Genomic DNA, 72,089 nt, shown 5'->3' on the forward strand with positions numbered 1-72,089 from the left:
ACACGTCTTTAGTTCTTCACCCTCAAATCTGCAGTTCTCTCTGAGATAACATCAGTTAAGTTTCATAGACCCTAAAATAGAGCCCTGTGGGACTCCACAAAAACCAAACAGCTCAAAGTAGTTTCTCTTACTTGCAATCTGATTTGTAACACAGTATTACACTGAGATGTGTAATCACTCTTGTGAGTGAAGTTGTCTGAACACTGTCTGAACCAACGTGCTCATGACAAGGCAATGTGAATTACCACTCACAGTAAACAGGGCATTAGCGTAGGTTGTACTTAAAGTAGAAGAGGTGTCTAGGGAAGAATCTGAGGGCCACTAATGCTGGCTGTAGATCGTCTCTGGCTTTGGGTGTTGAGTTGTGGCTTCTCCATAATAATGGCTTTGTTTTCCACAGTTTTTCGATGACTTTAGTCTCTACAGTAATCTGTATTTATTTCACATTTATTACTTTATTAAAGGGTTTTTCCTGTGTCTAAATCTTGCTTTGGGATAAAACTGGAGGCGGATGCAGAGGGATTGCACAGATCACATAAAAACTGATGAAGTGACTCTCTGGTAAGACCTTTGATTTTCTCCATGGTGAGAGAAAAAACAAAAAAACGAGGGTCAAAAGAGGAACGAGAGAGCAAGCATTAGACACAGAGAGAGAGAGAGAAAAAGAGAGAAAAAGAAAAAGAGAGAGAGGAAAAGATCAAGTGGGAGAACTAAAGGCCTGCAGACAGGTACAGGCTTCCCGGGCCGAAGCCCCACAGGAAGCACTCATAGCACAGAGCAGGCAGTCATTAATCAGGTGGGCTACCAGCCCCAGGCCGGCCGCCAAACCAAACACACCGCTGAGGGGAACCCTGCCAGCCCCCCGCTCCCTCCACCAATCAGCTCGCCTAATTAATATCCGAGCCACGTGTCACCGGGGTGCAATTAAAGCAGCGCTGAAGTTGTCATTTTTCATCGTCTTCCAAAACACACAACCCGTCTCAATCCCAGCCTTCACCGAGGAAACCGACGCTCTCAGCCGAGCCGACTCAGACCTGTCAATCATCCACACCTCAGTAAAATACACTGCGTCAACATGATAACTGTACAAATGAAATAAAAACTACAGGAAGAAAATGTTTTCATTAATTTTTTTTTTCATGTGTAAATATTGTACACCTTTCAGACCAGTAAAACTAACACACTACACTTATAAATATATAAACTCTGTGTTTAATTTATTATTAAACACACTAAACTAAATTTTCTGCATTCTGCAGTGCTAAGCTAGTAATGCTATGTGTATTACATTATATATGCCCTATGCACCTACTGTACTACAAAAGTAGTAGTACTCTGTACTACATTACTGTGTAACAAACAACTCAATGCACTGTGCTAAACAGTAAATGCTCTCTACCTAACTTTTAATTCTTAGTACTTTCGATAAAAATGCTCTGTATTACAGTGCTAATACTCAGTACTACAGTAAAAATAATCTGTATTACAGTACTAATATACAGTACTAATATACTAATATACAGTAAAAATGCTCTGTAATAGAGTAACAATGCTATATACTACAGTATTAATGCTCAATATTACAGTACTACTCATTACTACAATATAAATCAATTTACCATAGTTTAAATGCTCTGTAATAGAGTACTAATGTTTAGTACTACAAGTGACAAATGCTCAGTATTACAATACTGATACTCAGTACTACAGTAAAAATGCTATGTAATAGAGTATTTATGCTCAGTACTACAGTAACAATGCTATATACTACAAGACTAATGCTCAGTATTACAGTACTACCATAGTTTTACCATAGATTAAATGCTCTGTAATAGAGTACTAATGTTTAGTACTCTAGTACTAATGCTCTGTAATAGAGTACTAATGCTCAGTACTACAGTAACAAATGCTCAGTATTACAATACTGATGCTCAGTACTACAGTAATAATGTTCAGGACCAAAGTAAAAATGCTCTGTATTACAGTAAAAATGCTCAGTACCCCAGTAAAAATCACCTGTGCTACAGTACTAATGCTCAGTACTACAGTATTAATACATTTACTATTGTTTAAATGCTCTGTAAAGGAGTATTAATACTCAGTTCTACAGTAACAATGCTTAATACTACAGTACTTATGCTCAGTACTGCAGTAAAAATCATCTGTGCTACAGTAATACTGTTCAGTATGACAGTATTAATGCTTAGTATTACAGTATAAATCAATTTACTAATATTTTAAATGCTCTGTAATAGAGTACTAATGCTCTGTATTACAGTACTAATGATCAGTACACACAGTACTGACGCTCAGTACTACAGTACTAATGCTCAGTACTACAATAAAAATGTTTAGTATTACAGTCCTAATGCTCAGTACTGCAGCAAAAATCATTTTGCTCAGTACTACAGTAACAATGCTACGTACTACAGTACTAATGCTCAGAACTCCAGTAAAATAATCTGTGCTATAGTACGAATGCTCAGTATTACAGTACTAATGCTTAGTACTACAGTAAAAATCAATTAACTATAGTTGAAATGCTCTGTAATAGAGTATTAATGCTCAGTACTACAGTAAAAATGCTCTGTATTACAGTAATAATACTCTCAGTACTATAGTATAAATCAATTTACCATAGTTTAAATGCTTTATTTTAGAGTACTAATGTTTAGTACTATAGTAAAAATGCTTTGTAATACAGTATTAATGCTCAATTCTACAGTAACAATACCCTGCTCTGCAATAAAATTATCTGTACTACATTAATAATGCTCTGTCCTACAGTATCAATCATCTGTACTACAGTAATACTACTTTGTAAAACAGTAGTAATGCTTAGTACCACAGTAAAATACTCTGTTCTACAGTATTAATGATGTGTACTACAGTATAAATCATCTGTACTATAATTTAAATGCTCAGCCGTTCACTATACAGTAGATTCGGTAACTTGTCTTAATCACAGGCTGCAATCTGAAGAAATTTGAGTAGTTTTACATAGAAAAAAAGAGTTCACATGTAAAACAGTTATGGGAACTGTGCAGCAGTGTGAGTCAGTTGTGAGGAGGGTTAGGGAGATTTATGATTAGATAAGTGTAACTCTGGATCTTCTGCTCCGGCTCCGGGGCAGGAAAAGCTCGGAGTGGAAGTGTTCACAGGTCATCAGTTTTGTGAGGGGTTAATATTCTTCACAGAGTGTTTCCTCCATGAGATCAGCTACAATAACACATTACACACAGCGTCGTCTGCTAAAGCTCCGCGCTCGGCTCAGCTCGGCTCGGCTCAGAGCTGTGCTGAAGCTGCGGAGATGCTGTGTTTTTCTGTACAGCAGAAACGACTGACCCTGGCACTCATCGGCAGGACCCGGCTGCACCAGTGCCCCCAATCAATCAGCTGCAATGTTTGAGTTTTATTTATTTTTATATATTTTCTTACAATCAGTAAAAACTTGCCTTTATGGCTATGAAATATGAGTTACTAAAAAAATATGACTTATATGACTAATATGGTTAAAAGTAATAGCAATGCACCAACTCATTCATTTCTTCTTAAGAAATCAAGGGTTTTAAAAAGAGTCCATTGTGCTTTTGTTGGAGTAACTGTCTCTACTATCTAGAAAAGACTCTTTACTAGATTTTGGAGAGATTATTGATTGAAATTGGGATGTTAAGGAGGGGATATCAACACCCCTCACCATCTCCAACTGCCCAGCTCATCCCCAACTCAATGTATTGGATGGAGCGCCATCATTCCACTCTGTTGGAGAATAAGCTCCAATAAATTAACCAATAAGTCAAAATGAATCAATGAGTTGAGTCCCAATTAACTGATGAGTCCACACAATTAACCACTGGATGCCAATTAATCAATTGGTCCTAACTGAGAAATTAGGCTATATTAAACAGGGTGTTTCAAGTTACCAAAGAATCTTACTCTAATTAATCACTGGATTACAATTTATCACAAAGCCCTAACAAATACAGTAAATCCCAATGAACCAATGGGCCACAGTCACCAATGGTCCAATTAAACAATAAGTCCTACTAAGTCCTACAGTCAACCAGTTCCAATTAACCAACCCTGTTAGCCTTCACACTCTATTGCAGCCTGTCAGTCTCCCATAGTTATCCCATGAGCCCCAATTAACCAATAAGTGCCAATCAACCAATGAGTCTTATTGATTTACCAGTGGATCATATATCAACAAGTGTGTCCCAATTTTTCAATGATTCAGAATTAAGAAATGATCCACACTTAACCAAAAGGTCCCACTAAGCAAATGGGTTCTCAAATTACCCATTGGGTCCCAATAAACCTGTGAGTCCCAAAGAGTCAACAGGATCCACATAACCAATAAGCCACTATTTACCAGTGGGTCCCTAATTAACCAATAAGCCCCAATCAACCAATAAGTACCAATTAACCAATGGATCATAAATCAACCAGTGTGTCCCAATTAGTCAATGAGCCAGAATTAAGAAATGATCCACAAGTAACCAATGACAAAGTTAACCAATAGGTCCCACTAAGCCAATGGTATCAATTAACCAATAAGTCATTATAAACCAACGGGTCTCTAATTTCCCAATGTGTTACAATCAATTCGTGATTTTAAATTAACCAATAAACCCCAATTAGTTCCAACTAGCCAATATGGTTAATTGATATTGATGAGAGATGAGAAATTAGTAGAACCCATAATAATAGCTCCACTTGTTGGAACAGGGTTTAAAAGGCATTTAAAGCAATGCCTTCAACACCTTCAGCATATTAGAGCTCTTTTTGCCATTAGATTATCACCAGCTGTGCTTCCACTCTGTTAGAAAGCACCAACGCCCACCGGGCCCAGTACATCACTCTGGCAACCCCAGCACTTTCTCCGTGCATCTCTCTGTTCCTTTACGAGGCCCCTGCGTCCACTCACAGCGCTTCGTCAGTGACGGGGTTAATATACTACCGTGTCCCGGGCAGCTGTGACTTATTTGACAGTTATTGCCTTTATTGTTTATTAGTCTGTGTTGCCAAGTTGGGCATTATTCGGGATGCTATGACCCGTGTCGTGGCCCCGAAACTGAATGGGGTGAAAGCAGGGCCACGGGCCGTTCGGGTCTAGAGGGTCGGGTTTCGGCTCGCCTGAGTGGACGTCTCGCTCTTTTAACCCTGTTAGCCTTCACACTCTACTGCAATCCCACCAGCCTCCCCTGCCCCTGCTCCAGCCCGGCGCTCGTAAACATCACCCCAACCTGCGGCACCCTGAAACTCAGACAGCCCTCTTACTCCCGCAGCTTTTATAGAGCCGAGACCCCCGTATACCCGACTCCCCGACTCCCCCAACTCTACTTTCCCTCTCTTTCCAACTCAGTCTCATATGTTCGATGGAGCCTTAACCCTGCGTCTCTTTGATTTATAGTGAAAAATACTTAGAAGACAGAAGAACACATATAACAAAATAACAAAATCTATAGTTTTATGATTTAAAAACAGACACAGTGTAAATCCCTTTTAAAGTGCTGCAGCTATGATCAGGAGATTTTTTTGTTTTTACTGGTTCGAATCCAGGTCATGCAGCTCGCCATCAGCTGCCGGAGCCCTGAGAAAGCACCGCTGGCCTTCTGTGAGCTGATAAATCAGAACTGAGTAGCTGCGCTTTCCTCCAAACACGCTGTGATGCTACTGGACAAGCAGTTCAAAAAGAGGCGGAGTCTGACTTCACACGTGTAGGAGGAGGTATGTGCTAATCTTCACATTTTCACCCTGCTTGTGTTGAGGCATCACATGTGACACTAGTGATACTAGTGATAGGGTATATATGGCTAGGTATTGTCTGAATGGCTGGGACAGTTGGCCTAGTTAATTGGTAGAAAAATGAGAGAAAAATTTTGAATTAATGAAGAAAGAATATAAATAACGTTTAAAAACTACTTTATTGGATATTACATGGTTTATGTTTATTCACTGCATGCTGGGAAATTTTAATATGAATAAAAAAAATGACATATTCTGTATTATCTCAGTTGTATCTACAATTGTACTACACTACAGAATAAAGTCTGATAGTTTTGATAATATAACTTTAACATAACATTACTCTACACTATATATGCTTTTTTTTTACTTTACAACTCTATATGCAGTATAGCATACCTTACCTGCACTAAAGTACTATAAGTGCACAATAGTACACAATGAATGCCCTGAAACATACTATAAATGGACTATAGGTGTGCTATAGTACACTACAGACAGGCTATATCATAATAAATGTGCTATAATACACTATGAATTCTCTATAACATGATTTCTATGCTTTAGAACACCATAAATGCTCTAAATGTCAATGACTGTGCTGTATTACACAATATACTAGGCTTCTGCTGCAGCTCAGCCAATCAGTTCTCCCTCCTGCCATGCCTCTAAACTATAAACCCATTCATCACCCAACTACCCCTCCCATTTTTAGGCTTTTTCACATTTGAGGGTTGAGTCAGCAAAATTCAGGGGTTATTTTTTTATGAATCAAATAGTCATTTTATCTTTAGTTAAACAGCTATTAGGTTGAATGATAATGACTTTTCATACTGTTGTTGGTGTCACCTCATCATTCCCATTCTTTTAGCCCTTAAGCACTGCGCCATTATATCTTAGAATTCACATTTGGACTTTATGGACTTGGTGAAGTGAGTGATACATTCGCAAATATTATTTATATTTACCATGAAATTCTATACAATACAATTTCATACAGAAAACTTTTATTTGAAAATTATTCAGTATATTTTCAATACTACAGGCCCTTTACACCTGTTAGGACCGACTGTGTCTCTGGGGTTAGTCAGGTGTGCTGCAGCAGGTGCAGTGTGTAGGTTCTGGGTGCCGCTGGTCTACAGGAAGAGTTTGGTGTGGCAGGCGCCGCAGTAAGGCTTGCCCCCCTGCTCCTTAAACACCCCCTGGCTGAGCTGCCGCAGACAGAAGGCACAAACAAAGTGCTCAGGGTGGAACTTCCTGTCCAGAGCCGCGATGCAGCGCCCAGAGATAGGAGCTCCACACGTCCCGCACAGAGTGCCCTGCCTGGAGTGATAGTGCAGAGAACACAGGGGCCGACCGTCCATCTCCAGAAAACAGCCATCTGTAAACGGCTTCAAACAGTCCTGAGAGAGAGAGAGAGAGAGAGAGAGAGAAATACATGTGAACACATTGAATTCTGCCGTGTTTTTTTTTTTTTTTGGATACAATCCGGGTTAGCGTCCACAGTTAATCCTGATGGATGTGGTTGCTCCTTCTTGGTGGTATGCTGACATTACCCTGGATACCGTGGCTCTTGATGCATCACAAAGACTTGCTGTCTTGGTCACAGATGCTCCAGCAAGACGTGCACCAACAATTTGTCCTCTTTTGAACTTTTGAACTTTTGTCACCCATAATGTTATAGTGTGCATTGCAATATTTAGAGTAAAACTGTACTCTTACCCTGCTAATTGAACCTTCACACTCTTACTGCTCTTACTGGTGCAATGTGCAATTAATGAAGATTGGCCACCAGGCTGCTCCAATTTACCCATGAAACATCCCACACTAAAATGACAGGTGTTTCAGTTTCGTTGTCCAACCCCTGCATATATATAATATTTTCTTAATAGGCAAAATGCTGGTGTTCTAGGGTGTCACAATTATTGTTAGGATAGAGGGGTAAAGTGTGCTTATTATTGTTGGGATAGAGGGGAGGATGTCCCAGTTCTTGCTGCACTGAAAAAAATGATGAGTAAAATTTACTTTTAAAAAGTTTCACAAATTTCTGCATTTGCTTTTTTAAAATACATTTAATTTCAGATAAATTTAAGTAACTTCAACACGGTTTCAAGACTTAAATGTTACATAGAGTAAATAAGTGAACTGAACTTCAGTCAATCCTTTCTTTTGGTAAACTTTACTTAAAATCTGCATACAATATTACCTAATTACAATTACTTTATTTATACAATATTACTCAAATAATTGTGATACATAATATATTATAATTTCTGAAATTTAAATATTTTTAGTCAAAACACACATATTACACTGTCTCAACGCATGGATTGCATGTAATGCATTATGTTTAGTATACTAAAAAGTTGCAAAACTTTTTTTTAAGTACATTTTATGCAGCATTTTTTTCAGTGTGTGTGTGTGTATCACTCACAGCGCAGACGAAGCAGTCAGGATGCCAGGTGCCGTTAGCTGCTGATAGGTAGTTCTCTCTGACCGGCTCTCCACAGCCCGAACACTTGGGGGCGAAGAGACGGTAAAAATCCTGAGGGCAGAACGGCTTCCCCTCCCGCTCCAGAAACCCTGCACAGAAAAACAGCAGGAACATGATGAACAGCGGGACTCAGACACTATCAGTATCAGTAAGTTTAAATGTCTCACAGCTTTTAAATGCCTTATTGTCTGGTTTCCTCAGCGATCAAATGAATCAAAACAGGAAGCTCTCTTCTCAGAAAGCTCACAACTCACAGACAAAGATAATGCTTACTATCGAAGAAATTCCACAAACCTTTCTTTTTACTTGACATTAACAATAAACATAATCATTTTGTTAATATTTTTATCTTATTATTAATAAAAATCGAATAATTTTAAGCTTAATGTTCGATCTCTACTATTCTGTATTTCTGATGTCTAGTAATGTCTAACATATTGTGCTGTTTTGTATTGTATAAAATTGACCTATAATATGCTTAATTGTGAGGTTTTGGTGCTGTGTTTTTAATTGTATTAGATTATTTTGTGATATTTGTGTTATTTATAATGCAAATACTGTGAGATGCACTGTGTTGTGTTGTGACCCTCACCATCTGTTCCGAAGCGTTCTCCGCAGTGTGCACAGAAGAAGTGTTCGGGGTGCCACGTGCGGTCCATCGCTGTCAGGATATTCTGTGAAGGAAAAAACCCACATACAATAAAATGGGTAAGATAAACACTGGTTCATTGTTTTTTTCTAAATTTAAGGCTTTTAGGTCCTGCTTTGTTGGAGTAACAATCTTTACTGTCCAGGAAAGGCTTTCTACTAGATTGTGTAGCACTGCTACAGCTCTGGAAATAATTAAGAGAACACTTCAGTTTCTAAATCAGTTTCTCTGATTTTGCTATTTATAGGTATATGTTTGTTTTATTCTATAAACTACAGACAACATCTCTCCCAAATTAAAAATAAAAAAATCGTCATTTAGAGCATTTATTTGCAAAAAATAAGAAATAGCTGAAATAAAAAAAAACAGATGCAGAGCTTTCAAAGTTCACATTCATAAAGTTTTCAGAGTTCAGAAATATTAGAATATCAGAATATTTGGTGGAATCCCTGTTTTTTTAATCACAGTTTTTATGCATCTTGGTTTCATGTTCTCCTCCACCAGTCTTACACACTGCTTTTGGATAACTTTATGCTGCTTTACTCCTGGTGCAAAAATTCAAGCAGTTTAGTTTGATTTGATGGCTTGTGATCATCATCTTCTTCTTAATTTTATTCCAGAGGTTTTCAATTGGATGACAAAAACATTAGTAAGGTCAGAATGTTGGATGACATTCCCACCTCTCCCCAAGTCCTCCCATCAAAAAGTACAGTATTGAATGGATCAACATAATTTCAGAGGGTATAGCTCCATTGCTTCACAGCTGAAGTCTTATTCTTTATTCAAACATTATAATATGAATGTTTACTAAGTATATAAAACACATACTGGATGAATAAGAATCTTTAAAATTATAATGATCACAATGGACTACAACTGTTGAACAGTACTCTCTGGTGAAGCTAAGCGTGTAGTTTTTTAGTGCCAACAGTGTTGCCAGGTTTGTAGGAAGTGCAGCAGTGTACAGTGTTACAGTGCATTCCATTACCTGTAGAATAGCACCCTTGCAGTAGGAACAGCGAGGCGAGAACAGTTCATGATAGTCAGTCTCACAGTACGGCTTCCCGTCACGCTCGAAGAAGCTCCGCGTACCCAGCTCCTCCTTACACACCCCACACACAAAGTGCTCCGGGTGCCACACCTGCCCCAGCGCTGTGATCATCTGCAGAACAGAGGAACAGCGGTCACTGACACCGAGACTGGAGATATAACCAAGTACTCTAAAGGATATATAATATATACATCAATCAGCCACAATGCACTGTAACCGAAGCTCTCCATGTATTACTCTGCCACATACAGGTAACCTAGCAACGATGCCGCGCTTACAAACCAAACAGCACAGATACAAACAGAGCAGCAATGAAACTATTTTAGCTTGTGTGTTTATTAGTGTTTATAACCAAACAAATCAGATTTTCTCCTCTTCTTTAGCCCTAAATCTTTTTTATAAATTGGCGATAATGGAACTGTGGCAATAATACACAAGAGGGAGTGCTATAACGTGTAATATTGGCAATATTACACGTTATAGCAGGAACCTCGAGTGTATTATTGCAATTATACCACAGTTCCATTATCACTGTTTATTAAAAGATTTGAGTTATAGAGGACAAGAATTTTCTTTTTTTAAGAATTAAAGTTTTGTTTATTTTAGCACCCCCCAGTGGCAAGACCTGCGGAACTACAAGTGTCCCCTATTTTATATTCATCTTAAAATACCTTATATTAACTAGAAAATATATACACTTAAGCTTTTATTTTAATAACAACAACTCTTATATATAACTTGATATTGGTGGCTGATTATGTGTGTAATAATGTGTATTTTAGAATCGTTGGGCTTATATATTTGTGTGGACCGAGTCTTTGCAGTGCAGCCTATTGGAGACATGCCGTTTCTGCCCTGTGCCTATATGGGATCCAGCGTCTCCCAGTGGTGTACAATGACATCGTATTAGGTTTGTATTTGGTTTGTAAGCACTGCATTGTTGCTAAGTTAACTGTATGTGGCAGTGCATTACCGGCTGATAACGGCACTCATGAAACGCCTCTCAGCCAATCACATTGCAGGGTTGAAACTAACTGTGGTAAAATATAGATTAAATAAAGTGTAAAGATCAAAGTGTATTACATTTTATTGGTCTGGAAGTTCTCATTACCTTTCCAGCAATGCATTTGCCACAGGAGGCGCAGTGACCTTTGGCTGCCGTTTGGACGCCCATCTTCTCCATGTCGGAGCTGAGGGACCCCAGCAGGTCATCAATGGCATCAATGTTCTTGGACATCTGCTTCTGCAGACCTTTGTCCTTCTGAGCACTGCTGGTGGTGCTGTTTCCTGTTTGGTGGTTTCCTCCAGCACTTTCACTCTTTTCCTCCGGCTTCTGTTCCTTTACTGACTTCTCTGTAAGTGGTGGAGGGTTAGTTGGAGGAAGCTGCTCTGTAACCTGTGAGAGAAAAAGAAAGAGAGAGAGAGAAAGAGAGAGAGAGAGAAAGTTAATGGTAATGTGGTAGTACCAGTGCCAATTACCGACTTCCTGTTTCACTGTTATATCTGAAAATGACTAGAGGGAGCTGTGTACTCAATGAATGGGAATTAATGGAGTAGATTTACAAATAGTAACTAATCACTTTCCAATGATATTCCTTTAACATTGGAAAGTAAAGTAAAGTATTTTGTTAAAAAAAGAAAGAAAACACTAAAAGGTGCACCAGATTATAACGTTAACTATCAATGAACGTCTATTTTCTGGTCTATATTCATATATAGGGCGCATTAACTACAACACAAGTAAGGATGCCTAGATCGAAGTGAGCAAGGGTAATTTTTTCAAAGTCAAACAAACAGATTTTTCTCCTGAAAACTGTTTATTTGAGTAAGTAAAGCACTTCTGTTTACTTACAGTAAGCTTAGATTTTGTCTAAGGGTGAGTTTCAGTGAAGATTCTCCAGCACTAAGGCTGGGTGCAGCAGCATTAGCATTAGCCGCTAAACAAAGGTTCTAAACATCACGGAAAACACACCCTTATAACTCTGTACTGCTTCTTAACACCTGACTGGTAAAATTTATACATAAGTAGCACCGGATTATAAGGAACACTATCGAATTTTGGGAAAATTAAAAGATTTTAGGTATGCCTTATAGTGCAGAAAAAAACAGTATACTTCCATTTTTCTACAACAAACAGGTTTTAGGCAGTAAAAAAGCACTAACATTACTGTTACTGACTAGTTGGTGATTTGACACTATATTTAGAATATGTTTAAATATGTTTAATTTTCTGAGAGACTGATGACTGATGATATTGGGGGGGGGGGGTGGTTCTCTCCTGAAAACTGTTTATTTGAGTGAATAAGCACTTCTGTTTACTTACAGTGAACTTAGATTTTGTCTAAGGATGAGTTTTCAGTGAAGATTCTCCAGCACTAAGGTTGGGTGCAGCAGCATTAGCATTAGCCGCTAAACAAGGTGCTAGCAGGATGTAAACTTCACTGAAAACTCACCCTTATAACTCAGCAGAGTGGCTTTAACTGCTCTGAAATACCTGACTGGTAAAATTCATACATAAGGAGCACTGGATTATAAGATGCACTGTCGAATTTTGGGAAAATTAAAGGATTTTAGGTGCACCTTATAGTGCAGAAAAAACAGTACACTTCCATTTTTCTACAGCAAACAGGTTTTAGGCAGTAAATAAGCTAGAATTACTGTTACTGACTAGTTGGTGAGTTGTTTAAATATGTTTAATTTTCTATGAGACAGATCATTATGCGAGTTTCACTAAATTACTGAAACAAATGATATTCTTTGATTTTTTTTAGATGCACTAGCAGTTCATTATAGCTTGAGATGGCAGGAGAACCAGGCCCCCAGCTTTTCCCTTCCAAAACGTGCCACCGGAAGTGTGCTGCTGAGGGATGAGAGGACCATTTGAGCAAAGCTATCCATTCACTTCCATTCATTTCGGGGTGTCTTTGAACCAATAATAAATGTATTTCCAAGCCGTTTTCGATTATGACACGGCCCGTGTTCTTTTCTACAAAGAACAGATTTTCTGTCATTTGATCCATAAGATTAATAATCTGTTCATAGCTTTAGAAAATAACATTTTTATACAACTATGCTAACGATGATGTAAAAGACAGCGACCCAAAATACCGTGCTGTAATGTTTGGAGAAGTTGCTCCTCAAAATTTAATAGTACAGAGCTGATTGAATTAGAGCAGGGTCAAAGTAACCTCTTATTATGCAAATATAATACTACTACTAACAGTGATAATACATTGTAGATAGTAAGATAGTAGTAAATAGAAATAAGATAGACTATGAGAATTATAATGTATAGATATAACTGTAATTTATATTACACATTTATTATTCTTATTACTGAGTTTCTAAATACTTGTTATATAGACAAACTATGAATATTCTTCAGCAAATCTGTGGACTAATATTGGATATCAGTAATTCTAGTTTTTATCTGCTGTTTATTCAATAAAAGCCCCATTCTGGGACGGAATGGAGCTTTTCTCACTGTGGAGTAAATAGTTCTGTGCAGCTCCTATAAACAGTACGGTTGTTTGCACGGCACGCAGAAGATTTGCGTCATGCTGGCGCCTGCGCAGTCTCTCACTTTCCCGGTTAACGCCCCACGAGAAGCCGATCAGGACGTTACACGATTGGCCTCACCTGGCTCCGTTGAAATCAGCGGGATGGCTTGGTCCAGTTAATATATACTGTCAATGAGGAGAACACTGAGCCTGTGCTGTCCTCATGTGGCTCCTCCGTGTAAATGCAGTGCTTTAAGCTGCATCTTCACAGACCTGTGAATTCACCTGATTATCTGGCAGTGGAACTCACCTCCAGGCCCAGTCCCAGCAGCTCGTTCATGATGGAGTCCAGCTCTCTGGTGGCGGTTCCTGGACTCATCATTCCAGCTTCTACCGGAGCAGGCAACTCACTGAAAACACATTTTGGTCATTTTTAGAACCCGAATTTGGTACCATTTAACATTTTGTATTCCATTTGTGTAATTTTACTAGCAAAACCTTGCGAAAATGTAAAGAAATGCTTTATATATTATACTTGTTAACTTGGATTTCTAGAAAAAAAAAAAACTTTTTAATTTTTATTTTATTAGAAACACTTATTTCCTATGTTTACATTCACTGGTCATTTAATTAAAAACACCTAGTATCTCTTATTTACACTCACTGTCCACTTTATTAGAAACACCTACTGACTTATACTTCCACTCACTGGCCACTGTATTAGAAACCTGTACTACCTTAGACTTACACTTACTGGCCATTTTATTAGAAACACTTACTGCCTTATACTTCCACTCACTGGCCACTTTGTTAGAAACTCCTACTGTCTTATATTTACACTCATTGGCCACTTTATTAGAAACACATATTATCTCTTATTTACACTCACTGGCCACTTTATTAGAAACTTCTTCTGACTTATACTTCCACTCATTGGCCACTTTATTAGAAACACCTATTATCTCTTATTTACACTCACTGGCCACTTAGATTAGAAATTAGAATTACAATTACTGGCCATTCAATTAGAAACACCTACTGTCTTATAATTCCACTCTCTGGCCACTTTATTAGAAACACCTACTGTCTTATACTTCCACTCACTGAGCACTTTATTAGAAACACATACTATATTACTGACAACTGTATTAGAAACTTTTACTATCTTACACTTACTGGCCATTTTATTAGAAACACTTACTATCCATTTATTGAATTTATAATTCAACTTTTCACAGTATATGAAGAACATTTTAAATGTAACTCAACAACTTACTCAAGGCACAATCGCATACAGTTGCGAGAAAAATATGTGAACCCTTTGGGATTGCTTTGATTTCTGCATAAATTAATCATTAAATGTGTTCTGATCTTCATCTAAGTTACAACAATAGACAAACACAGTCTGCTTAAACTAATACCACACACACAAAAAATATTTGATGCATGGTTTTATTGAACACAACATGTTAATATTCACAGTGAGGGGGAAAAAGTATGTGAACCTTTGGATTTAATAACAGGTTGACATGAACATCAAGGTTTTTGGAGACACTTTTGTAACCCTTTCCAGCTTCATGCTCAACCAGTCAACAATTCTTGAATGTAGGTCTTCTGAGAGCTTGAGCTTGAAACAGGAAACCTTAAAACACACCCAGTCTTAGCACATCCTGGCTAATTAAATTAGCTTTTAGAAAAGTCATTAGCCTATGGGTTCTCATAAACATTCGTTTTTCCACCCTGCACTGTGAATGTTAACATGTTGTGTTCAATAAAATTTGTGTGGTATTAGTTTAAGCAGACTGTGTTTGTCTATTTTTGTGACTTGACTGATGAAGAAGAACAGAACCAATTTATGCAGAAATCCAAATAAACCCAAAGGGATTTTTCTTGCAACTGTATTCAGTACACAGTTAAATGTTCCAATGCTATGGATGCTATGGTGTTGCTAATTGCTGACATGTTGCTATGTGGTTGGTAGGAAGGTACTTGGTTGGTATAGGGGTATACCTGTAACTCTACCTCTTCACAACTTTACAACTGATGCTCTCAAACACATTGAAAAAAATGTAAGTAATTAACTCTTGATGAGTTCAGCACAGCTGTTAACTGAAAGCCATTTCAGGTATTGCCAAGATGTGCAAAGCTGTCATCTAAGCAAAAAGTGCTGCTTTGAAGAATCTAAAATATAAAACATATAACAGTAAGACAGATAATGCAGATAAGAGGAAGATAAAGGTAATGTCCTACCTGTACACATTTTTAGCCCCCACCTGTCCTGACTCGATACCTGAGGACTGAGTCTGTGAGGACAGATAGAGAGAGAAAGAGAGAGAGAGAAAATCACACAGTTTTACAGCCTTCTCACAGTTACAATCACTCGGAAACACTATCTTCTACTTCCACTCGCTGATCCTCAGTGTAATAGGGTTGTGTTTATTACCTGTGTAGACTCCTTCACTGTGTTCTTCTTATCTGAGGTGTTGAGGGTGAGGGTCTGTGGTGGAGCTGCAGCTGGAGGTGTTTTCACAGAGCTCTGTGCTAACTCCTCTAACAGCATGTCTACAACACACACAACAGTCAAATATTATTACACTACCATATTTAATCCACTTTTACAGATTTTGAAATGTTTCGGATTGACTGACTTTATTTAGTAAAGTAGTTGAGTTGATACCATAATATGGATTAGAACATTACTCAAATAGAGCTATTCACTGTATACCTGTAACTCTACCTCTACACTACTTTACAACTGATGCTCCCAAACTCATTGAAACATTTCAAGTAATTAACGCTTGATGAGTTCAGCACAGCTGTTAACTGAAAGCCTGAATTCCAGGTATTGCCAAGATGTGCAAAGCTGTCATCTAAGCAAAAAGTGCTACTTTGAAGAATCTAAAATATGAAACATATTCTGGTTTGTTTAACTCCTTTTAGTTTTTTTGTTTGGGACTTTAGTATTAATATTCGGTGCAGATTTATTTATTTATTTTACTTTTGACTGGTAATGTAAATACAATACAATTGTTCTTCTTTTTGATTCAATTGAAATAAACTATAGATTTGAATACAGATGTTTGGAAATATCCAATTTTAAATTTTGGCAGCGAGAAACACAGGAGCGCCACTGACTAAAATGAACCTAGACAACAGTCAATCTTCAGAGTTCATTTCTATAGGTGTGCCCAGTGCTACACAACAATACACAGAATAAAGAATAAAATAACTATGTTGCTGTTCCCTTAAATGAGCTGCTGTTATACGTTTGCAGCTTCCATCCATCCATCCATCCATCCATCCATCCACTGGCCACTTCATTAGAATCACCTACCACATTATACTTTCACTAACTGGCCACTTTACTACAAACTCCTGCTATCTTATACTTACACTTCCTGGCCACTTTATTAGAAACATACTAAAAACATTAGAAACATCTTAAATTGGACATAAAAATTACAGTCTCTGTATAGGTTCAGAATAGACTACTGTACTATACAGGTTAGTATCCTCTGCTGAGACGCACAAAGCACCGTGCTGTTAAGATACAAATGTGCCAAAGTCAGAGCTCACCTAACTCTTAAAGGTAATGGCAAGTGACACACTGATTGGTTGATTTTATGTTATGTACACCCATGATTCATTAAAATAATTAGTTCATGCCTTTTGCGCGTTTTAAGCCAAGCAAGGAGTATTTTTTGAGCCCTCAGGATATCAGTGACACGCCCTAAATCCAGCTGCAATCACTATAGATCACTAAAACAGAGCCCAATGTCATGTCAGGAGCCAATAAATACGATTCTACAGATGAAAACAACTCAGCTTCACTTAGTCAGGCAGTTGTTGTACAGTAGAATCAACCAGTAGAAGTGTGGGGTTTTAATGTAATTTCACCATAGTTTACTGAACTGCAGTTACAGTAACCGAAGGCACTTGATGAGGAAGTGAATCAATGTTTTTGCATCGTAGCCATCGCAACGGATGTGAGACACAGAAAAACAGCATGAATTTCAGCTCTCTGCTGACATACAGAGAGAGCGGCTAGGAGCTATTTGTAGTCTTACTTTCACATGATGACAGTTCTTCAGAACATCACCCTCTCTCTCTGTCTCTTTCTTTCTTCAGAATAGATACACGCCTAGATTCTACTAATCATATCTATAAATCTATAAAGACGATTTTTATCTATAATCCCTTTTCCTTAAGTATAAAGTTTAAACATAAGAGAATTCTTAATGTTTACAGTATTAGATCATCAAAAGTATTAAAAAGTGTAAAGGTGTTAAATACAGAGCCCTGAAGTACAATGACCCCACAAGATAAAATGTTAGGGCCACCAAATAATATACAGCACTGAAAAAAATGTTTAGACCACTTCAAAATAAATATTTTCTCTGATTTAACTATTTATAGGTATATGTTTGAATAAAATGAACAGAATTTCTCCCTTTTTACGAGAACAAATATTGTCATTTAGAGCATTTATTTACAGAAAATGATAAACAGTTAAAATGATATAAATTATAAATAAATGCTCTAAATGACAATATTTTTATTTGGAATTCTACACTGATTGGCGTGGTGGTTTTGAAATGAAGTGACGAAATTATGTAAAATTAATTTTCCATTTCCAACAATTTAGCATAAATTTAGTATAAAGTCTATGCACTCTGTAATCAAATGATCAAATTCAACATCCCTCACTGAATTTGAATACAGTTTTTGTTACAGTCAACCATAACATTTTTACAAACTAATTTGAAAGAATGTTTTGAAAGATATTGTCTTGTAAGTTATTGTCTTGTAATCATCAATATGTTAGTGTAAACAGTGTATACATTTTTTCTAAATAGAGAACAGTACAGCATGGCATCCCGCAAGGCCCTACTGTAGGGCTGTTACTGTTCTGCCTTTTCTAAGCCTCTACAGGACACATGTTCAGCTTTTCTGAGCTGTAGCTCTTTAAATATCCTTACAAATACCTTTACTGTACAGTATAACTGTAATACTAACTGTATACTTAATGATTTTATCCCACAAATAAATTATTAGCATTTATTATCGTAAAACAGATAACAAAAATCGCTTACCAAGTTCATCCATGGTGAGGCACGTACGATCATGTGGTATGACTTGATTTTTGTATCTACAGGGTGAACTCGCCACACGTACTGTTTCCGTTTTCCTGTGCTCTTACCACTTTTGCACCATTGCATACTGCACCACTTCCTGATTTTAACTTTCATAATGTGACAGAAGGATATTACAATATTACATACTTTAGCGTTTTAGATTTGAACTCCTCTCAACTCTCTAAGTATCTTCTTGTTTTATGATTTTAGTTACTTTATCAGGTAGTATATTCATTTGTTCTACTATAACTGACATAAATATGTATTGTTGTTTGGCAATAGTATTTTTTTCTTTGTAAAATATACAATCAGACTTCTCTCAAGACATTTTCCTCCTGTTCCTAAAGACTATTTCCTGGTACAGTCTTTCCAAATAACACTCAGTAGGTCATCCATTTTTCCATCTACCCATAAAAGGTTTCCTGCGCCACTGGCTGCAGCCAAAGCCCGTGGCATGATCCATCCACCCTCATGCTTAACAGTTGGAGAAGTGTTCTTTACTTGGAATTCTGCATTTTGTATTCATTCAATTATTTCTTTCAGACATTGTGAACAAAATAACCTATACATAATCTTTATATGTTACAATTAAAACTTAACACTCAGGTTATAGGACACCAGGCTTTATAAGTTCTTTTCAAACTTTTGTTGGCTTAAATTTAAAGCTGATTTTCATTACATTTTCATTACATGATAAAAGATGTGGTTGTTTTTGGTTTAAAAGGAAATCTTCTGACCCAGGAGTACACTTTTTCATTAAAGGTGTAGGCCACTGAATTAGAAGAGCAACATTAGCATTGTGGCTTATTTTTTAAGTTATTGATAAAAATCAGAAATTTAGTAGTACTAGTTGTAGTAGTAGTAATAGTGCAGTGGTATTATTAGTAGTAGCCGCAGAACTAGTTCTAGTAGGAGTTGTGCAATGGTAGTAGTAGTAGCAGTAATATTGCAGAAATAGTACTAGTAGAAAAAGTACTAGTAGTAGTAGTGCAGTGGTAGTAGTAGCAGTAGCAGCAGAAATAGTGGTAGTAGTAGTAGTAGCAGTAGCAGCAGAAATAGTGGTGGTAGTAGTAGTAGCAGTACCAGCAGTACAGTAGTAGTAATTTATGTTTACTGCTGTTTATATGCATGAACGTTGGCATACTTCCTGTGGTAAAATCACAGCCTACAGCCCACTTGAACTCTTGTCTTTCACAAGATCCTTAACAGGGTGAGAATCGACTGTGTCATCCGAAAGCTTCTATTTCTGGTTCTCTCTCAGACTCTATAGTGTGAAAAATGATCAGTTTGAAATAAAAAAATAACCATACAGTCCAAATCTGATTTTATACAGGCCTCAGCCCAAAACAATATAACAAATAATCTTGAGAGAAGTATTTCCTGGGTCTTTCAACAACCTTCAATCATTTTACCTAGAATAGGCAATTTTTCTCAGTGACTTACTGAGTAAAATAAAACATAAAAAAACAAAATGACTTTTATCCAGCTAAAATAAACAATAATGTTATATGGAGAAAAAAATTGAAATCAAATGAATCTGCTTATTTATGTATTGATTTTACGTATATACACACACACAGACACACTTTAGAGTGTCAGCTTTTCAGAATATCAGGGTGTCTATAACGGCACTACATTTCCCATGATCCCTTGCTGTACCACAAAGACTGCTGGGTACGCAGTTCAGACGTCCTACTGCTGTTTTTGTTATTTGAGGGTTTTTTTTACTACTGAGGAGCGTTATGAAAGAAATGTGAATTAAAACTTGGTTAATTCGGTTTAAAATCGCTGTAAAAGTGACGCGTTTTCTTTTAGTTTTGTTTGTAGTCGTTAGAAAGCGTGGAAAAGCCTTAAGGAGTCCTTAAAAGGGCAACAACAGCAACAGCGGGCGGACGAGCGAGCGGCGGTGGGGCCCACACGCCTTTCTCTTCAGACGCTGCTCTAAAGCGGTACAGACTTAATTTTATGGATCTCGTCCTAGCGTCAAAATGTTTTTGATTACTCCATTAATGGTAATTAATGGGGAATATATTTGTAAACAGTGTAAATATAACAGTCAGAGATTAACGTTACTCCTTGGTTACCCGAAGGCTTCCCTAACTTTAATTCAGAGCTCAGTTCAGTCTATTAATTGAGTTTTAAACACAGTTAAGCCCCTTCAGGTGTTTGTGTTTAAGGACCAGAGCGCGCGCATGTTAATAATGAGGTAAATTAGCTTAAACACGAACACCTGAAGGGCTAAACTTTGTTTAAAACTTAATAAACACGTAATCCTCACATTAATTAACTAACTACATGTAGAAACCTGTGAAATTAACAACGTAACTTATACCGGTTCTGTCGAGTTGTCCTCTTTGTCAAACCGTGCTACCCCAGTAACGTTAGTATTTAATTTTTAAAAAATATAAAATTACCACAGAAAGCACAATATTAGAAACCTTATTAGAAAATACTCTCAGCAGAAGCCTAAGTAGGATATGTGGATAGGCTTAATCACTTAATCAGGTTAAGTTTATGTATTTAGGTAAAAGTTATGGTCATGTACTTAGAAACCGTTTTTATAGTTTTATTATTTTATTATTATTTTAACTGCTAATTACAGCGTTTTTTTAACATGCAAGCAGGTTGTTTGATGCTCTGAATAAAAAAACCTGAGGAATTATCATGTAAAACATGAAAACATATGAAAAAAAGTTTGTTTGGCGCATGCGCATTCTCGTAAAGAAGCACATGAACATGGATAGCAAAACTCTACAGAACCGCTCTGTTGCCAGATTGGGATGTTTTAATGCTAAATGTCGAGTTGTGTATGAAATTTACTGGAGACAAAGCTTTTAGTCCTGCTGATGGAAAATTTGAATAAGCTGTGGTTGTGTTGGTTATTATGTAACTTTATTTGTGTTTACTTATTTTATTGCTTGCAGGTTTATTTATCATTGGTTCTTTTGCCCTTTCATACAATACACAAAACACACATGCAGATAAAATCATGTTACATGTAGTTTTTTGTAAACGTGTTACCCAGTGACTTGGTTTTATCTGAACACCAATGTAACAATCTGGCAACCCTGATGGCTCGATGCCGCTCTGTTTGTTTGTTTGGCTGTCTGTTGCTTAGTAGCGAGACTCGCAATGCATTTTGGGACACATTTAGGTCATTGTGCACTATGGGAGTTTATAGTGCCCTAAAAATCATGCTCCAATTCCACTTTATGATTCGAAAACTCACAATGCTTTTTTTTTTACCACTGTGTAACTGGCACCGTTCTGGTTCATGAACTTAATTGGAACCAGAAACGTTAATTTGCAGTGGGAACCGAAGAATACTAGGTTCTTCAGCGAGAACCTAATGATATCTGTAGGCGTGTCTGTTTGTACAGCAGCTCTGCAATGCCCTCTGTTGATAACGTATGATGGGACGTTTTAACATTTCCAAACGTGGGCTAGTTTGCTGAAAAGTACCATGGTTCTTATAACCCCCAACGGAACTGGTTCAAGAACCAAAGTTCTTTTGGTGGAAAAGAGCTATCAGAGAAAAATGGCAGACGTATTCAATAGTACCCAAATAGTAAATATGAAGCAATTTCCAACATAGCCACGAACTTCAAAGCAGTGTATCAAAACACTGTGTTTCAAATGAATTAATTCAGTTAGAATCTAAGTTTGATTTAGTTTGATATCACTCGTCTGGGACTCACCTCCACTAACACTTTTGACACTACATGCAATCACATCTGTACTGTAGCTTCAAATAGTCTAGTATAAAGTCTTCCAGTGGACAGTAGAGACAGTTATTCCAACAAAAGTGGGATAAACAATTTTTTACTTTTTCTACATGCCAATCTGCATCAATTTTTTTCTATTTTTTCTACAGTGTTTCTGCAGCGAGTTGTTTTTCTTCCCACTTGTTGTCATGGCGTCTCTTAAGGAAGCTGTGCGTAGACAGAGGCGTAGGGAACTGGACGCCAAGAGGGGCAAATCTCGGATAAGACTCGGTTCCTGTCTGGAGAACTGGGACAAACTGAGGAAAACACTGGGGTTCTCTCTTCATTCAGAACTTGCCCAGTATCTACTAGACAGGTGTGTATATTAGTGCGTCTTAAAAAAAATGGGTGTATATATGTTAGCGTTTGTTTCTTTTATTGTTGATGATTATGGCTTACAGCCAATGAAAACCCAAAAATCAGTCTCTCAGAAAATGATAGAATATTATATAAAATTTGTATATTGGTACTTTTGGCAGTGTGGGCAGAGTGCCAAGTCCTGCTGGAAAATGAAATCTGCATTTCCATAAAAGTTGTCAGTAGAGGGAAGCATGAAGGGCTGTAAGATTTTGTGAGAAATCAAAACTGCACTGACTTTAGACTTGATGATAAAACACAGTGGATCAACACCAGCAGATGACACGTCTCTCCAAACCATCACTGATCATCAGTAAATTTTACATTTCATTCGTAAATCAAGGGATCAGAGTCTGGAGGAAGAGTGGAGAGACACACAGTCCAAACTGCTTGAGGTCTAGTGTGAAGTTTCCACCAATCAGTGATGGTTTGGAGAGATATCATTACCACCTACTGCACTCCACTGTATCCACTATGTCCACTGTGCGTCATAATGCCCTCTATGACTGACTTCCCCAAATATGCAAAATAAAATATGCCAATGATGAGATTTGATATGACAGATAATACGTTGCTACGATAATGAAGATTTTTGGTCACTTTACTTCAATTCCCCCTTCTTACAATCCTGAAACATGGAAGTTCTGACCACTGTGAGAGTAACTGGTTTCTCTGACTATTCTTTTCTACTTCTCTTTCTACAGCTACTTCTCCAAAATGTGCAGCAGGTGTTCAGGTATGGTCACTGTGGTTTTGTCTTACTTAATTTATGATTGAAATCGTAAACCACTGAGTCATTAATCAAATTATAGCTTGAATGTGTTTTTTATCAAATTAATTAATAGCTTTAGTTGATGTTTGGTTTTATTGCCCATGTCTGCACTGATGTTTAAACAATCATATACCCATGAGAATTTGCCTTGAATGCATGGAGATTTTGTTAACAACTGTACAAAGACATTTATTCCAAATATACTGCACTTACATTCCTACTCAAATCTGTTTATCTCTGTCTTAATCTCTGAAGGTGATGGGGATGCAGTGGCCCAAACAGTTCTTTCCACCACTGCAGCTTCTCTTCAACAACTCATCCGTCTGGTCCACAGCCACAGTCAGCACTGCCCATTACCACCGATCCTCATACAAGCAGATCATAAAGCCTCGATACCAAGCTATGCTAGTGACTTAAAACAGGCTGGAAATAAAGGCATTGCGCAAGGGGGCCCTACAGGTGTTCCACAGCCTGGCCTTAAACCCACCTTATATGCTGACCCTCAAGCTTTTATACTAGCTGACCCTAAAGGCTTAACACATGCTGGCCCTCCAGGTGTTTCACAGGCTGGCCCTAAAGGCTGCACACGGCCTGGCTTTAAACCCTCCTTACATGCTGACCCTCAAAGTTGTTTACTAGCTGGCCCTACAGGCGTGACACAGGCTGGCCCTACAGGTGTTACACAGGCTTGCCTTAAACCCTCCTTTCCTGCTGACCCTCAAGATTCTTTACTAGCTGGTCCTCAAGGCCTAACACAGGCTGCCCGTACAGGTGTTGCACAGGCTGGCCCTACAGGTGTTACACAGGCTGGCCTTAAATCCACCTTACATGCTGACCCTCAAGGACTTATACTAGCCAGTCCTCAAGGCTTAACACAGGCTGATCCTACAGGTGTTACACAGGCTGGCCCTACAGGTGTTACACAGGCTGGCCCTAAAGGCTGCACATGGCCTGGCCTTAAACCCTCCTTTTCTATTGACCCTCAAGGTTTTATACTAGATGGTCCTAAAGGCTTAACACAGGCTGGCCCTAAAGGCTGCACAAAACCTGGCCTTAAACCCTCCTTATGTGTTGACCCTCAAGCTTTAGTTCTAGAGCCTAGAGGCTTAACACAGACTGGCCCTAAAGGCTCCATAGAAACTAAATCCATATCATCCTTAAATTGTGCCTCTAAATCCCCCATGCAGGCTGACTCTGAAGGCTCCATGCATGGTAAACCTAGATCCTCCATAAAACCTGGCCCTATAGGCATCATACAGATTGGCCCTAAAGGCTCCAAAGAGGCCGACCTTGAAGGCTTCTTACAGGCAGACCCTAAATCCTTCATACAGGCTAACCCTAAGGACTTAATACAGACAGATACTAGCAAATCTGCACCAACTGAGACTTCCTTACAGGCACAGATGTGTCTGAAGCTCACCTGTGAGGCAGGGCATGTGTTCACATGGTGTCTGATGCAGACTGTGTTGGAAATAGAGGACACAGAAGAAGGAGAGAGGGAAAATGTTGAAGAAGAACAAGAAAAAGAAGAAGCTGATCACCCAGCTCAGAAAAATGTTAGGAAACATAAGATGAGAGGAGCAAAAGAGGGAAGAACATTGTGTAAAAGGCAAGAGGTGGCTTCAGGTAGAAGGACGAGGAGTGGCAGGAGGACCTTAAAATCTGTGGAGACTGAAAAGACCAAAGAATCCAGAGAGCAGGAGGTGCAAGGAGGTGATGTTCCAGACTGCTCTGGAGAAGACGAGGAACCAGGTAAGAGATTTGTGGAGTTTTCTTAAAATTTAAGGATCTTTTGGGTAAAGTTGCTGTAGCTTAAACAAACTTCCTGTTAAATAATATACAGATGCAGAGGAGGAAGATCACATCAGCTTAGAGGAAGCAAGTGATGCTGTGACTGCTGATGTGCAGTACCCAAGGTACTGGTTAATTCAGTCATATTTGATTGTCTTTGGTTTTCCAACATCATTTTATAATATCATACACATACAGGGGTGTGAACAAGTATTTGCCCTCTACAGATTAAAGATCTTTTGTTTTTGCTTTTTATCATACTGATATTTTTATTGATTATCAAACAACTTTAATATCAGATAAAAGATGACCTGACTAAATATAAAAATGACTTTTTAAATTATAATTTTATTTATTAATAGATTAATTAATCTAAAACCTAAACCTAACCACCCTTGGTGGCAACAACTGCAATCAAGCTTATAAGTGCTGAACTTAAGAGTTAATTGTGTTTCTTATTTGAGTAATATTCTAATCCATATTATGTCAAAAACTACTCAAATAAGTTAAGAGTAGATCAGTCAATACGAAACATTTCAAGAATTTTTAAATATCCTCAAGTGCAGTCACTGCAAAGACCATCAAAACATTATGACGATGAAACTGGCACTCATCAGGATCACCCCTGGAAAGGAAGAGCAACAGGACAGGATAAGTTAATCAGAGTTACCAGCCTCAGAAACCACAAGTTAACAGCTCCCCAGATAAGAGCATCTAAATGCTTCTTCACAGAGTATTTTGGTTTGTTTAACACTATTTTTAAGTCACTACATGATTCCTTATGTGTTCCTTCATAATCTCGATGACGGTACTGATTCACAATGTAGGAAAAAACAAAAAATAAAAATATTAAAAGTTTTGACTCTTTTTTTAACTCAATATCAGTGTACTAAAGATCAGTGATAAAATATATAACATTCATCCAAACTCCTAATCTATTTTTGTCCCACAGCACTCCACCTGCCAGCAACGAGATGAATAATGAAAATATTGAAAATGAAAACCAAAGCCTTGCTGATAGGTCTGAATTTTGTGTAATATCTTCTACATATAAATTTAACTATACATTAAATTGCCCTTTAAAAAATGTTTTACGCTTTTTCTTTCTTCCAGAGGAAAAACCCAAAGTGCAGCACCAAAGCCAACCAGGAGGCGGAGACAAAGGAGAGAAGATTCACCTGAAACAAAGAAAGCAGACAGTACGAGACCAGAGAGGAGAAAAAGGAACAACAGGTGGGTTTGGATGCTTTCACATACACCATATCACCCCTTCTAATCAGTGCTTGAATAATTCAGCTACTAAACGTTGCCTCCATTGCTGACACAGTTGTGCAAATCCACACACACAACCTGTTTAATCCCTGTAAGGTATTAAAACCCCCCAGCTAGCTCTGGATGGATGGAGCTCCATCGAGTATTTTTTAGAATGTGTTGGGGAGTTCACAGCAGTGCTCTTAGTGTTTCTAATTGAAAGTTATATATATATATATATATATATATATATATATATATATATATATATATACTTAATTTCAAAAGAGATGATGAACAATGTCCCAATACTTTTGGCAGTGTTTGTTGATTATAACATGATTAACTCTTTACTTTTCAGGCCTCAGTCAGTAAAAGATGACGTCTCACAGATTTGTGGCAAGAGAAAAAGGTTGGTAACCTCTATTGAATATACGTTTTCCCATATATATTTTGCTATTTATAGGTATATGTTTAATTAAAATGAACATTGTTGTTTTATTCTATAAACTACAGACAACATTTCTTCCAAATTCCAAATAAAAATATTATCATTTATTTGCAGAAAATAAGAAATGGTTAAAATAACAAAAAAGATACAGAGCTTTTAGACCTCAAATAATGCAAAAAAAAAAGAAAAATACGAAAAAGTTTATATTCATAAAGTTTTAAGAGTTCAGAAATCCATATTTGGTAGAATAACCCTGTTTTTTAATCACAGTTTTCATGCATCTTGGCATCATATTCTCCTCCACCAGTCTTACACACTGCTTTTGGATAACTTTACACCACTCCTGGAAAAATTTAAGAAGTTCAGCTTGGTCTTTTGGACACTAATGTGGAACTGGGAATGTTAAATGCGTGCACAATTTTGGAAATGCAGTGTCCCATCCATTTGCACCCGCTATTATTCCAGATGGCACTCAAAATTTCCAGAATTTCCCTCTGGGATCAATAAAGTACCTACCTACCTTCCTTGTCCCACAAGACGGCACCTCACAATTCATACAGGTGTGCTTTTTCCCAAGTCATCCTAAGCCTAACGTTCCACTTCATGATCAATTATCATACTGGTGTCCCATGACATTGGACTTTTTGTTTTACAGAAAAGAAGCTCCAAAACTCATTTTACCCTGTGAGTTTGACGGCTGCTGGAAAATCTTTTCCAGTCGTCAGTATCTCAATGTGAGTATCATTGTTCAATTTATACATTTTACCTTCTGCACAAGCCGTAGTACTACCACCACCATGTTTCACAGAGGTGAGAAGGTGCAGGTGCAGCATTTCGCTGCTGTATGCAGTTAGACTGCGGGTCATGTAATCAGCCTGTCTGTGTTCAGCACCACATGAAGTACCAACACGTCCAGCAGAAAACCTTCATCTGCTCACATCCCTCCTGTGGAAAATCATTTAACTTCAACAAGCACCTAAAGGAGCACGAGAAGCTGCACAGCGGTGAGTAGGAGAGTTACACTCAGCAATGTACAGGTCTGGAAAAAATGAAGATACCACTTCAGTTTCTGAATCAGTTTCTCTGATTTTGTTATTTATAGATATATGTTTGAGTAAAATGATCATTGTTGTTTTATTCTATAAACTACAGACAACATTTCTCCCAATGGCTGAAATAACAAAAAAAAAGATGCAGAGCTTTCATCTTGGCATCATGTTCTCCTCCACCAGTCTTATACACTGCTTTTGGATAACTTTATGCTGCTTTACTCCTGCTGCAAAAATTCAAGCAGTTCAGTTTGGTTTGATGGCTTGTGATCATCTATCTTCCTCTTGATTATATAGGTTTTCAATTTGGGAAAATCAAAGAAAATCATAATTTTTTAGTGGTCTATTATTTTTTCCAGAGCTGTATATGCAGATTCCAGTTGTTATTGTTTTTGCAATAATTTTATTCTATATTACTATAGCATTAATAAGCAACTGCACAGTCATCGTGATGCAGCTTGCTTTATACAAATGGAACATTCGCACTAATAATAATAATAATAAGAAGAAAAAGAAATGAATCCAGATATTAAAGCTGCTGTTCAGTGAGTGATTGATTACTGACTGGGGGTCTGTGCTGATGTTCTGTCAGATCAGAGGGACTACATCTGTGAGTTCTGCGCTCGCGCTTTCAGAACCAGCAGCAACCTGAGCATCCACCGCCGAATCCACACTGGAGAGAAACCATTGCAGTAAGAGAACACACACAAACACACACCAAGGCCAACAGTCTAGCAACACCCCACCGATCACTTGGAATACCATGGCAACCACCTACCAACTTCATACCAACCCCCTAGCAGCACTGTAATCTAGCAACACCCTAGCAACCACTTGGGATACCATAGGAACCACCTTACAACACCACACAAGCACTAGTAATATTATACCAACTGCCTAACAGCACCATAGCATCTATATGTGATACCATAGTAGCCACCTAGCCACACCATACTGTAGTAACCATTAAGCAACACCAAAGCAACCCACTGAGCAACCCCATAGCAACAGTCTAGCAAAATGTTAGCAACCACTTGGGATATCTTAGCAATTACCTAACAACACCATAGTAACAGTATAGCAACACCCTAGCAACCGCCTTCCAACACCATACAACCAATTAGAATATCATAGCAACTACCTAACAACACCATAGCAACAGTGAAGCAACACCCTAGCACCCACTTGGGATCCCATATCAACCACCTAGCAACATCATAGAAATGCCCTAGCAACCACTTGGGATACCATAGGAACCACGTTACAAAACCACAGAACCACTAGTAATGTCATAACAATTACCTAACATCATGCTATCAACCATTGGGATACCATAGCAACCACCTTACAACACCATAAACTAATTGGAATATTACAACAATCACCTATCACAATAGCAACCCCTGAGTAACACCCAGGCAACCACTTGGGATACAATAGCAACCATCAAACTGCACCATACAACCAATTGAAATGTCATACCAATGACTTAACAGCACCATAACATCTATGTGTGATACCATAGTAACCACATAGAAACCATTTGGAATACCTTATTAACCACCTAGCAACACCATAGCAACCACTTGGCGAAACTGTAGCAACAGCCTACCAACACCCAAGCAATGACGAAGCAACATCAAAGTTACAACCTATGTGGGATGTAATAGCAATTACTATGCAACACCATAAGGACATCATGGAGGACCATATGACATATGAACCACCTAGCAACACCCTAGCAACCACAGTATGTAATTTTAAAATATGGAATAACCATGAAACTAAAAAAAACAAGGAAAGAAAGTCTTGAAGGTGTATCGTCATTTCAGTTCTACACAGATCGCCATGTTATTTTAGAGCAGGGGTGTCCAAACTACGGCCCGTGGGCCATTTGTGGCCCGTTTCCTTTTTTGGAGCGGCCCGCAAGGTATTTTAGAAATAGAATGAAAGTTGGCCCGCTGTTAAGCAGGTTTTTATAATGTGAGATTCAAAGATTGAACGCTAGGTGTCAGAAACGGGCCAAAGAGTCGGAGAGGGTGCGCATTTCTAGTGCAGAAAATCGGGGCAAAGAGTCTAAAAGCGGAGAGAGTGTGCATTTCTAGCGAAGAAAAACGGGCCAAAGAGTCTAAAAGCGGAGAGAGTGTGCATTTCTAGCGCAGAAAAACGGGCCAAAGTGTCTAAAAGCAGAGAGGGTGCGCATTTATAGCGCAGAGAAACGGACCAGAGTCTAAAAGCGGAGAGGGTGTGCAGTTTTAGCGCAGAAAAACGGGGTAAAGAGTCTAAAAGCAGAGAGAGTGTGCATTTCTAGCGCAGAAAAACGGGGCAAAGAGTCTAAAAGCGGAGAGAGTGTGCATTCCTAGCGCAGAAAAACAGGGCAAAGAGTCTAAAAGCAGAGAGAGTGCGCATTTCTAGCGCAGAAAACGGGGCAAAAGAGTCTAAAAGCGGAGAGGGTGCGCATTTCTAGCTCAGAAAAACGGGGCAAAGAGTCTAAAAGCAGAGAGAGTGCGCATTTCTAGCGCAGAAAAACGGGGCAAAAGAGTCTAAAAGCGGAGAGGGTGCACATTTCTAGCGCAGAAAAACGGGGCAAAAGAGTCTAAAAGCGGAGAGAGTGCGCATTTCTAGCGCAGAAAAATGGGGCAAAGAGTCTAAAAGCGGAGAGGGTGCGCATTTCTAGCGCAGAAAAACAGGGCAAAGAGTCTAAAAGTTGCCGTAATTAAGGAGTTTAATATTAAGAGACATCATGAAATTAAACATCAATTTGAAAAATCTTAGTTTACACAACACTGTCAAAGATAAAGATAGTTAGTCAAGTAAAATGTTGTGTAAATGAAATAATCAGGGTAAAAAAGTATTATTTAAAGTGGTATATTTCATTATTTGTTTTATTACAGAATGTGACCCGTGACTTCAAATATATTTCACCTTCTGGCCCCCAACAAAAAAGTTTGGACACCCCTGATTTAGAGCATTTCTTTTTCTGGTATGCTTTTTATGTTTTTTGAAGATACCTGTTTTTCATTGGACAGCAACGATACACAGTAAGCGTAACTCAGCAGTGTGTGTGTGTGTGCGTGTGATTACTCTCAGGTGTGAGGTGTGTGGTTACACCTGTCGGCAGAAGGCGTCTCTGAACTGGCACATGAGGAAGCACGATGCTGAGAGCAGCTACCAGTTCCCGTGTGAGATCTGCGGCCGTCGATTTGAGAAACGAGACAACGTTATAGCGCATCAGAGCAAGAGTCACCCGGAACACCTGACCTCCAGCATGGACACGCCCAGCATGAAGCCCACACAAGATGATCCAGATACCATCAAACCTTCTATAAACCCTACAAGCACTGAACATGACCTCTGATGCACTGGAAGGCTGTTTTAAATATGGCGGAACCATGCTGGCTTTCGAATGTTCTGCATGCTACACTTCATCAAGAGGGGTGTGAAGTGGAACTGTGTTCTCCAAGGAAATGTAGGTCAATTCTGTACCAGAAAGAAATGGCAGAACTGACATCACCAACATAATCAACCAACATCAGTGTCTGGTTAATGAGGCTCTTGTGAGGCTGAATGCAATAAAAAAATCAATCTTAACAGCAATGTTCCAAAATATTATGAAAAGAATTTCCAGAACAATAAAGACTTCAATAAAGCAGGAAAAGATACAAACTCACTACTAATACTAGTGCATCTCAAAAAATAAGAATATCATTGAAAAGTATATTATATAGATGTATTACACACAGAGTGATCAATTTTAAATGTTTATTACTTTTATTGTTAATAATTATGGCTTACAGTAGGGGTGGGCGATATGGCACTAAAATAATATGACGATATTTCATGGTATTATTGCGATAATGATACTCTTTTTTTTTTCAAGAATACACTACTGCAACAAAATGAAAATTTCATTTTATTATTGCATACGATTTATGTCACACCCCTACCTGAGAAAAAAAAAAAAATACAAGAATTTTATCTGATTTGTAACATCTGAGTCAATGATCCAGAATGTCATGATGACTTATAATGCACTCTAAATATCTCCATGTATCCAGGATTAAAGTAAAATAAATGATACTGGACAGATATAATCTGTCTCTAGTAGATATATAAAGGAAAATGAAAAAGTACCCTGATGTAATAAGTGGAGGTGAGTGAAATGGCACGATATTTTTAGAGTATAATATCGTTCACGATATTTTAAAAATGTTGGTTATATTATCACGTATGATATGATATGGCACACCCCTAGCTTACAGCCAATAAATAAAAAAAAATCAGTCTCTCAGAAAATTTTAATATTATATAAGACCGGTTAGTACTTTTGGCAGTGTGGGCAGTGTGCCAAGTCCTGCTGGAAAATGAAATCCGCATCTCCATAAACATTGTCAGATGAAGGAATTGATAATAAAACACAGTGGATCAACACCAGCAGATGACATGTCTCTCCAAACCATCACTGATCATCAGTAAATTTTTCATTTGTAAATCAAGGGAGCAGAGTCTGGAGGAAGAGTGGAGAGACACACAGTCCAAACTGCTCGAGGTCTAGTGTGAAGTTTCCACCAATCAGTGATGGTTTGGAAAAAGAGACATGTCATCTGCTGGTGTGTGTCACAATTCGTCACTGAATTGAATGAAATCCAATTCTCCAATGATTCATTTTAAAAGAAACAATGAACACTGAGGTGTCCCAATACTTTTGTCTATAGAGTAAATGGACAATGGGGTCATTTTAACATTAACTGAATTGAATATCAGCACTGCAGGGCTGCTCGCTTGAATATCTGACCCAAATTAATAATTTAAAACGCAATACCAAGCTGTTAATTCAGTCATTATTAATGAATGTATGCACTGTATATGTGGATCATTTCAGTCCAGTCACTCTATATGTTTTTTTCTTGTCTAATAAACAAATCTAATAATGCCTTTTTTTTAAATATTAGGATTTTACTATTTGTTGTAATTTTCATAATAAAAAAAAAATCATATTTATTATGATATATATTTACTCTGAAAGGAACTAGTATCATGTCCAGTGACTTTTGCCATGTCCCAGAAAGCTAAAGTATGCATATAGGAATAGTATAGTATATGAATTTACACAATATTGGTGCAGCCCAGCTCTGCAGAGTATTGTAAGGCAACCTTGGCCTTAGTAGAACTTAAATGCGGCAGCAGTTACTGTACATTCAGAATAAAAGAAAATAAATCCAGACTTTACTTATAATAAATAAGCCAGGAAATGTATACATTTACTGACTAAAATGAGTGTAGACAATTAAGTAAGTATATGTATAATATATCAATCCAAATAAGTGTGTTTTAATTGTAGAAATGGCCCTTTCAAATAAATAAATAAAAAACAATAAAATATTGTAAATAATAGAACATTAAACTAAAACACTGAAGGAAAAAGCAAAAAAGCTTTATACTGAAATGTTGGTGGAATTACTCCATAACACAAATTACAGAGTAGTAGTATAGCCATGTAAAATCTATTACATTGTTTTTATATTTATATTTATGTTAAAAAATGATTACAAGCCATAAAAACCAATCTGAACTGCTTGCATTTTTGCACCAGGAGTAAAATCAAAGTTATCCAAAAGCAGTGTGTAAGACTGGTGGAGGAGAACATGATGCCAAGATGCCTGAAAACTGTGATTAAAAACACGGGTTATTCCACCAAATATTGATTTCTGATCTCTTAAAACTTTATGAATATGAACTTGTTTTCTTTGCGTTATTTGAAGTTTGAAAGCTCTGCGTCTTTTTTGTTATTTCAGCCATTTCCCATTTTCTGCACATAAATACTCTAAATGACAATATTTTTATTTGGAATTTGGGAGAAATGTTGTCTGTAGTTTATAGAATAAAACATCAATGTTCATTTTACTCAAACATAAACCTATAAATAGCAAAATCAGAGAAACTTCTAGACTTTCCAGAGCTGTATATAGTCATAATATTATAGTTTATAGTAGTTTATAGTAGTATAGTTGCATATTTTGCATAGACACTTTTATCTTATGTTTAATTCATCTAATTATTTTTGAATAAAGCAGAAAAATTTGTTCTTTTAATTCAATTTTAATTCAATTCTAATTTTTATGCATGGTCACCTTTTCCTATTTTCTTCTTTTTCTATTTTGCATAATAATTCAGTCTGCCGCCTTTATGATAATTAGCGCGGGGAGCCACCGGCAGCGAACATATTTGCATAAATTATCATAATCTAATTCAACCGTTCCCGCCTGTTTGGTGATGGATTTGTCTGTCCACCAATGAGAGCGCCGACTAACAGGTGGGCGTCGCCCCTGGGCATCAAACTGTACTGCTATTGGCTGCTGTTTCTCCTTTTGGGACACGCCCACTAGCGGTTACCATGCTTATATTGCGTTTCTTTGGTGACGACGGAGCGACGAGGAGAGTGCAGCCAATCAGAAAAGGTGGAGATTAGGGGGGCGGGGCTTAGCGGCCACTGTCAACTGCTGGCTACTATCAGATCACATTGAACTCGGCACGGCAGCGAAACGCCAGTGGGGTTTACCGGGTTTTACCGGCGAGGAAAATGAGCTGTACCGGTTTTATTGGACACAAAACGAGGTAAAATGTCTATTACGATATTTTCAGTGACTTATAAGCGTTTATAAGCGCGCTGGCTGTGTTTTTACAGGAGAAACGGCGGTGTGTCTGTGGTGTGGTGCTGCTCTCAGTGCTGCTGCTGCTGCTGTGAGAGAGTGAGCTCTGGCTCTAGTAGCTTCTGAGCAGCATCTTTGTGTTGTCTTGTGTCAGCATGATGAGGTAGACTGGGTAAAAACCTGTGAAAAACATTAATTTAAACGTTTTAAAAATGTCAGATTTTGCAACAAAGCCACCTTATGAATGTCCTGGACCCTGGCAAGTTGCTACAGCATGTTTGAATGTAATGGTTTAGATAAATAAGCACACAAATGAAGACAGAGTCTCTAATTAATTATGGGTTTATATGGGATCATCTTTTAGACGTTAAACATTGAACAAATTGCAGCAATTACATCAGTTACAGTGACCACCAAGGTGCAGGAGCTACTGGGGAGCATCTTTGTGTTGTCTTGGGTCAGCATGGTGAGGTAGACTGGGTAAAAACCTGGGAAAAAACATTTATATAAACGTTTTAAATGTCCGATTTTGCAACAAAGCCACCTTATGAATGTCCTGAACCCTGGCAAGTTGATGTGTAGCATGTTTGTGTGTAATGGTTTGGATAAATAAGCACACAAATGAAGACAGAATCTCTAATTAATTATGGGTTTATATGGGGTCATCTTTTAGACGTTTAACATTGAATAAATTGCAGCAATTACATAAATTACAGTGACCACCAAGGTGCAGGAGCTACTAGGGAGCATCTTTGTGTTGTCTTGTGTCAGCATGGTGAGGTAGACTGGGTAAAACCTTGGAAAAACATCATTTAAACGTTTTAAAATATCAACATTTGCAACAAATCCAGCTGATGAATGTCCTCAACATTGGCAAGTTGCTACAGCATGATTATAATGATCTAGATAAGTCACTATATGGTCTCATTTATGTTCTAAACTGTAGCTATTTAAACCTGTTCTCATTGTCTTGTGTCAGCATGCTGGGGTAGACTGGGGAAAAACCTGGGGAAAAACATTCTTTTGAACGTTTTAAATGTCAAAATCTGCAACAAAGCCAGTTCATCAATGCCCTGAACCCTACAATCCTAGTTGTTACCTCATGTTTGAATGTAATGGTTTAGATAAAAAAGCACACTAATGAAGACAGAGTCTCTAATTAATTATGTCTTCATTTATCTTCTAAACATTTAACTTAGCTAACATCTGTACAACATTTTAATAATTGCATAATTGCACCAATTACAGTGAATAACAAGGTGCAGGAGCTTCTGGGGAGCATCTTTGTTTTGTCTTGTGTCAGCATGGTGAGGTAGATGGGGCAAGATGATGCTGCAGCTCTTTGGAGGTGGTCTGTGGATTGTCCTTGACTGTTCTCACCATTCTTCTTCTCTGCCTTTCTGATATTTTTCTTGGCCTGCCACTTCTGGGCTTGACAAGAACTGTCCCTGTGGTCTTCCATTTCGTTACTATGTTCCTCACAGTGGAAACTGACAGGTTAAATCTCTGAGACAACTTTTTGTATCCTTCCCCTGAACAACTATGTTGAACAATCTTTGTTTTTAGATCTTTTGAGAGTTGTTTTGATGAGCACATGATGCCGCTCTTCAGAGGAGATTCAAATAGGAGAACAACTTGCAATTGGCCACCTTAAATACCTTTTCTGATGATTGGATACACCTGGCTATTAAGTTCAAAGCTCAATGAGGTTACCAAACCAATTTTGTGCTTCAGTAAGTCAGTAAAAAGTAGTTAGGAGTATTCAAATCAATAAAATGATAAGGGTGCCCATATTTTTGCACCGGTCAAATTTTGGTTTGATGCATATTGCACATTTTCTGTTAGTACAATAAACCTCATTTCAATCCTGAAATATTACTGTGTCCATCAGTTATTAGATATATCAAACTGAAATGGCTGAAATATTTAGAACTAAAAATGATTAAGATTAATAGGGGTGCCCAAACTTTTTCATATGACTGTATCTAATTAAACCTGCTCTTAAATGTATTTTAAACAGATACTAGCCTATATCTACAACAGTGGACAAATTACAGCATTTATAATTACACAATTTCAGTGACCACCAAGTTTCAAGAGTTATTGGGGAAGGCTGTGTAAAGTGCTAAATTGTAATGCTGGAAATGCTATATATTTTAACCAATACAGATTGGGAATGTCCTAAATGCTGGCGGGTTGCAATAGCATGGTTTGTTGTAATGGTAATGATAATGGTAGATAAGCACCTTAATGAAGAAGACAGAGTCTCTAATTACGCTTTCATTCATCTTCTTAACTGTATTTTAACCTACTTTTCTTGTCAAAGAGCTTCTCTAAGTTCTTAAAAGCAGGTAATATATATCTACAGCTGTGGATAAATTAGAGCTTTTACAGCGTTCAGAGTGAGTGACCACCAAGGTGCAAGAGCTCCAATTTGGTGGCCTACATTTTGCATGCCTGCTAAAGGGCAGCTTGTTTGGTTTGCAAATGGTTTGAATGGCGATATAGTGTACTATACTGTGACTAATCTAACATTCGATGCTTAGAATGGTACTTGTGGTTGCTCACAGCAGTTTCTCTGGCTCATATGTTGTTGTTTTTTTTTCTGTGTTTTTACTACAAGGAGCACCACTTTAGTAAAGTGTGTTGACACCAACTTATGTACTGTTTTCTTAGAAATCAAGGGCGTTACTAAGGTTCTACAGCAACCAGGTTCAACCAGGTAGATCCAGTGTTTCTTCTCAAATAAAGGTTATTGATAGATCTGGTTTCTCAGAAACCACAGGTGGTGCCATTTAAGAAATGGGGAAATGGTTTTATACAAGCTACATTTGCTATATATTAATAACTATTAATTATTAAATAGACTCATTCCTTTGGTTGGATTCATTTGCATAAAGTTCACTTTGGCTCAACTTTTCATCGCATCGCATCACATACCCCGGACTAAACAGCAAAAGTCTACATACTTTTATAAAATTATTCAGCTTATTTAAAACGTGCCGATATTTCCCGTCAAGCTTAAACCTGTCTCGCGGGGGGGAAAAAAACAGTAGGTGAGCTCTGCGGTACAGTAAAAAGAGCCGCGCGACAGTGCTCTTACTGTCCCAAAGATTCACAGCCCTAGTAAATACTGTAAGTAAATGGTACACGTGACTGTTTCATAGGCAGTTGTACTAATCTCTTAACTCTGTACTGTATTTAAAAACATGTTCTGTCTCTGTTTGCACTTCAAGCATAGTCTTAATATGACTGGTTGTGGTTATGCATAGTTAAATTACAAGAGATTTAGGAGAAAAAACACAAACCATAGACTTAATATGACTGGTTGTGGTTTGCACTTATTGTTTGCACTATATAAGAACTAGAAAAGTGTTATTTTTATTTTTTATTCTTATTTCTATTTCTTATAGAATCAATGTGTGAGAGAAACCAGTGTGTTAAGTTTGCGTTATAAGAGTTTGTCAAATAAAACTGACGTTTTCTTTAAAATGTTATTTTTAAATCTCATTTCGTTCTCGTGAACCCAGTATTGTATCTCGTCTCGTCTCGTGATATTAGTGTCTCGTCACACCCCTAATAGATAATGATATTTGCATTTTAGAATCAGTTCATTTGGGGTGCCGAGTGGTCCAGCGGTCTAAAGCGCTGCCACTATGAGCAGGAGGTCGCAGGTTCGAACCCCCGCTCGTGCAGCTTTGCCATCAAGCTGCCGGCGCTCAGAGGGAGCACTATTGGCCCTGCTCACTCCGGGTGGGTAGATGGCGCTCTCTCCCCACATCACTCCTAGGGTGATGTCTGCAGCACAGGGCTTCTGTGAGCTGATGTATCAGAACCGAGTCGTTGTGCTTTAATAATTTCTGGGACAATATATAACGTACACAAAAAAATCTTATTTTAAAAAGGCCAATGTACAGTTTAGATTTTTTTTTTTTTTTAGGGAGGGTGCTCTGGCTGGGTTCATCCTTTAACCTCTGTATCTAGAATCGCCGCTGCCAAAAATGAACATCTCTGACAACAACCGTAAAATAAAGGGCCCCCGAATGTGTAATAAATCTAAACCTGAGTCTAACAGAAGCTTGGTATGACGGTCGGTTGAGCACCGCGGCCTCTGCAACTCAATCCATTACAGCTCAGCAGTGCATGCAGAAGTGTGTTGTTTCAGGTTCTGTGCTGTAAGCTGTTCTGTCGGGGGAAGTGTGGGTGTGTGTGTGTGGGTGTGTGTGTGTGTGTGTTAGGGTTTAGGGTAGGAGGGTGTTGATAAGCGTTCATTATCACCCGCTGCTAATCAACCTAAGGCTAGCCACCTTCCTCACTCATCACAATAGAGCTTTTAGAGCTTGGGGTGGGTGTGGTGCGGTGGGATCAGTAAGGGGGCAGGGTGGGGGTTTGGTAGGTAGTGCTGTAGTTAGGCCAGTCACGATAAGAATTTTTTGTGGACGATGTATTGTCCCAGAATGTATTGCGATAGACGATATTTTTTGAATTTTTAAGACTATTAAATACCACTTTTTTTTTTTAGTTAATCATTTATTATAATTAGTTTGGGAATTTTATACCTATTTCTTCACCTAATTTAGTCTGTATGAAGTCAGTTATTGAAGCATGACTGCCTAAAATACTGTTTACTGTTATATATGTGAACAAACATACAAACAAATACAATAGACGATTCATCACGTTATCAAAAATGTTTAAGGTCATGTTAATTTATTGTACGATAAATCAATATTGCAATTTTTGTGACAGGCCTAGCTGTAGTCCAGTCTTGAGTCCATTCTCAAAGAATTTGTCTTGTCTCGTCTCGCCTTGGTTGTAGGGCTGCAACTATTGCAATTTTAGTAGTCGACTAATCTGACGATTATTTTTTTTGATTGGGCGATTAGTCGTCATCCGATCCAATGCAAGTTTTACTGCACATTGACTTTTAAACATTTAGAGCCCTACACTAATAGTGCAGTACATTTTAAAAGTTTGATGCAGATGTATTAACCTAAAAATGACAAATTATATCATAGAAAAACATTCACACAGGCTGGATGTTATTTTCAGAAGATTTGAATAGGATACGTATGTCTTCAATTGAGATGTACATATTAAAAGAATATATTTATACTAGTGCATCTCAGAAAATTTAGAAAATCATTGAAAAGTTACTTTATTTCAATTGTTCAATTCAAAATGTAAAACTCGTATACTATATAGATGTATTACACACAGAGTGATCTATTTTAAGTGTTTATTTATTTTATTGTTGATGATTATGGCTTACAATCAATGAAAATCCAAAAATCAGTGTCTCAAAAAGTTAGAATATTATTTAAGACCAATTGGTACTTTTATAGCAGTGTGGGCAGTGTACCAAGTCCTGCTGGAAAATGAAATCCACATCTCCATAAAAGTTGTCAGTAGCAGAGGGAAACATAAAGTGCTGTAAGATTTTGTGGGAAAACAAAACTGCACTGACTTTAGACTTGATATTAAAACACAGTGGATCAACACCAGCAGATGACATGTCTCTTTATCCAAACCATCACTGATTGGTGGAAACTTCACACTAGACCTCAAGCAGTTTGGACTGTGTGTCTCTCCACTCTTCCTCTAGACTCTGCTCCCTTGATTTACAAATGAAATGTAAAATTTACTGATGATCAGTGATGGTTTGGAGAGACATGTCTGTCATCTGCTGGTGTTGATCCACTGTGTTTTATTATCAAGTCCAAAGTCAGTGCAGTTTTGTTTTCCTACAAAATCTTACAGCACTTCATGCTTCCCTCATGCTATTTATATTAATATCGTATTAAATTGCATGGAGCAAAATTATGAAATTTATCATGGTATAAATGTTGGCTATTTGGAATATTGTCCAGCCCTAGATTTCTTCGGAAATTAAGGCTATTTTTAATGATTTAGCATTTATCCATTATTCTGCAGCAACAGCCTCTACTTTCCTGGGAAGGTTTACATAGTTTTTGCAGTCCACCTCTTCCCAAAACCCCAAAGGTATTGGATGGAGCACCATCTCTCCATACAATGTAGTTCCACTGCTCCACAGCTTAGTGTAGGAGAGGTCAGCAATCTGGTGCCCTCAAAGTAGCTTAAAAAATCTTTAGAAGGTTTTTCTGGATCCCTTTCTCTGGACGTATGTGTCCAGAACAGTGCATGATAAAATGATTTATGACACTATCCTATTGTTGGCCGTATTGGCCCACCCTGAGCTCAGTCCACTCAGAGGGAAGCGATTTGGCTCGGCTTCACTCCCTCTCAGACCTTACACACAGCTGTCAGCTCCCTGTGCCGGCGGTCTTATTAAATGGGGGAACAGTGGTGGCTTTGACCCCGAAGTGGGCCGCCTGAGTCCGGGCCAAGCCCATGCCATTATCGGGTCCCTGTTAGCCCGTCTTGTCTCGCTCACACACACAAAGACATAGAAGGGACTGTTGGAGCTGTTTTCTTGGTTTAAGATGGTCGGTCTACTTGAAGACATCGACTAGACGAACTCTTGAGCTGAAGGCTTTTCCACACAGAGAGGGAAAGAAACTAAGAAACAAAGACAGAAACACAAGAATGAAGATTTAAGAAGAGGAAAAAGAAAGAGAAGCTGGAGATCAGGTTAGTCGGAAAGAAGTAGTGGAGAAAAAAAGTACCAGTTAAAGAAGGAGAAATAAAACTGAAAGAACACACTAAGACCAAGTAGATGGGTAAGACTAAGTATAGAGGTGTAAAAAATGAAGGTGGAAAGGGAACAGAAAGAAATTGCAGAAATGTGATTAAGGGCGTTTTCACACCTGGAGTTGGTTTCTATTGTCCTTTTTGAGCATTTTCTCCCTCTGTTTGGTTTGGTTTCACACAGGCATAAACCTAAACACACCAAAATATGCACCAATAAACCACACAAGCATGTCGTCTCCTCTGATTGGTCAGCGCTGTCTGGCCCATAAGCTAGAAAGCTGCGAACAGTGTACACTGCACACTCTGCGCTCAGTTTAGCATGGAGCAGAGACAGCATTTGTCCACAGCTGTGGTATTTAGTGTTATCTGGCTAATGTATCAGATTAAACTGTGCATTATCAGCAGTTAATAAAAGGAGTATGTTTGATATCTGGGTCGAATCGAGACCAGAAACGCACGAAGAGCAAAAATGAACCAGAGTGAAAATATGACAAATACAGAAAATAGATTGCAGTAGGGAAAAGATCAAGATTGAAAGGGAAAGACAGAGCGATGGTAGAAAAGTTAAGTGAAAAAGGGAACTGCAAAAGGATTAAAAAGACGAAAGTGGACAAGATTAAGGTGACAGTTGAAGGTGAGAATAACTGGGAGAGAAACTGAGAGGGAAGGAAATTGAAAGGTAAAAGGAAGAAGAAAGAGTTAAGAAAAAGGGATAAAAGATTGGGAAGAGGGAAAAGAAAGAGGCAAAGGAAGGTAGGAAAATGGTAGAGAAGAGAAAGAAAAGTTAGAAGGAGGGCTGGGGCAGGGGTGAAAAGTGTAAGGACAAATAATACAGCAAGAAAATAATTAAAAGGAACAGGAAGTAGAAGAAATAAAACCAACAAAGGATGCAAGATTGGGAAGAAGGAAGTTGAGGGGTGACAAGCATAAATGTAGAAGGAAATCAAAAGAAGCTGAGAAATGTGACTGAAAGAAAAGAACAGATATAAGAGAAGGTAGAGAGGAGGATAAGAAAGATAGAGATAGAAAGAAGGTCAAAATGAGAGTGAAAGTGAAAGGTGAGACTGGGAGAAGATTTAGAAGGAGAGAAGTAGACAAAAATGATGCCGACAGGTGAAGGTAAGAATGATTAAGGAGAGAAATGGAGGAAAAATAAACAGAACAAAAAAAAAAGACTAGTAAAAAAAAATGTGAAACGAGAAGACAAAATGAAGATGAGTGTTGTGAGGACAAATGATTGTGAAGAAGGGAATGTGAGAGGAGAGTGAAGTTAAAAAGGAAAGATACAGGGATAACAAATAGAAATGGATGAAGTAGTTGATGGTAGAGAAGGAAAGAAAAAGAAAATGTAAGAAAAGGTAAGTGAAAGATAAGACTAGAAGAAAAGTAGAAGGCGACAGGTGTAGAGTGAATGTTTGGGAGAGAAATAGGAGGAAAATATGTAGAAGATGAAGAAATGTAATGGGGAGAAATTAACTAGAAAAGGGAGCAAAGAGGGAGGGGGGAAAGGAGCAAGAAAGAGGCGTAGAAAAGGTAAAAAAAAAATGGCGAGGGTGAAAGGAGGAAGCAAGACTGGGGAAAAAAGAGGTGGATAATCTAAAGGCAGTAGGCCAAAGTAAGAATTGGGTGGGTGAGAAAGAAAGGGGGGGAATAACAGAGGGTGTGGCATGGAGAAGAAGGATAAAAATAAGGAGAGCATGATAAAGAAAGTAAGAAAGAAAGGGAGTGAGAGATGGAGGGAGAGAGAACAGGCATCTGGACCAGTTTTGCATTTAAATTTGAATCGACTGTGCAGCCGACCCCGTTGATTGAGTCTGAGCTGAGGAAACCTGCTGTGTCGGAATCCCTGCCCATGTAGCGTGCAGTCAGCCTCCGCAGAAAACTGGGTTAGTAGAAATTTAAGATTTGGGACACAGCCCTTTCCTTTTTGGCTCTGGAGAACATGCAGCAGGAGCTTCCGGACGTCTCTGAGGGGTAACCGCCCTTTTGAGCTTCACTGGAAATGTCCAATTTAAGGGGCTGACCACTGGGAGGGTGTAGTAGCTTGGCAGATGCCACCGTGCCAAACAGGGCAGTGCCATGAGCGAGAGCTGGGCAAGCAGAACATGCAGCAGATGGAGGATCTCTGGATGTAGGCTTGGTTAGAGGCGAACGGTTGGTCGTAGATGGGAATGTGGGCTAGCACAGTGCTGCAGGCCAAGCCTTGTTGGTGGGTCACCAATCTAAAAGTAGGACTGCAGAAAACACGGTAAGTCTAGGAGAATCTAGACACCCCATCTGGTTGGTGATCTCAGCTACTTAGGCTATGTTCCGACTGCGGGCAATTTGGATTAATTGTTCTTTTAAGATGAATTTCTGCAAGGTAGTTTTGGAAGGGTTTTGCCCGTCCAGGCATCACGAAACATGTCTGCATGGGTTGCTGTGGTATCAAGGTCAGCATCCAAACTACTAAACTTTGGCGGCGTTCTTCTTGTACCCCCTTACTTCTATCGCTCTGGATTTGACGTGGTCATTGTTTGTCACAATCTTAATGGCAACGTTCTGGTTCGAGAACCTAATCTTGAACCGTTTGCAGTGTTTTCACCAAGAAATGTAAGTTCCAGAACCAGGAACTTTCGTTCGCAGTGGGACCCAAAGTTCTTTTGATGGAAAAGCGCTATATAAGTGACGGACAAGAGACACGCTAGAATCTCACCTTATTTGAGCGTCTAGATTAACTTGTCTGTACAAATCCAATTGGATTCTTATTTCAAACTACTTTCAAATTTGGTTCTGATGTGTTTAAAGCAGCAGTCTGTAAGATTTTTTTCCGGGTATGTCTGGTAGGTTTGCTGACTTGCAATTTATTTACATTACACGTTTTCAAAAGAGTGCTCTCGAAATCGCTAAATACCATCAAATACCAAAATCTTACGGACTGTTGCTTTAATGACTTGTATACTTGTATGTGCATGAACTGTACATGAATTTCAGGTTCCCCAGACCTGGATTTTTAACTCGCTCATTTATGTTTAGCAGTCTAAATCTTCACAAAAAGGCGGTGTTACTGCAGCTCAGATAGCATTTGGTGCTTTGCATCAGTGTCTTGCTTTTTTACTGCGTATCTTCCTTTAAATACAACCAACATTCAACCCTAAACCTAAAGAGAAAGAAACTAAAATGCTGCAATCCGACTACCCCTGATTGTCCTAAAAAATCTCTTTCGGCCGGAATTGGGTAAGGTCAACAAGACTGTCAGTTGTTAAGCTTCTTCGTTCAGTCGAAGACAATCAACCAGGGTGTTGGCCTTGTTTCCGAAAGTATTATTCCAGACTTTCATCCCCTGGGCGGTCCCTCTGTTTCTTGTTGCAATATCCTGAAAGTGAAATAAACAGCCACACCTTTCAGCACTTCTTACAGCTTTTATTAAGTATAAAAATGAGCTAAATGTAGAGTAATACAGTGCCTCCCGATTCGCTCCAGCTCCCTCGGCTCCTTCAATAACAGGAGCTGCTAATGCGGAGAGTGCCTGCAGTAGAGAAGTCACATGGAGATGGTGAAAGGAAATAACAATGTGGTTTCAGTTGGGATGCAGAGGAAATATCCTCTCAGACTCGGGCAGCTCCAGTAAGTTGGCTATCTGGGTCACTGAGGAAGCACATGATGGCCTAAACTCTGACAGACTGACGGAGTGAGATGAGGACATGGTTATCAGACAGAGCTTGGTGTACGCCCTGTCCAACTGGTCTGAGGGCTGAGTTTCTCAAAAACGGCAATAGTCTTGGTGGATTGTGGACTTTAAACAAATTTGTTTGACAAAAAAGACAGAAACCCCGCTCATGCAGCTTTGTCATCAAGCTGCCGGCACTCAGAGGGAGCTAAATTTGCCCTGCTCCCTCCGGGTGGGTAGATGGCGCTCTCTCTCCACACACATTACTAATGGGTGATGTCACAGCACAGGGCGTCTGTGAGCTGATGTATCAGAACCTCCAAGTGAGCTGGGATGCTACTCTGCAAATATACCAAAAAAAAGACTGTGAACAAAATCTGTGAACAAACGTCTCTTACAGGTTCCTCACACTGACTACATGAGAGCTCAAGAAGAAGAGATCCGTGAGGGTTTCATTCCATTATCCCCCTAAATCAGGGATGTCCAAACTACGGCCCCCGGGCCATTTGCGGCCCGTTTCCTTTTTTGGAGCGGCCCACGAGGTATTTTAGAAATAGAATGAAAGTTGGCCCGCTGTTAAGCAGGTTTTTATAATGTGAGATTTAAAGTTTGAACGCTAGGTGTCAGAAACGGGCCAAAGAGTCGGAGAGGGTGCGCATTTCTAGCGCAGAAAAACGGAGCAAAAGAGTCTAAAAGCGGAGAGGGTGCACATTTGTAGCGCAGAAAAACGGGCCAAAGAGTCTAAAAGCGGAGAGGGTGCGCATTTCTAGCGCAGTAAAACGGGCCAAAGAGTCTAAAAGCGGAGAGGGTGGGCATTTCTAGCGCAGAAAAAACGGGCCAAAGAATCTAAAAGTTGGCGCAATTAAGGAGTTTTATATTAAGAGACATCATGAAATTAAACATCAATTTGAAAAATCTTAGGTTACACAACGCTGTCAAAGATAAAGATAGTAAGTCAAGTAAAATGGTGTGTAAATGAAATAATCAGGAAAATGTATTATTTAAAGTGGTATATTTCATTATTTGTTTTATTGCAGAGTCTGTGGCCCGTGACTTCAAATATATTTATCCTTCTGGCCCCCAACAAAAAAAGTTTGGACACCCCTGCCCTAAATCTACATGTACAGAAACGTGTCAGAAAGCACAGGATGAGCAGGACAGATAGAAATGGCACAAAATTCCTGAACATATTCAGCCATCAGTCTGCCGATAAATAAATTTACTGTAAGAATTAAATGTGTGTGCAGTGTTTACTTAGTCTGTGAGCAAACCAAACATTGTATTTGATCAATTTTTTGATCAGTTTAAAAATAATCTTGGGCAGCTTCCCCAAAGTTACACAGTGCAGTAGCAGCGTCCGACAGCGCTCCGGCTGCTGTTTTAAGGCAAAAACGCTACATAATGCTGCTCTAAAGCCATGCTAAATGATGCGTAGCTTGTACAATTATGCTCCAATCGCTAGCTTGACCAGTCTGGTATTGGAGGTAAATCCTGGCACGTGCTGCTGGACTGTGCTGGACTCGGGTGTGGGGTCCACCAGACAAAAACAACATTGACCCGGAGAACAAAAGCAGGAGAGAAACTGTTCAGCTAGTTTTGTTTCTGTTGGGTCCTGAACAGAGGGTGCACATTTTTGTGTGTGTGTGTGTGTGTGTGTGTGTGTGTGTGTGTGTGTGTAACTGTGAACACTGACAATGGCCTGAGTGGAAATCTCACAAACACACTCCCGAGTACAAGGAAGTATTGATAAGATTGGAGCTGTGTTTAATGGTGTGTGTGAAACCCTTTTGTCCAAGCATAGCCCTTATACTCACTCACATATACACACACTTATACACAAACACACACACACACACACACTTCACTGTGCTCTGTGTGTGGCTAAAGCTAAAGCTCTGGTTCTATTATACAATAGGCCAAACTGTGTAAACAGACCTCTCTTTCTTTTTTTTTTCGGGGAAGAGAACTGGTGCTACTGCTACTTACTACATGTGGATATTGTCACAGTTAGGGCAGTATATAGCAAAAAAAAAAAAAAACTGGCAATATGGTATATATAACAATACAGGCGTTACGATTAGGGACTCAAAATATATGCCAGAAAGTATTTTAAGTTATATTCCAGGGAGCAGAAGGTATCTTAGTCAGCAGGGGCAAACCAACACCCCACCCAACCTCCCTTCCCAGCTCCCTGAGGAAGTTAGCCAACAGAGAGATTCGACAAACGGCAAGTTTAAGTTCATTTTTTATTTTTTTTTATTTTTGCTTTACTCATAAACATATAAAAACACAAGTGAATGTTTTAAGCATCACTTATCATGTTAGCTATGAGTTCACTTCCTCTTTACACACTGGATGCTTTCCCGCTGAAAGCTACGAGCTGTACTATACTTAGCCGTCATTACATGTAATGAGAGGAGCACTGCTGAAGTAAATCCATGACTAATATAACCCATGTAAGGTAAATGTCTATGTGCTGTGTTTGTTAGTCTGATGGAATATTAATTAAAAAGGTTAAATGTTCAATAAATATTTGTACATTTTAGGCAGCACAGTGAACAGTGTGTTTTTTCACGTTGATGGTATGCAATGTTTTGAATCATTGATTCAAATTTGCACTTGATTCGTAAACCGATTCTACACTCAACTCAAGTTCCTTAAAGCATCTAAAAAACGCACAGATCACATGATAATGTACAAAATATCAGCAGATTTTACAATTTAAATGTTTCCAACCTTTTAAATGCCTTATTTTCCATTTTGTTCTGCTTTTAACTGATCATGCATATCAAAACAATGAACAGTGACTCTTCTCTCGAACTTCAAATTTCAAATGGGCGCACACGTGGGGGCGGGGCTGTTGACATCACTGTCTTTTTTTTTTTTCTTTTTTTTTGTCAGGAAAGGTTCTCCTCTCAAACAGCTAATAGTTCACAAAAGTAACTATAAATGAAATTCCATAATTTTGTAGTTAATTAAAATGAGGAATGAACATAATCACACTATTAATCTTTTATGTTTTTTTTTTTTTTTTTGCTTTTTATTAATAATGAAAAAAATATTTTAATACCATGTTCGATCTTCTTCTGTTATTCCATTCTGTCGTGGTGTTGTTTCAGTTGGTATTGAGATATTTAGGCAGGTATCGTATTAAAAACTGTAATTTTGGTATCGGGACAAAACTAATAATTTAATATTATAAGGTATTATGGACGCATATACTGAAAAATAACTATTTTGGAGATACAAGGTATTTGCCTGTCAGGGACTACATGCAGTTCCTTCCTGTCTCTGCAGGCATTTGAACTGATGACCTTTCCGAAACCGGCTTCTCTAGTCATTAGTTCAAGGTTGCCCCAAATGTCAGTAAGTTAGTCTAAATGTCAGTCAGCACATTTCCAGTGGAAGTGAAACCACTGTTTGAACTATTTAGGGTGTACATATGATTGATTTAAAATTTGGGCGAAACTGAGTATAGTTTACTCCTCAGCTTCCCATTCAGATTTTCCATTCCACCTTAAATGTGCATCAGTTTGGTTTCTGCACAGATTTCAGTTTGTAACCACAATTGCTGCCCTATTTAACATGACATGGAACATTCTAGTAAGAATTCACCTTTAGATTCCAAGAAATTTAGATAGAAACCTTGAAAGAAGCCATTTGCATCTCTGATGAACAATCAGTAAACACCTCAAGAACTCAACATTTTGAATTTCTGTGTTGAATTTTTCTGGGTATTGTTTTAAAATGTTCAATTCCAATACGGTATACCAATATTTTTTTTGTTGCATGTGACTATAATACGTTGTGTTTGAGTCATGGTAAACAGACTGTAGAGCGTGCTCTGTCAGCTGCTGCTGCTGCTGTTGGGGATTTTGCAGAGATCAGGCTGAGAGGAAATGCAAAGCCTCTCACAGGAAATGATCAGGGCTCATGCTCTCTGCTGGTCTAGGTAGAGCTGCGGAAGGACGAGGCTTAACCTGGTTCCTAATACCGTTCTACCAACAGAGACGTTTTAACACTTCTGAACTTCTGACACAATATAAATTTTCTTGTAAATGTTCTCATTTTTATCCCCTTTTCTCCCCAATTGACATGGCCAATTACCCAACCCACTCATTAGGACTCTCCCTATCACTAGTGATGTCCAAACACCAGGAGGGTGAAGACTAGCACACACCTCCTCCGACACATGAAAAGTCAGCTACCATCTCTTTCGAGCTGCTGCTGATGCAGCATTGCTGAGTAGCATCACAGCGCGCTTGAAGGAAAGCGCAGCGACTCGGTTCTGACACAACAGCTCACAGACGCCAGTTGTTATTGTGCTGAGCGACATCACCTTTTTGGAGTGATGTGGGGAAAGGACGCCATCTACTGTACCCACCCAGAGAGAGCAAGGCCAATTGTGCTCTCTCAGGGCTCCGGCAGCTGATGGCGAGCTACATGACCATTCATTTTCAGTAAACTTAAATGATGTATGATGTATTGATGGATATTTCTGGTTGAGGGACTATTCTCAGTCCAGCAGTGACACAGTGAGGGGTTTAAAAACTACAGCAACACTGCTGTATCTGATTCACTCACTCTTACCAGCACAATACATACTTCTAATACCTCATACACCACCACCACCACCATGCTAATCAGTGCTAATCACTGCATTGCTGAGAACAAATGACCCGCCACCCAGCTAATAATAATAGTAATGGCTGTTCTGTGGTGTTTTTCTAGTTTTTCTTCTGTGGGAAACAGATACAGGACTACATCATGTAGAACTACTCCAGTGCTCCTCTATTATCAGTGGAGCTGATCAGATGGACAGTGAGTTTAGAAACTAGAATGAAAACTGCAGAGTCAGGTGTGTCCACATTGTTTTGGCTGGAGTTGTAGGAGTGTTGCCTCGGGCAGAATCCTTATCTGAATATGGAAATATGCTAACGGTAGCAGATGTAAATGTTTGCGCATGAAGCCTAAAGCCTGGAGTTCTGCGTTCCACTCTGCTTCCTGTGTCCTCCAGCTCTGTCTGACCCAAAACTCTCTGGGCCTGACAGATGGGACCGCTAAAAACCCGAGCAGACTCACTAGTCTGTTCTTGGCTTCTCCATCACGTCCCCCTTCATTCCCTCAAGATTGAATCGGCTCATCTGTTCTGTATTGCATGTGAGTAGATGAGTCGGGTTCGAGAGTAAGATTGTAATTATTTTACATTAGATACAGTAGATTACATATTATTATATTTCCTTTTTATTAGGGTTGCCAGAAAAATATTAATATAACAAGCAAGTAGTGCTGGGCAGTAAACTGGAGCGCCGTGTAGAACAACAAATACATCCAAAGAAGGAGATACAGCTCGCTGACTAACGCTAGCTAGTTAGCATAACAAGCTAATACATGTACTAGTGTGATGGAAGCTCAGCTTTGTGGAGTCAAATGTGTGTCTCACTCTGTCCTGTTTGGAGAAAAATGAAAACAGCACTTTATCGGAGGAGCTCCTGCTGCTGTTCCTCACTGTTTAAGTGTTTTGATCCGAGTAAGATAAAAAAAAAAACACGAGCAAATAGCATTTAATAATGGAATTGCACATTTAATCCATAGCTCGGACAAAAGTTACACTCTTTCCCCATACAAGCCCAGAATCATTTATCCATCAATATACAGCAATTTACAGCAACAGGAGCTCCTTAAATAAAGTGCTGTTCTTTTTTTTTCTCCATGCAGGAGACATTACCAGACATTACTCTGATATATTAGCTTGTTTATGTTAACTGGCTAGTGTTAGCTAGTGAGATGTATCTGCTTCTTTGGCGGTGATGTTCTAAACAGTGCTCTGCAGCGCCTCTAGTGGCTGATTTTATTCTCTAGAATTAGTGTCTACAAACATTTGGACATGTAATGTATGGTGGAGCACTTAATCACCTGCTCAGCTTTCCAGTGAAACAGCTGGCAGAGAGAGAGATAAATGGGTGAGGGAGGTGAAACAGATGGTGTGTGTGTGTGTGTGTGTGTGTAAAAGAATGGAGAGTTGTCATGTTTGTTATTTCTCTTTTCTTTCTTAGGCGTCTTCATTTCTCACAGCAGCAATCTGTTTTGTGTGTGAGATGCTGCCAGATCACTTTAAAGGAGAAATCCAGTGTAAAATAGACTTTGGGTTTAGTGAAATATGATAGTGAGTATTAACTTTTGTGAAATAGCCCACCTCCGTTCAACCCCAGCATCCCGAAATACAGAGCTTTGAACTGATGCTCCCAACAGACTCACAGTGCTAGTGATAGGGGCATAACGCTGCCCATGCAAAAAAATCACTCTTTACACCATTAATCCAGCTCAAAGTAGCTCCACACTTCATTGGTAGAATTCTGAGGACCCTGATAGCTTTGAAAGTGTTTTTAAAGTAGATTATTAAAAACACTTTATACACAGTTACATGAGGTAGTTTTTCGGACGCCGCCATCTTGAATTGTAGTCATTATAAATCAACTGATGAGCGAGAGAGAGAGAGAGAGAGATGCGAGATGAGAGAGAGATGAGAGAAACAGATGCAAGTTGTGAGAGAGAGAGATTAGAGAGTGAGATGAGCGAGAGACAGATGCAAGATGTGAGAGAGAGAGAGATGAGAGAGTGAGATGAGAGAGAGACAGATGCAAGATGTGAGAGAGAGAGATGAGAGAGTGAGATGCAAGATGAGAGAGACAGATGCGAGATGAGAGAGAGATGCGAGAGACAGATGAGAGAGACGAGAGAGAGAGAGATGATAGAGACAGATGAGAGAAAGAGAGAGAGAAAGAAACAGAAAAAGAAAGAAACAGAGAGAAAGAGAAAGACAGTGACAGATTGCAAAATTAATTCTGTGGAAATGCAAGAATTTCAGCTGTTAAAAATGTTATATACTATAACATTTGTGAAATTCCACAAGTTAATTTCTGTGTTCTGTCTGTCCAGTTGCTCTGTCGTTCTCATCAAAACGTTTAAATATAAGTGTAGTTTCAGTCAGACAGATTTAAGTATGTTGTATGATGAACAGAATGTTAGCTATCATGCTAGCTAAGTCCTCTGATTAGCTGTGCTAGACATTTTTTTTAAATGCTCAGACTCATGGTTGTCTGTAAGCAAGCTGAACTCTATATTTAATCATTTTTGAGTTTAAAAATAATAATCCATAATTTTATAGTATTTTAGCCACAAACACAAGACTGTCAGTTTTATGCAAATGCAAGCCCCCGGTAATACCCTATACCTCCGTAGTGTTTTGATACGGTATGACTGTATGTAAACAGTGGAAAACACCCAACTCTAATGTCTGTCACCCTCTCTCTCTGTCTGTCTGTATGTATCTATATCTGTCTGTCTGTCTGTATTTTCATCTCTGTTTCTGTCTCACACTGTGTCTATTTCTTTCTGTCTCTTTTTGTGTCTGTTTCTCTCTCTCTCTCTCTCTGTCTCTTTCTCTTTCATTATCTATTTTTTTCTGTCTCTCACTGTTCTTTCTTTCGCTGTTTCTGTCTCTGTCCTTCTCTTTCTGTCTCCCAGTCTCTCTATCTCTTTTTGTCTTATTTTTCTGACCATTTGTCTCTCATTTTCTCTCTGTATATCTCTGTCCATCTGTCTGCCTCTCTGTTTCTGTTATTCTCTCCCTCTGTCTCTTTCTGTCTGTCTCTCTGTCCTTCTCTTTCCATCTCTGTCTCTGTCTTTCTATTTCTGCCGCTGTTTTTGTCTTTCTCTCTCTGTCTGTTTCTTTCTTTTTCTGTTCCTTTCTGTCTATCTTTTCTGTCTCCCTCTCTCTCTATCACTTTCTCTGTTATTCTCTTTTTGTCTCCCTGTCTCTCTCTCTGTATCTCTTTCTGCCTTTTTTCTGTCCATTTGTCCACCTCAATTTCTCTCTGTATCTCTGTCCATCTGTCTGTCTTTCTCTGTTTCTGTCTGTCACTCTCTGTCTGTCTGTGTCTCTCATTCTCCCTCTGTCTGTTTGTCTCTCTCTCTGTTACTGTCTCTGTCTTTCTTTCTTTTTCTGTATTCTGTCTCTCTTTTCTGTCTGTCTCTCTTCTGTCCATCATCTCTCTCTCTCTCTCTCTCTCTCTCTCTCTCTCTCTCTCTCTCTCTCTCTCTCTCTCTCTCTGTGTGTTGATTCGTTCGGGGGGGGGGGGGTTAATCCGGGGGAAGTGCTGTGTAATGGTGTTTTTATTGTGTGCAGTTTGTCGGCTGTCTGCTGTGAAGCGCGAGAGTCTCTCGCAATTAATTCTGCTGTAAAGGAGCGAGAGTTCTGAGACTTTCACTGCGGTAATGAAAGGAGATGAAGATGTACAAGAGTGTTAGTCTAACTCTTCAGTCGCCAGCTCTGTTCTCACAGTGTGTGTGTTTGTGTGTGTGTGTGTTTGTGTGTGTCTGTGTCTTAGAGAGGGTATAAGACGTGGACATGGACATGATGCTGCCCTCAGGTCTTCCCCAAAAATTCCTTTTTACTACTTTAGAGCTGAAGTGGTTTTGTTACAAAACAATGACAAGAAAAGCCTGAGGAAAATGTCTGTCCTTCTTGTTAACTTCTGTTTTTCTGTTGCCAGAAGAGAACATCTTTATCTTCAGCATTACAGCAAAACAAAGAGCACTGTATGAGCAATAATTGAGCAATGGCTGAGAAAAAGCTATTTAAAAAGTCTTTAGACTGGAGTTCATGTGAAATAAACCTAATATATTTTAAAATTGGTTGTATAAGACAGCTATAAGATAGCTATTTTTATTGATGTGCCATTGATGGACGAAGGTAAATTAGAGGTAGGCAATATGGCCCTTAAATAGTATCATGATATTTCACAGTATTTTGGCAAAAACAATAGTCTTTGCGATATGACAAAACCTCAGTTAAAAATATTTTAAGAATATACTACTGCAACAAAAATATATACTTTAGTTTTATTTAGTATTACCTTACTAGGACCCTCTAAACACTAGTGTAACAAAAAGAAAATGTGACTAAAATAAAGTTATTGAATTAAATTTAAAAATGTACCGCAAAACTAAAGTGCGTCATATTTAGTGCATGTATATTAACTGTAAATACAGTAAATAGCACAAAAAATATATATATACTAAAAAGTCTTCTATTAAGAATACTGATATCACGATACAGAGTTTTGAGTTTATTGTCTCATATTCTTTTGCAATATTTTTGCAAATGATAGAACATGGCACCACCTTAGTTAAAAACAAACAAAAAAAAAGTTAAAATAATAAGTTTGGCTGCAGTAAGTGAAGATATATGTTTAGAGAAAACTGTTGCAAAAAAAAAAAAAAAAAAAAAAGACCTCTTCAACTGTTAAACATGGGGGCGGATGAGTTATGCGTTTGACTATGTGTTTCACTGGTAGAGGTAAAAATGAATTGAAAGCCAGATTTATTTTACCAGTCATGGGGATTTGCCTGTTGTGTTAGCATCAAACTAGTTCTGGGTGAACAAAGTGCAGAAAAGCCTATTAGAGCTGTAACAGGGGACCGACTCCACACTAATGCCTATAGGTTTAGAACAGGATGGCATAGAGCTGGGCCATATGGCTCAAAAAAAAAAAAAATCTTAGATTTTTTTTCCTCTACTAAAATCTCGCTAAATTACATCACCTAATTTGCATAATAGATGTTTTTGAAGCTGTAAAGGATTAACATTGTGAGAGAGAAAAAAAAGTGAGTAAAAAACACTCTAAATATGTTAGAAATGATACAAATAAACTTCAACAAATGAACAACTTCTGTTGCTTTTTAAATAGGCAGTCACGCGGGAGGGAGGGAAAGAGGGGCGGGGCTGCGCGCGGGAGACAGGGGCGGGGCTGTGCGCAGGAGCGAGGGGCGGGGCTAAGCTCAGGGGAGCGTCGGTGGTGATTATTAAAACTCAGAGAAAATCGATTTTCACAAAAACAGATCGTCCTTAACTGTAAATTCGAATTAATCGATAAAATCGATTAATCGCTCAGCTCTAGAATAGCATAAAAGCTTGTAAATTGTCACAATACATTTGTCCATGTTATGCATCCTTCAGTTTGTGAACCGGTAAACCTATAGGAATTTCCTCTTAACTAATCCCATCAGATACAAGAACACAGTGATGCAGATAAAGGCTGGTTGCAGACCTTTATTAAAAGATCAATTAGCAAATCACTGCTGAATATATTTAATGAGCTCTGACTAAGCCTTATTTAGGTGTGGAAATCAGGGCCTGAGCCCAGAGCTCGCTGTGGTTTTCCCAGAATCCCAGCGTGGGAGATGGACCTGCCAGCGCTCGGTCTGCTGCAGACAGCGGGAGCAGCTGTGGAGGCTGTTTGACAGCGATCAGAGGAGGAATCATCCGGCAGAGCTTCCGAAGAGCCGGCCAGATCCCACCGGGACTCCTGTTCTTCACCGTGCTGCAGAGCTCAGACTGAATACATTCAGATCGGATTTGCTGAACAGCGTTTACACGACACGCCTCTAGAGCTGGAAAGATCAATCATCTACAGTATGTTGGCGCTAAGGGTGTAAGAACGTATTAATATATTTGAGTATTAAGGTATTTAAGATATTTTGTATTGCAGTGCTGTATCGATTCTCAAAAACACAGTATAGATTTATAGTTATTGGTTTAGATGTAAAGATGGTGTCAAGCAGTGGTTCACTTGTTGTGTTGTGTTTAAACCCTGCCCACTAAAGTGTTGTTACTAGTCGTCTATCGTTGGATCACACTTTTCTGATTGGGTAAAAAGCAATCTTTTTTTTTTTTTTTTTTTATCGTATTTTTGGCACTATAAAGCATACCGGATTATAGGGCGCACTATCAATAAACGTTTTCTGGTATGTTGTAATACTTGGCATTATAAGGCGCATTATGCATTATTAGACACTAGTAAGGAACAGGGGTGTTGCCATATTTTTCTTCTACTTCAGCAGGTCTCGCCACTGTGTGGTGGTAGGGGTGGGAGGGTCATAACTGAGTTAAGTTAAGCTAAGCTAAGTAAACAAAACTGCAATTCCTTAAATAAAAACATAGAAGTCAAATGAGAGCTGGATGTTAATCTACACAGATTTCTCTCCTGAAAACTGTTTATTTGGGTGAGTAGAGCGCTTCCGTTTATTTACAGTAAGCTTAGAATTCCAGATTTCCAGTAAGGCTAGCTGCAGCAGCATTAGCAGTTGCAGCTAACTGCTAGCGCTACACTGAGGAACCCTGAGTGTTCTGGTGAGCCAGGTCACTATATATATGCTGGTAGTTCCACGTAGCTTGTTTTAACACAAAACACGGCGAAAGAGCTAGGGCTTTGCATGCCTAGCGTAGCTAAAGCTGCTCCAGCAGTGCTAGCCAGGGTTAGCAGCAGGCTACAGGCAGAAAATACTCACCTCTGAACGGCAAAGGAGTTAGCGATTAGCGCAGTTAGCAGCTAATGTTAGCACTGCTCCAGTCTCAGTGCTGGAGAACTAAACTGACACTCCTGTATAAAGCTGTCCTTCAGCGGAGAGGCTTTACTGCTCCTTAATACTTGACTGGTATAAGTCACACCAGATTATAAGGCACACTGACGATATTTGGAAAAATAAAATGTGACAAATTGTTCAACAGTTGTTCAATATAGATTATTCTAAATATATTTAGGTACATCCCAAGGAAGTCTGATTTTTACATAAAAATGTTTGTTTGATGCACTTATTACACAAGCTATTTGTGACAGATTGCAGTACACTGCAGGAAGTGTAGGGGGCGCTTAGAGGGCTTATTCTGTAAAAGTCAACCAATAATGTTCCATACGGTCACCTGATTTTCAAAAAAATCCAATAGTTACAGAATGGCAGTCCAGCAGCTCTTATATCTGTTATCTATGGTGCACTGTATGTTCTATTTGGCCCATTTCTCCATGACCCTGCTTTGTGTAGAACTCCGAGTCGACTGCTGTGGCTTATTTTTGGACTCGGACGCTCTGCCAAGCTCCTGCCTTCTTCGGCTGCTGGTGCGCAGTTAATTAAAGGGGTGTTGGTGGGGAGGGGGGTGTCGGGTGTGTTGTGGAAATGCAGGAGAGAAGATGATAGTAGAGCTTGTGTTCATATCATATTAAAACAAGAACAAGACCAACAAAAAAAATACACTGCAATAAAAATGTACTGATACTTTTTACTGTGGTAAAAATATTGTAAAACACTGAATCTTATCAGAGAAATACAGGAACAACTGTAACAGAATACTTGTAGAGAACAATTATGTCCCGAAACCAAAGAAAGTGTAGATATCCTCAAAGATGTAGGGTGAGACCCCAGTGAAAGCCAGTGTGTATCTCCTGAGTAGGGGACAAAAAGTAGGGGACCACCTCAGGGTCAAGCAGAGGGACAACATCCTAGTGATGAGCCATACCAGTGACTAGTCACACCAGTGCAAGCAAGGTTTATTTTCACTGACAAGAAGGGTACCACCTGAACGACAACCGTGGTAACACCCCCAGCGAAAAAGTAGTTTGGTGGTACACCAGTGACAAGTAGGGTATTACTCCAATGTCAAGTATGGTGATGGCCCCAGAAAAAAATAGAGTACCATCCCAGTGACTAGTCACATCAGTGACAAGTGGGGTATCATTCCAAAGATAAGCAAGGTACCACCTCGTTGTCATGCATGGTGACATCCCAGCATCATTCCAGTGACAAGCAGGGTACCACCCGAGCAAAAAAGTGGAGTACCAGTCCAGTAAAAGGAAGGTGACACTCCAGTGACTAGCGACACCTGTGATGTAATTGGGGGTTGGGTATCATTTTAAAGTCAGGCAGGCAAGGTACCACCCCCAGCAAAAAGTAGGTTACCATTCCGGTGTAAAGCAGGTTACAACACCAGTAAAGTTCTGGTGATATCTGAGTTTCCCGCAGCACTTTATAGGTAGGACGGCTGCCTCGGCAACAAATGGCCCTTGCCCTGACTACATCCGCGCCCATCCATAGACGGCAAAAGAAGTAGTGACATATGTTGGTTAAATATGTTACTGCGCCATCAACCACAACCCCAGCCCTAGCCCCCCCAAAGTGAGGTTATTGCTTTAAATTTGAGTTTAAGAAGTTTACAGTGTATATAGTCTGTCAGTAAAGCACTGCTTAAATAATCCAATTTATCTGGCCAATTGTTTCACCCATTCAGCTGCTCTCAGCTGTACACCTCCCATCACTAGTGTAGCCAGCATGCTCGGAGGAAAGCACAGCGACGCAGTTCTGACATCACCCTTTGGAGTGATGTTGGGAGAGAGCGCCATCTACCCAACCAGAGAGGGCAAGGCCAATTGTACTCTCTCGGGGCTCCCGTAGTTGACTATGGCAAGCTGCATGACCGGGATTCGGACCAGCGATCTCCTTATTATAGTGGCAGCGCCTTAGACCTTGGGCCACTCTGAGCCATATATTGTTTTAAGGATAAAACAACATGAAAATGTTGCAGAAGTTAGCTTTTTTACATATTTTATGTGTAATTAAGTGTCTTCCTGTCCAGTGTGAGATCGTGCTGAGTTCTGGCCCAAAGCCCTGGCGCGTGCCAGAGTGGCAGCACTGTCCAGAGAAAACCCCTGTGGTCAGCACTGGATGGGCAACAGAAACTGCCAGCAGTGATAAAGCCTCAGCAAAATAACAGGATTCACACTCTGACACCTGGAAAATCCTGCAAACAACTGACCGCAGGATACGAGCTGCAATCAACTGAGTTCGTTGTGTTGAACAGTAGTATATACAATTTTTTGTTTTCATTTATATATAGATTTTCTTCCAATTTAGCTACACCAACTGTCTCACCTATTCAGCTGCTACTCAGCTGTATATCCTCTATCACTAGTGATGCCACAGCACAAGAAAATTAAAGACTAGCTCATGCCTCCTCTGATACATGTAGCTTCACACTGCACTCGGAGGAAAGCGCAGCGACTCTGTTACGATACATCAGCTCACAGATGCAGACTTGTGCTGATCAACATCACCCTTTGCAGTGATTAAGAGAAACAGCTCTATCTACTGTACCCACCCAGAGAGAGAGCAAGACCAATTGTCTCAGGGCTCTGGCAGCTGATTGCAAGCTTCATAGATAGCATTATTCAAGGTGTAGTGTTAGTGAAAAAATGTATTTGTGCAAAAATGTAATTTTGTGATAGGGTTGAAGCGTTGATGGCATGTCCAATAGCATCCCACACATTTTCAGTTAATCAGTGATGGGTCTGATGATGTAGCTGGTCATGGCATAGTATCTCTAGAAGTATCTCTTCAAGGCAAGTGCTTTAGATAGCAGCAGTATGTGGATGATGAGCATTGTCCTGTTGGAATAGTGCACCAGGGTGTGTGTTTAAGAAAAGGTAGGACCAATGGTTGCAGGACATCATTAACATTAATTATTTGCTGTTAAAGTGCCTGTAATGAAGACCAAAGGGGAAAACAAACTTCTTCTGATTTTACCACTGACCAAAGTGCCTTCATATATGGCCACCAAAATACACCAAAATAGTAATAAAATAATAGTAATAAATCATTAGTAGTATGTTTTTCAGATTAAAAGGTGCACCAAATTCTAAGGCACACTGTGCAACACTAGTAAGGAACAGCTCCATGTTTTCTTTCCTTCTAATTTAGCAGATCTCTCTGCTGGGGGGTGGTGGTGGGAGGTGGGGGGTAACTAAAAGCTAAGCCAAGTAAACAAAAACTGTAATTCTTAAAAAATAATAATAATAATAAATAAATTTCTTTCAAGTTTAATTAAGCGCTGGATGTTAATTTACATTAGTTTTATTTTGTGTAAACTGTTTATTTGGGTGAGTAAAGTGCTTCTATTTACTTTTTCATTTACAGTAAGCTTAGATTTCCACTAAGGCTGGGTGTATCGGCATTGGCATTAGCAGCTAACCGCTAACACTAGTAAATGCCACCCGACAGCACTACACTGAGGAATCCTAAGGAACCCTGAGTGTTCCAGTAAGCCAGGGCGATATTAGCTAGCTGTTCTTCCCACTTAGCTTGTTTTAGCACTATAAATGCGCAGGCTACAGTCTAATATACTCGCCTCTGAACGACAAAAGAGCTAGCTAGGGCTTACCGTGGTTAGCAGCTAATGCTAATACTGCAACAGTAGTGCTAGCTGGCGTTAGCAGCAGGCTACAGTCTGATGAGCTAGCGCTTAGTGGCTAATGCTAATACTGCTCCAGCCTCAGTACTGAAGAACTAAACTGAAACTCCTTTATAACTCTGTACTTCAGTAAAGTGGTTTTATTGCTCCTTAATACCTGACTGGTAGAATTCATACATGAGGAGCACTTACAGTTTTTGGGCAAGTTTAAAGGATTTTTAGTGCGTCTTATAGTACGAAAAATACAGTAAATAGTAGTATAACTGTGGCAGATTTGGTGTCAGTTTAACAGCATCTGCAGACAAACAGGTAGACTACAAAATGTTGATTTGATCATTTATTATCTGGATGCCCGTCAGTGTCTCTCTCTCTCTCTCTCTCTCTCTCTCTATATATATATATATATATATATATATATATATATATATATATATATATATATATATATATATATATATATATATATATATTATTATTATTTTTTTTTTTCTCTCTCTCTCTCTTCCTCACTCTTTCTCTGAAGGCTGAACCTGTGCTGATCCGTACTCTGTGTTTTTATCCTGTTAAAGGTGCCCTTTTATCGCCTTTTGTGGGCGACTCTGAGGGAGTTCAGATTTCTGTCTGATTCTCTGCAGTGCCCCGGTTTCACCTTGTTGGAGCCGGACGTTCCTCTCCCCGGCCTTCCAGCAGCTCACTGCTCTTATTGTTTAGCATTCCCGAAGCTCTGCTGTTCCTGCAGCAGTAATGAACGCTGTTGCTGCTGCTGCTGTCGTCTCTGTCACGCTAGATTTGATAAAACTGCGGAATGCAATAAATAAAAAGGCTAACATTGTTTTCTGCTTTTTTTTTTCACAGATCTCTCTAGAAAGGGCTCTAAATGGAGATGGCGTACTTCAAGAACAATTTCTGGGTGAGTGGTTTTGTGTTTTTTTTTGTTTGTTTTGTTTGTTTGTTTTTTTACTCCATGGGATTGATTATGACTTGATTTCAGGAGTGGATGGAGGTGAGTGGAGAGAGCCATAATTAAAAAAAAAATGCTGTATATTTGCTGTATATGTGGAAAAAATGTGTTGTCAATCGATTAGCAATCCGATTACTCAACATCTTAGCCTAGCTAACATCAACTAGACAAATTATTTAGACCTAGAACTGCATTTTCATTGTTTTTGTGCCTAACTGACTCATTTAGTTGATATTAGCTACACCCAGAAACAATGAAAATGTATTTCTGGGCTTAGCTAACTGCTGTAGCTAATATTAGCTACACCCACAACAATATATAATGTAAAATACACCCAAAAACTGTGTAAACTGTATTCATTGGTCTAGGTAACCGCTCTAGCTAGTGTTAAGTACTCCCAAAAAATGGAAACGTATTTAGCTAGAGCATTTCGCTAACTGTGTACCTATAGTGTTTTTATTTATAGGTCTAGCTAAGTGCTAGTTAGTGATAGATGCAGAAACAATGGAAAGTTAGCTTTGCTAACTGCTCTAGCAGATGTAAGCTAGGCACAAACAACAAAGAAAACATATTTCTTGTCAAAGCTAACTTCTCTAGCTGATCTAGAAACAAGTGAGCAGTTAGCTAGGGCCAGAAATACATCTTAATGGTTTCTGGGCCTAATGTGGGCCTAGCTAACAGTTTAAATAATCACTTAATGAACTTAATACCTGTAATTATATTACAGGTTTTTTTTGTGTGAGTATATTTACAGATATAAAATATTTTCCAAGCCATTTGAAGACGGGCCACAAAAAAATTCTGTTTTTTAAAATAGATTTCTGTTTTGGGATGGAGCGAAATAGACTAGTAGCTCTCTAGCCCAGAGGGTTGTTGAACCCAGGAAGAAAAGAAAAAAAAATAATAAATAAACACACCGCTCCTTACGCGGGATTGAACCTGTGTCATCAGGGTCGATTTCCAATACACTACCGCTGCCCTGACTAGTGAATTGGGACACCACCGGAAAAAAAAAAAACGCCCTGATAAGGAGATAGGGAACCCAAGAACGTGTGGAAAAACGAGAACGGGCGGAAACTAAAGTCACGCCGAGCATGACAGAGAGAGACAGGGGAGGATTGTAAACATAAGCTCTCCAGAGAAGCATTTTATTTATTTCATTTTTTTTTTTTTATTATCATTCATTATAGTGCAAACAACATCACGGGCCTGATGTTTCTTGCTTGTGGGCCACATCTGGCCTGTGGGCCGCCTATTACCAACCCCTGATCTAGTGGATAGACCCATAAATAAAGAAAATGTATTTTTGGTCACAGCTGTAATTAGCTAAATCTGTACAATCTTCTAGATCAGAAATACATTTCTATTTTCTAATGAACTCCTCAGAAGACACAGCCTCCCAATATCTCACAGATATTACAGAATAATAAAAAGTACAGTGGAATATTTGCTTTGTAATAGCAGCACTGTACACACAGATGCAGAGCAGATAGATGAAGGTGTGCATACTGCTGAATATACTTTGGCTTTTGCTAGTCATGCTGTACAGCCAAGCAGAAAGAGAGAGAGAAAGAGAGAGGGAGAGCGAATGAAAGAGAATGTAAAGGAGTGTACTGGGCCGGGGGTTTGTCAGCGGCTCCCTGGGGACGGCCCTGCTCCGTGTTTCTGCACACCTGGCTGAGCTATTTCAGGTGTGCCCCACTTTACCTGCAGAAGAATGGGACAGACGGACAGAGCGAGCGGCGGAAGAAAGAGAGGTGGAAAGAGAGAAGGAAGGAGAGGGAGAAGTGGAGGGCCGTGCAGAAGCAGTATGAGGAAGTGCTGATACAGTGGATCACAGCACAGTAAAGTGAAGTTCTCCACACAGCTGCGGAATACAAAAGGAGCACAGGATCAGGTGTTACAAAGCCTTGTTACAAAGTGTGTGTGTGTGTGTGCGTGTGTGCTGAAGGTCATGTTGAGATGGTGGTGCTCAAAGCTTCTGGAGGTGTTTGACAGACAGAATCATGGAAAAGAAGAGATACATAAAAATATATTATATTTTTTGCACTAAAGATGCACTTAAAATTCCTTAATTTTCCCAAAAATTGAAGGTGCACCTTATGTATAAATTTGACCAGTTTTATTAAGGTATTAAGGAGCATTAAAACTCCACCGCTGAAGTAAAGCGCTATACAGGAGTTTCAGTGAAGCTCTTTTACAGCTCAGGGGTGAGTATATCAGACTGTAGCCTGCGTGTTTACTGTGTTAAAACAAGCTAAGGGTTCCTCAGTGTAGCGCTGTCATGCGGCATTTGCTAGCGCTAAGTGTTGCTAACCGCTAATGCTAAACTATTTGAAATCCTAGCTTACTGTAAATAAATGGAAGCAATTTACTCGAATTTTTTTATTTTATTATTATTATTTTTTTTAAGAATTATAGTTTTAAGGAGCAGTAAAGCCACTCCACTCCTAAAGTACAGCATTATACAGGAGTTTCAGTGAAGTTTTATATATATATATATAGTTATAGTTATAGTTATAGTTTTGTTTACTTGGGCACTTTCCCCAGCTTCCCTATTAGAAGGGAAATATGGAAACACCTTTGTTCCTTACTATTGCCGCTTTAAGTTGCAACTTGTAATCTGGTGCAATCAATTCAATTTTATGTAGCATTTTTTACAACAAAAATTGTCGCAAAACAGCTTTATAGAGAACAAAACAGGTCCACGCCTCTTGTGGGCAGCACCACAGAGATGCCAATGATTGTGGTGCCAACAGTGTGTTTTTCTGTGCTACAACTGTGCACTCTCTCCGCTTTTAGACTCTTTGGCCCGTTTTTCTGCGCTAAAACTGCACACCCTCTCCACTTTTAGACTCTTTGGCCCTTTTTTCTGCGCTAAAACTGCACACCCTCTCCACTTTTAGACTCTGGCCCTTTTTTCTGCGCTAAAACTGCGCACTCTCTCCGCTTTTAGACTCTTTGGCCCGTTTTTCTGCGCTAAAACTGCGCACTCTCTCCGCTTTTAGACTCTTTGGCTCGTTTTTTCTGTGCTAAAACTGCACACTCTCTCCGCTTTTAGACTCTTTGGCTCGTTTTTTCTGTGCTAAAACTGCGCACTCTCTCCGCTTTAAGACCCTTTGGCCCGATTTTCTGCGCTAGAAATGCGCACTCTCTCCGCTTTTAGACTCTTTGCCCTGTTTTTCTGCGCTAGAAATGCGCACTCTCTCCGCTTTTAGACTCTTTGGCCCGTTTTTGACACCTAGCGTTCAAACTTTGAATCTCACTTTATAAAAACCTGCTGAACAGCGGGCCAACTTTCATTCTATTTCTAAAATACCTCGCGGGCCGCTCCAAAAAAGGACACGGGCCGCAAATGGCCTGCGGGCCGTAGTTTGGACACCCCTGGTCTAGATACTTGCTGGTATTAGATAAAACGTGTGTATGCTCACCCTGTGTGTTCTGCATTTTGTTTAAGTGTGTGTGTGTGTGTGTGTGTGAACAGATGTGTGAACGTGAGTGAGGAGGCTCATTTAGGTAATTACTGTAGCGCTTTAATTAATTACATCGCAACGCGGGATCACACTCTTAATTTAGCTCTGCTTTCTTAAAGACTCTCTGTCTCTCTCTGTACTTTAGAGCGCAGTGTTATAGAGGAGATTCAGAACCGTGTGAATCTCATTGTGGTTCTACAAAGAGCTCGTCTAACGGCTTAATCAGGCGGTGGGGTTTGGGGGATTTTCAGCTTTTGTATCTGACTGTGAGGAGGAGTGGATTAGAGAAGAAGTGTCTGAGCCAGCCTGCATAAAATGTTCAGTTCAGCTGTAAAAGCAGCATTATGTGTGAATTAGTGTAGAAGTGGGGAGTATTTTATTTAGTTGTACAGTGCTGCAGTAAATACACCCTCTTATGGACCGCTTGCTGTACACATGCATTTGTTGACAAGCCGGGAGATGTAGATCTGCTAGAGTAATATTACAGGATATTACAGTTCTAGAGAGAGAGAGAGAGATCATGTGCAGCTTCACCAAAATTCCATAGTGCAGTAGCAGCATTGCGTGGTTGTGTGTTGTGTGCTGGTATCAGACACAGCAGTGCTGCTGGAGTTTTTAAACATCTAAAGCCCTATCCAGACAGGATTAGTTTCTCAGGTGGACGACTGTGAAAAAATTCCACACTTATCTTATACTCAACCTGCAATTGAAAAAAACAGGACCAGGGAGTTGTTTTCTTTTTTTTTTTGGCTTTCTCTGTCACATGACATCGCGTTCAGTAGCTCCTCTATTTTCACTCGCTGTTGTGTTTTTACATGATTCTCCATGGAAACATTTGCCTACAGTGTAATTATGATGCTTGGCAGCGGACAAATAGCTATTTTATTAAACACAAGGTTATGAAACTCAGTTCGTTTGGTGTATTTGAACTAACCCTAAAGCCTACTGTGCCTGAAGTTGCTGCTGCTGGTATAAAACCACAATAGCAGCTCTACTATGGAGACGAAACGAATCTGTTCATTCATTTTATTCTTATCCTGGAAAGGCTTCCCATCGAATGAACTAAATAAACCGAATGATTGCAGTGTGAAAACAAAAATAAGCGGACCAAATATATACAATGTAGCAAAAACATGAACCTTGGTTCGGACCACGGTCCGGACCTTCAGGTGTGAAAGCATCCAGAGATGTGCGTGGGGGATGGGACTAAAATGACCAGAGGACCACGGAGTTAAAAAAAAGGATAGGTAATTCAGCCTGTAATTTTCTCAGAGGACGTTTGAGAAAAACACCTACATGCCCTGTCTGGACAGGAATAAAATTACAGAGGACCCCCCCCCCTAAAACTAATCCCATTCGAACAGGACTTTAGTGTCACTGCTGGACTGAGAATAGTCCACTAAAAGATTCCTGTTGTCAGCAAACAAGGAGGTTCTGTTTCTGACGTTACATCTTCAAGGTGTAGCTGCAGCTGTAGGTAGGGGTGTCTAATAAGGTGACAAACAATGAGTGAACACATTAAAGTGTTTAAAAACTCCAGCAGCACTGCTGTATCTGATCCACTCATACAACCAGCACAACACACACACACACTAACACTGCAGTGCTGAGAATAAGGACACCATTAAAGAACGGGGTGAAAGGCGGAAGAAAATAATCAAGTATACAGAGAAACAAATACAGAACTACAGTCTGTAATTATAGTACTACAAATGGTCCTATATGATCACTGGAGGTGATGTTAAAATACTTAAAACGGGTGTAGAAACATCATCTGATCATCTGAGGCTTTGATACATTCAGTAAAGATCCTTCTGTATCGTGTAAGAGAGGAGAAATCGCTATGTCGTCATGCATCTCAAGCAGAGAGACCGTGTCTGGAGCTGCCCACTGCTGCTCCGAGAGTCCAGACACTGCCCACTGCCGGCGTCTGACTGACAGAGTGATGGAGGAGAAGAGACGCATACAGTAGAAATCATAGATGAAAAAATAATAAGAAAGATTTAGCCAACATTCTCTGTTGGGGACGGGTCAGAACTGCAGACAGGCCAGTCCAGTATGTATTCCCTTTGCGTTTTCTTGTTGTAAAACGGATTTTAACATCCCTGTAAAAGATGTGGTTTGAAGGCTGCAGATGTTGTTCTAAGCTTACAATTGATCATCCTGTTAGTGGATGGTCATTTTTTGTTTTTTCATGTATTTCTTCTTCCAAAATAGTCTGGAATGTTAATGTGTCTGACCACAATATACATTTCCACACTGTGATAGTCTGTCCCGTATTCATCCTAGCCAAAAGAAGTTGATCCCGCTTCTAGACATGGTTAACTCCAGGCTTGTGTGATATAACAATATATTTAGTTTCACGATAGAATACTTTGTTACCTTATTTAATTAAAAATGTAGGTTATCCATACTTTACTGGAGTAATTCTTTTTCAGACACCTTTTTACTACTCCTCACATTTTCTGTATTTTATCAAAAAATTTCTACTATTTTAAAAACAACCTCGAAACTCCCATTTCTTTTCTGCTTGTTTTCATTCCGGCTTCTCATCATTCAATAAAACCCCTATCCAGATAAATCTCTCCTCCATCCAGATAGAGTGAATCCGAGTGTGATTGGATGTAGAGAAGTATAAACATATACCATTCTGACTCCCTATTGGTTTATACTGTGATCCATCACACCTGCATACGTCACGCCCCCCCCTCCCCCTCCCCCCCCAAAACACACACTCCAGCAAGAACATAGCAGACGTACGTACTCTAGTATGAAGATGATCCGTGCAGAGACTCAAGAGAACTCCAGCTCTCGAAATGTTCCAACTAAGCTTCTTTAATATATTTACATTCTACTAAAATACATTCATTTACAATCAGCATATATGCAGCTGAAACAGGGAGGAGCCTAGTGCATACGTTTATTAACATTATGTACTCTTTATGGGGCAGTGCACTATAGGACCCTGGGGCGCGGCTTAAGCTTTTATCCCTAATGACATTTTTTTTTCCTTTTAAATTACTTTTACTTTTATACTTTAAATAGTTTGAAACCAGTACTCTTACCCTGCGTCCACACTAGCGGGCTGGGTGTGTTTGAGGTTGTTTGTGCAAATGGGTGGATAACAGCTGGACTGGTTAGCATGCTAGCCACCTATCAAGCTACCCACTTCTTTCTTTCAAGCTTCATTTTTGTCCAAACTGCTCCTGGATTTGGTCAAAACTGCATCATTTTAAACATAAAGAGTGAAAACAGCTGATATAATTCTGCTGGGGATATGTGGGAATCAAAGGTTTAAAGACCAGAATCTGCAGACTGTGTCTGTGATTGGTCTGAGGAACTTGTTTGACCAATCAATGTAGAATGTCACTTTATAGCATCATAGTCATTTGCAAAAGTTGAGGAAGTCTCCGCTGTTTGCTGCTTGCTAGTATCTATACTTCTACCTGAGTAATGAATGTCAATGGCCTTGACACCTCTGGTGTGTGTGTGTGTGTGTGTGTGTTAATTATGAAACCTGTGGTGATAATGATGGCAGCGATTAAGCTAATTAATATGCATTCATTATGCTAATCATCGTCAGCCTGTGCTGTGTGTGCTGGTTTAGACCAGGCTGTGTGGATTTTTTTTTTCTTGGGAAGTCAGGTGGTTTTTCAGTATAGGTGGAAACTGGGAGCATAAACTACAAAGAAGTTAGCCATAACATTAAAACCACCTTCCTAATAGTGTTATCATATATTTCTGATTTATATCCCTAATGAATCCCCATATCACTAGTAATGCCCTTTAACACTAGGAGGATTAAGATTAGCACATGCCGTCTCTCATAAATGTAAAAATCAGACTCCGCCTTCCAAAGGAAAGCGCCGAATCCCCAACTCTGATTCATCAGCCAACAGACAGGGAGAGAGCGCCATCTACCTACCAATCCAGAGATAGCACGGCCAGTGATGCTCTCTCAGATTCTGGCTGCTGATGGAATGCATTTTATGTATGATTCGAGACCGTGATACTCTGATCATAGTTTTTATGTAGTGCAGTGTACAAGAAATAAGTTTTCATCCATTTTTCCAATTTAGATTTTTTTCATCTCTGCCCCTCACAATCGGAATTTCAGGAAAAATGGGGGAAAAAAAATCAGATTTTTCCATTTTTGCATTTTGCAATTTGAGTTTTACCGTCAAATTTGTGTTACAAGATACAAAAATGGACAAATAAGAAAAAAATCAAGATATTCAAGATTTAACTTTTTATTTTTCTTCTGTTTGCAAAAGGCTGAAATGAAAAATTAGATAATAAAAAATTATTAAAGTATTAAAACCCATTTCCTCTTCTCTCTACTGAATGGAAAAAAAATAATGATTTAGTTTTATACCCAATTTTCTATTTTCACATTTAGCTTCATACAGTCAGAAAATGAATAGTATAGATGTAAAATTGATTTCGATGTTCTGATTGGACAAAAAAAAAAGTACATTTTTGTTTTACTATATTATTTAAATATGATTTACAGTATTGCAAACATCCCACCCAGCAACATCTATTTTCAGTTAGGTAGCTCCTTCAGTTATGTGGACCATTATGTTGAATGCCATTGGTCAACTAAGCATGAGGAGAAGGCCAATCAGGATGCAGGATTTTTGTGGTCACTCTCTAGCTCTCTCTCTCTCGCTTGCTGTAAAAGATGTTTTCGGTGATATTAATGTAATTACATGTATCAGGGAGCCCCTATAAAATGTGGGAGACTCCCTTTACTTCTCTGAAGGATGGGACCTCTGGTATTTACAATATATTGCAATATATTGAATTGTAACCCCTGTATTGGGGCACGTATCTTTTGTAGCCGAGTTCTATCCAGTGCACAGCACAGCACTTTTATTGTTTAGGTCCCACTTATGCTTATTATGTCATTCAAACCACTTAAGTTGTTTTTGGCCGATGGTTTTAATGTTATGGATGGCATGCTGTGTAGACAGTGTGACTGCAGCTCACCACTAAGTACAGCACGCTGTATGTCATGGCTATGATATAATAACACGGCTGAAGTCGTGCATCATCCTGTGGTCAGCATTACGCCCATATTAGAAACTGGACAGAGCAGGAATTCTGTACGACTGGACTGAGACTGGTCATGTTTTCTTTCTGCAAATATGTTCTACTGTGTGCAAGAGTGGCGGGTATTTATTTTTATATTGGAGACAGGTCTGGACAGCATGTACCCATCCCCTATTCTTTGGCAGCCATGCATCTTTAGTGTATGCAGCATGTGATTTTGCATTGTCTTGTTGACAAGTGCATGGACGTTCATGAAAAAGAAGAAAAATCCGGATTATAATTACCGTATTTTTAAGACTAGAAGACGCCCTTAAAATCCTTTAATGTTTCCAAAAATCGTCAGTGTGCCTTATAATCCGGAGCTTCTTATGTATAAATTCTACCAGTCAGGTATTAAGGAGCAATAAAGCCGCTCCACTGAAGTACAGCATTATAAGGGAGAGTTTTCAGTAAAGTTTCTCCAGCACTAAGGCTGGGTGCAGCAGCATTAGCATTAGCCGCTAACCACAGCACTAGCTCTTTCTCTATTCAGAGGTTTTCTGCGTTAAACAAGCAACATGGGACAAATCGCTAGCTGATAGCGCCCTGAGTTAATGGAACACTCAGGGTTCCTCAGTCTAGCGCTAAAGGACAGCATTTACATCCTGCTAGCGCTGCAGTTAGCCACTAATGCTAATGCTGCTGCACCCAGCCTTAGTGGTAGAGTTATATAACTTCCAAAATAGTTGGAAATCTAAGCCTACTGTACATAAACATAAGCGCCCCATTAGAAGGGAAACATGGCGACACCCTTGCTCACTTCAATGTAGGCATCCCTACCAGTGTTTCGCTAAACCCACCTTATAATACAGTGTGCCTTATGTAGCAAAAATACATAAGTGCACCTTATATTCCGAAAAATACAGTAATTTTTTAAGTGATTTGCACCACTACTTTAATTTAAGGAAAAATGTTTGTAGTTTAAGCACAAGCAATGATTTTTATTCTCAATAAAAAGCCATAAACATTTTTTTTGTACAATTTAGAAAAAGGTATATAAAATTATATTTTGGGTATCGGTACTGTGTGTGAGTGTGTGAGTGTGTGAGTGTGTGAGTGTGTGTGAGTGTGTGTGAGTGTGTGTGAGTGTGTGTGAGTGTGTGTGAGTGTGTGTGAGTGTGTGTGAGTGTGTGTGAGTGTGTGTTAGTGTGTCCCATGACTGTGTGGTGCCTGTCTGCCTCAAGCATCCTGTTGTTGGAATGTCTTGTGACATCGTGTCCATTCAGAAACTCTCTCTCTCTCTCTCTCTCTCTCTCTATCTATCTATCTATCTATCTATCTATCTATCTAACTATCTATCTAGCTATCTAGCGCTCTCTCTTATTCTCTCTCTTTCTCTCTCTCTCTCTCTCTCTCACTCTCGCTCTTTCTTACTCTCACTCTCTCTCTCTCTCTCTATCTATCTATCTATCTAACTATCTATCTAGCTATCTAGCGCTCTCTCTTATTCTCTCTCTTTCTCTCTCTCTCTCTCTCACTCTCGCTCTTTCTTACTCTCGCTCTCTCTCTCTATCTATCTCACTATCTCTTGCTCTCTCTCTATCTCTCTTGCTCTCTCTCTGTCTCACTCTCTCTCTCTCGCCTTCTCTCTATCTCTCTTGCCCTCTCTCGCTCTCTCTCTCTCTCTTGCCTTCTCTCTATCTCTCTCTCGCTCTATCTCTCTCTCTCTCACCCTCTCTCTACCTCTCTCTCTACCTCTCTCGCTCACTCATTTTCTCTCTATCTCTCTCTCGCGCGCTCTTGCTCGCCCTCTCTCGCTCTCTCTCTTTCTCTTGCTCTCTCGCATTCTTTCTTGCTCTCTCTTACACACACAGAGCAGTGGTCATCTCTGTACAGCAGTGATGGGGTCACTGATGGTGGTGTAATGGATCACAGGGGTCACGGTCGGGTTCAGAACCTCCACAGACTGATTAACCTGCGCTTCTGTTTATATTCTGATCAGACAGGTGTGCAGATTACACTACATATCCTCCAGTGTTCTATAGCGCCCCCTATAGAGGTTCTATATTTCCTTTGTTTTTTTTTTCTTTCAGAATATTTTTTCTTTTCCTTTGTTATATTTTTTCTTTCTGAATCTTTTTTCTTTCTGAACCTTTTTTCTTTTTTTCTTTATTTCTTTCAATATCTTTCTTTTTTCCTTTCTTTTCTTTTTTTTCCTTTTTCTTTTTCTCTACTACTTTCACATTCCTCTTGTCATTCTTTATCTTTTTTTCCTATTTTTTCCTTTATTTCTTGCTTTTATTGTCATTTTTGTATTTGTTTTTTCTTACTTTTTTGTTTGTTCTTTTATTTATCCTTTTCTTACATTTTTCTTACTTCTTTTCTCTTTCTTTCTTTCCTTCCTTTATTCTTTCTATCTTTTCTTTTATTTATATTTTTTGTCCGTGTTTGTTTCCTGTTCATCATTAATGTAAAAGTAGAGATGTACGAGTACTGATGATGGTATTTGGTATTTTGCCGATACCAGGCTCCTTTACTCGTTCTTATAATTGTTAATGA

At 39.1% G+C, this 72,089-nt stretch overlaps 3 protein-coding genes across 9 annotated transcripts in view; 2 read left to right on the forward strand and 1 right to left on the reverse strand.

Annotated features, from left to right (window-relative positions):
• Positions 1–6,738: 6,738 nt before the first annotated feature.
• On the reverse strand, positions 6,739–18,632 carry lpxn (leupaxin). Its single transcript, XM_007245802.4, has 9 exons — positions 18,536–18,632; positions 15,886–16,004; positions 15,693–15,745; positions 13,753–13,852; positions 11,054–11,338; positions 9,880–10,053; positions 8,835–8,916; positions 8,183–8,331; positions 6,739–7,151 (listed from the first exon to the last, which is right to left on the reverse strand). The coding sequence occupies exons 1-9, from the start codon at positions 18,546–18,548 to the stop codon at positions 6,885–6,887; spliced, it is 1,242 nt and encodes a 413-aa protein (XP_007245864.3). The 5' UTR covers positions 18,549–18,632; the 3' UTR covers positions 6,739–6,884.
• A 1,518-nt stretch (positions 18,633–20,150) lies between these two features.
• Positions 20,151–32,410, forward strand: znf692 (zinc finger protein 692). Of its 6 annotated transcripts, none has more exons than XR_007441412.1 (13): positions 20,153–20,526; positions 22,452–22,657; positions 23,403–23,434; positions 23,726–25,222; positions 25,314–25,386; positions 26,214–26,282; positions 26,375–26,494; positions 26,874–26,924; positions 27,619–27,697; positions 27,853–27,967; positions 28,605–28,704; positions 30,907–30,995; positions 31,103–31,188. XR_007441412.1 is itself a non-coding variant. In XM_049485796.1 (13 exons), the coding sequence occupies exons 2-13, from the start codon at positions 22,491–22,493 to the stop codon at positions 31,368–31,370; spliced, it is 2,451 nt and encodes an 816-aa protein (XP_049341753.1). In that variant the 5' UTR covers positions 20,157–20,526; positions 22,452–22,490; the 3' UTR covers positions 31,371–32,410. The 6 variants fall into 6 exon arrangements, 4 of the variants coding, with proteins under 4 accessions (XP_049341755.1, XP_022525919.2, XP_049341753.1 ...); XM_049485796.1 differs by lacking the exon at positions 30,907–30,995 and having other exon boundaries at positions 20,157–20,526; positions 23,726–24,241; positions 24,362–25,222; positions 31,103–32,410; XM_049485797.1 differs by lacking the exon at positions 30,907–30,995 and having other exon boundaries at positions 20,157–20,526; positions 23,726–24,241; positions 24,386–25,222; positions 31,103–32,410.
• A 2,064-nt stretch (positions 32,411–34,474) lies between these two features.
• Positions 34,475–72,089, forward strand: part of fcho1 (FCH and mu domain containing endocytic adaptor 1) — an 86,354-nt gene continuing 48,739 nt past the window's right edge. The window contains exons 1-2 of one of the 2 annotated variants that reach the window (XM_022670202.2): positions 34,475–34,627; positions 60,918–60,972. In XM_022670202.2, the coding sequence (XP_022525923.2) occupies positions 60,940–60,972 (33 nt within the window). In that variant the 5' untranslated portion in view covers positions 34,475–34,627; positions 60,918–60,939. Of the gene's footprint in view, positions 34,628–42,975; positions 43,583–60,917; positions 60,973–72,089 lie in introns of those variants that run through there. The other variant, XM_022670203.2, reaches the window with a different exon arrangement.

The sequence above is a fragment of the Astyanax mexicanus genome, chromosome 12 (genome assembly GCF_023375975.1).
Source record: "Astyanax mexicanus isolate ESR-SI-001 chromosome 12, AstMex3_surface, whole genome shotgun sequence".
Classification (NCBI taxonomy): domain Eukaryota; kingdom Metazoa; phylum Chordata; class Actinopteri; order Characiformes; family Acestrorhamphidae; genus Astyanax; species Astyanax mexicanus.

What these genes read in the sequence shown, in the direction of transcription:
- lpxn (XM_007245802.4), bottom strand. An exon ending in CAGTGAAGGAGTCTACACAG is followed by an intron (nt 15,746 to 15,885) that starts GTAATAAACACA and finishes CTGTCCTCACAG; the next exon opens with ACTCAGTCCTCAGGTATCGA. An exon ending in GCAAGGGTGCTATTCTACAG is followed by an intron (nt 8,917 to 9,879) that starts GTAATGGAATGC and finishes TTTCCTTCACAG; the next exon opens with AATATCCTGACAGCGATGGA.
- znf692 (XM_022670198.2), top strand. Translation starts at nt 22,491, where the DNA reads ATGGCGTCTCTTAAGGAAGCTGTGCGTAGACAGAGGCGTAGGGAACTG. An exon ending in AACCAAAGCCTTGCTGATAG is followed by an intron (nt 26,283 to 26,374) that starts GTCTGAATTTTG and finishes TCTTTCTTCCAG; the next exon opens with AGGAAAAACCCAAAGTGCAG. An exon ending in ATTTGTGGCAAGAGAAAAAG is followed by an intron (nt 26,925 to 27,618) that starts GTTGGTAACCTC and finishes TTTGTTTTACAG; the next exon opens with AAAAGAAGCTCCAAAACTCA.